This window comes from Diceros bicornis, chromosome 22 (assembly GCF_020826845.1).
Source record: "Diceros bicornis minor isolate mBicDic1 chromosome 22, mDicBic1.mat.cur, whole genome shotgun sequence".
Classification (NCBI taxonomy): domain Eukaryota; kingdom Metazoa; phylum Chordata; class Mammalia; order Perissodactyla; family Rhinocerotidae; genus Diceros; species Diceros bicornis.
In genome coordinates, this window is record NC_080761.1 from 57739578 (window position 1) to 57811264 (window position 71687).

General features: G+C 46.5%; 1 protein-coding gene across 11 annotated transcripts; it reads left to right on the forward strand.

Moving 5' to 3' along the window:
* The first annotated feature begins 12613 nt into the window (after positions 1–12613).
* Positions 12614–51656, forward strand: CDK20 (cyclin dependent kinase 20). 11 transcript variants are annotated; one of them, XR_009223501.1, is made up of 16 exons: positions 12614–12855; positions 13286–13399; positions 15552–15761; positions 15984–16105; positions 16294–16356; positions 17339–17462; positions 17852–18007; positions 25943–25980; positions 32123–32286; positions 32691–32809; positions 42844–43053; positions 44946–45104; positions 46297–46507; positions 47583–47756; positions 47838–47965; positions 51105–51190. XR_009223501.1 is itself a non-coding variant. In XM_058566057.1 (16 exons), exons 1-16 carry the CDS (start codon positions 12781–12783, stop codon positions 51211–51213), a joined length of 2181 nt encoding a protein of 726 aa, XP_058422040.1. In that variant the 5' UTR covers positions 12614–12780; the 3' UTR covers positions 51214–51656. The 11 variants fall into 11 exon arrangements, 8 of the variants coding, with proteins under 8 accessions (XP_058422040.1, XP_058422041.1, XP_058422042.1 ...); XR_009223500.1 differs by lacking the exon at positions 51105–51190 and adding an exon at positions 48157–48242; XM_058566057.1 differs by having other exon boundaries at positions 47578–47756; positions 51105–51656.
* Positions 51657–71687: the final 20031 nt, after the last annotated feature.

A 71687-nucleotide genomic window follows, 5' to 3' on the forward strand; every position in this document is an offset into this window, starting at 1 on the left:
TGCAGAGCAGGAGCACGCAGGATCAGGCACATGAAAGAAAGCACCTATCCCCCCTTGCCTGGTGCACCAGCCTGGCCCATCAGCCAGAACAGGAAATCCCTGCCAGAGCACCTGCACACATGTTTGTAAAGCAGCAGCAGCAAGCAGGCAAACGCAGACAGGCCTTGTTGGCAAAGCTTCCAAAGGACAGGCACATCTGCCAGGGGTCACAGTGGGCTCAGAAGGCACAGTTCCTGCCCCCCCCAGTGGGCAATCTGAGACCAAATACTACCAGTACACAATGGCACAAGTCCACCCCGTCAAATAGCATGAAAAGGTATGTTAATACTCTAGACCAGAAGGAAAATGAGAAGAACCCAGAAATCAATCCTGAAGGCACAGAAATTTACAATCTAAATGACATGGAATTCAAAATAGTTATCATAAAGAAACTCAATGAGTTATAAGAAAACTCAGAAAGACAGTTTAACTATCTCAGGAATAAAATTAATGAACAGAGAGAATTCTTCACAAAAGATATTGAAACTATAAAAAAAAAAACACAATCAGAAATGTTGGAGATGAAAAACACAATGAATGGGACAAAGGAAAATCTGGAGTCCTTAAATAATAGAGCTGATATTAGGGAGGACGGAATCAGTAATTTAGAGGACATAAATATAGAAATGCTGCAGATGGAGGAGGAGCGATAACTAAGACTAAAAAGAAATGAAGAAATTCTCTGAGAAATATCCAACTCATTAGGAAATGCAACGTAAGGATTATAAGTATTCCAGAGGGAGACGAGAGGGAGAAAGGAGCAGAGAGCTTGTTCAAAGAAATAATAGCTGAGAACTTCCGAAGCCTAGGGAAGGAGCTGGAATTACATGTAAATGAAGCTAATAGAACTTCCAATTACATCAATGTAAAAAGACCTTCTCCAAGGCATATATTAGTAAAGCCGGGAAAATCAATGACAATGAAAAATATTAAGAGCAGCAAGGCAGAAGAAAATAATGTACAAAGAAACCCCTATCAGGCTTTCACTGGATTTCTCAGCAGAAACCTTACAGGCTAGGAGAGAGTAGAATGATATATTCAAAATTCTGAAAAACAAAAACTTTCAGCCAAGAATACTCTATCCAACAAAACTATCCTTCAGATACGATGGAGAAATAAAAACTTTCCCAGATAAACAAAAGCTGAGAGAGTTCATCACCACAACCACCTCCCACAAGAAGTGATCAACAAGGCCCTCATACCTGAAAAAAAAAGAAAGAGTTTACAAAGCCTTGAGAAAGGAGATAAATAGACAGACAAAATCAGAAAATTGCAGCTATCATAACAGGTTAGCAAACACTTAATTATAACATTAAAGATAAAGTGAAGGAAATCATCAAAAATAACTATAATCACTTCATTTTAATCATGATTTCACAACACAAAATGGAATAAGTTGTGACAACAATAACTTAGACAGGGAAGAGGAAAGAGATGGAACCTGCTTAGACTAAGGAGATAAGCAGTTATCAGAAAATGGACAATCTCCTCTATGAGATCTTTATACAAACCTCACAGTGGGCCGGCCCCGTGGCTTAGTGGTTAAGTGCGTGCGCTCCGCTACTGGCGGCCCAGGTTCAGATCCCGGGCGCGCACCGATGCACCGCTTCTCCGGCCATGCTGAGGCCGTGTCCCACATACAGCAACTAGAAGGATGTGCAACTATGACATACAGCTATCTACCAGGGCTTTGGGGAGAAAAAGGGGGGAAAAAAAGGAGGAGGATTGGCAATAGATGTTAGCTCAGAGCAAGTCTTCCTCAGCAAAAAGAGGAGGATTAGCATGGATGTTAGCCCAGGGCTGATCTTCCTCACAAATAAATAAATAAATAAAGCTGTTTAAAAAAAAAAACCTCACAGTAAACACTAAACAAAAAATCAGAACAGAGACACAAATGATAAATAAAAAGAAAACAGAAAACCATCATAGAGAATCACCAAACTGAATTGGCAGTCTGAAATACATGGGACGAGAAACAAGGGAAATACAGAACAACCCTAAAACAAGGGATAAAATGGCAGTATTAAGCCCTCATATATCAATAATCACTCTAAATGTAAATGGATTGAATTCTCCAATCAGAAGACACAGAGTGGCAGGATAGGTTAAAAAACAAGACCCAACAATATGCTGCCTCCAGGAAACACATCTCAGCTCTAAAGACAAACAAAGGCTCAGAGTGAAGGGGTGGAAGAGGAGACTCCAAGCTAGTGGCAAACAAAAGAAAGCAGGTGTTGCCATACTCATATCAGACAAAGTAGACTTCAAGATAAAAAAGGCAATGAGAGACAAAGAGGGGCAGCATATAATAATAAAAGGGACACTCCACAAGAGGACATAACACTTATAAATATGTTTGCACCTAACACAGGAGTACCAAAGTACATAAAGCAACTATTAACAGACTTAAAAGAAGAAATTAACAGCAACACAATAATAGTAGGGGCCTCAACACCCCAGTTACATCAATGGATAGATCACCAGACAGAAAGTCAACAAGAAAATAGTGGACTCAAATGAGAAACCAGACCAGATGGACTTAATAGATATATATAGAACGCTCCATCCAAAATCAGCAGAATACACTGGGGCAAGCCTGGTGGCGTAGTGGTTAAGTGCACATGCCTCACTTTGGCAGCCCAGGGTTCGCAGGTTCAGATCCCAGGCATGCACCAACACACCGCTTGTCAAGCCATGCTGTGGCAGTGTCCCATATAAAGTAGAGGAACATGGGCACAGATGTTAGCTCAGGGCCAATCTTCCTCATCAAAAAGAGGGGATTGGCAATGGATGTTAGCTCAGGGCTGATCTTCCTCACAAAAAAAACAGAAACAAAAAAAGAAACAAAATCAGCAGAATACACATTCTTCTCAAATGTAGATGGAACATTCTCAAAGATAGACCATATGATGGGAAACAAGGCAAGATCCAACAAATTTAAGAAGATTGAAATCATATCAAGTATCTTTTCCGACCATAATATTACGAAACTAGAAATCAACCACAAGAAAAAAGCTAGGAAAGTGACGAATATGTGGAAATTAAACAACATGCAACTGAACAACCAATGGATCAATGAAGAAATTAAAGGAGAAATCAACAAACATCTGGAGACAAATGAAAATGAAAATACACCATACCAACTCATATGGGATGCAGCAAAAGCAGTCCTAAGAGGGAAATTCATAGCAATACAGGCCCACCTTGACCAACAAGAAAAATCCTAAATAAATTATCTTAAACTACACCTAACAGAATTAGAAAAAGAAGAACAAACAAAGACCAAAGCGAGCAGAAGGAGGGAAATAATAAAAATTAGAGTAGAAATAAATGAATTAGAAAACTAAAAAAACAGAAGAAAGGATCAATGAAACTAAGAACTGGTGCTTTGAGAAGATAAAAAAAAAAAAATTGGCAAACCCTTAGCCAGACTCACTAAGACAAAAAGAGAAGGCTAAAATAAATAAAATTAGGAGTGAAAGAGGAGAAATTACAACAGATACCACACAAATACAAAGGATTATAAGAGAATATTATGAAAAACTATATGCCAACAAATTGGACAATCTAGAAGAAATGAATAGATTCTTAGACCATACAACCTCCCAAAACTGAATCGAGAAGAAATAGAGAATCTGAATAGACAAATCACAAGTAAAGAGATTGAAACAGTAATAAAAACATCCCAAAAAATAAAAGTCCAGGACCAGATGCCTTCTCTGGAGAATTCTACCAATATTCAAAGATTTATTACCTATACTTCTCAAACTATTCCAAAAAATTGAAGAAGACAGGACACTTCCTAACTTATTCTACGAGGCCAACATCACTTTGATCCCAAAGCCAGACAAGGACAACACAAAGGAGGAATATTACAGGCCAATATCACTGATGAACATAGACGCAAAAATCTTCAACAAAATATTGGCAAACCTAATACAGCAATACATTAAAAGGATCATACACTATGATCAAGTGGAATTTATACCAGGGACACAGGGATGGTTCAACATCCATAAATCAACCAACGTGATACACAGCATTAACAAAATGAAGAATAAAAATCACATGATCGTCTCAATAGATGTAGAGAAAGCATTTGACAAGATCCAACATCCTTTTATGATCAAAACTCTCAATAAAATGGGTATAGAAGGAAAGCACCTCAACATAATAAAGGTCATATATGACAAACCCACAGCCAACATCATACTCAATGGGGAAAAACTGAAAGCCATCTCTCTGAGAACAGGAACAAGGCAAGGGTGCCCACTCTTGCCACTCTTATTCAACATAACACTGGAGGTTTTGGCCAGAGCAATTAGGCAAGAGAAAGAAAAGATATCCAAAATGGCAAGGAAGAAGTGAAACTCTTGCTGTTTGCAGACAACATGATTCTGTACATATAAAAAAAGAATCCATTGGAAAACTATTAGAAATAATCAACAACTGCAGCAAAGTTGCAGGGTACAAAATCAACTTACAAAAATCAGTTGCATTTCTATACTCAAATCACTAACAGAAAGAGAACTCAAGAATACAATCCCATTTACAATCACAACAAAAAGAATAAAATATCTAGGAATAAATTTAACCAAGGAGTTGAAAGACCTATACAATGAAAACTATAGGACGTTATTGAAAGAAATTGATGATGATATAAAGAAATGGAAAGATATTCCACGCATACAGATTGGAAGAATAAACATAGTTAAAATGTCCATACTACCTAAAGCAATCTACAGATTCAATGCAATCCCAATCAGAATCCCAATGACATTCTTCACAAAAATAGAACAAAAAATCTTAAAACTCATATGAGGCAACAAAAGACCCCAAATAGCTAAAACAATCCTGAGAAAAAAGAACAAAGCTGGAGGCATCACAATCCCTGACTTCAAAATATACTACAAAGCTATAGTAATCAAAACAGCATGGTACTGGTACAAAAACAGACACACAGATCAATGGAACAGAATTGAAAGCCCGGAAATAAAACCACACATCTATGGACAGCTAATCTTCAACAAAGGAGCCAATAACATACAGTGGAGAAAGGCAAGTCTCTTCAATAAATGGTGTCGGGAAAACTGGACAGCCACATGCAAAAGAATGAAAGTAGACCAGTATCTTTCGCCATACACAAAAATTAACTCAAAATGGATTAAAGACTTGAAGATAAGATGGGAAACCATAAAACTCCTAGAAGAAAATATAGGCAGTACACTCTTTGACATTGGCCTTAGAAACATCTTTTTGAATACCATGTCTACTTGGGCAAGGGAAACAAAAGAAAAAATAAACACGTGGGACATCATCAGACTAAAGAGCTTCTGCAAGGCAAAGGAAACCAGGAACAAAATAAAAAGACAACCCACCAACTGGGATAAAATAGTTGCAAGTCATATATCCCACAAGGAGTTAATCTCCCAAACATATAAAGAACTCACACAACTCAACAACAAAAAACCAAACAACCTGATCAAAAAATGGGCAGAGGATATCAACAGACATGTTTCCAAACAAGATATACAGATGGCCAATAGGCACATGAAAAGATGTTCAACATCACTAATCACTAGGGAAATGCAAATCAAAACTACAATGAGATATCACCTTGCACCTGTTAGAATGTCTATAATCACCAAGACAAAAAATAACAAACATTAGAGAGGATGTGGAGAAAGGGAACCCTCACACACTGCTGTTGGGAATGCAAACTGGTGCAGCCTCTATGGAAAACAGCATGGAGATGTCTCAAAAAATGAAAAATAGAAATACCATATGACCCAGCCATCCCACCATTGGGAATTTAGTCAAAGAACTTGAAGTCAACAATTCAAAGAGACATATGCACCCCTATCTTCATTCCAGCTTCGTTCACCATAGCCAAGATGTGGAAGCAACCCAAGTGCCCATCGACTGATGAATGGATAAAGATGTGGTATATGTATATATATATATATATATATATATATATATATATATATATATTTACAATGGAATACTCAGCCATAAAAAAGACAAAATTGTCCCATTTGCAGCAACATGGATGGACCCTGAGGGTATTACATTAAGCAAAATAAGCCAGACAGAGAAAGAAAAGTACTGCATGATCTCATTCCTATGTGGAAGGTAAACAAACACATGGACAAAGAGAGCAGATTAGTGGTCACTAGAGGGGAAGGGGGTTGGGGGGTGGGCATAAGGGGTAAAGGGACTCATATATATGGTGACTGACAAATAATAATGTACAACTGAAATTTCTCAATGTTATAAACTACTGTGACCTCAATAAAAAAAATACTAAGGAATCCATAAGAAAATGATTAAAGGTAATAAACGAGTTCAGCATTGTTGCAGGATACAAGATCAACATACAAAAATTAGTTGTATTTCTATATAGTAGTAATGAGCAATCTGAAAATAAAATTAAGAAAACAATTCCATTTACAATAACATAAATTGAATAAATTTCTTAGGAATAAACTTAATAAAAGTAACATGAAGACTTGTACACTAAAAACTACAAAACATCATTAAAAGAAATTAAAGAAGATTGAAATAAATAGAAAGACACCCTGTCTTCATGGATTAGAATACTTAATATTCTTAAGATGGAATACTACCCAAATTATGTACAGATTCAGCACAATCCCTACAAAACTGACTTTTTTTGTGGAAATTAACAAGCTGATCCTAAAATTCACATGGAAATGCAAGGGACCCAGAACAGCCCAAACGATCTTGAAAAATAAGGACAAAGTTAGATGATTCACATTTCCTGATTTCAAAACTTACTACAAAGCCACAGTAATCAAAGATTGAATGATACTAGTATAAGCATACACATAGATCAATGAAATGGAACTGAGAATCCAGAAATAAACCCGTACATTATGGTAAACTGATTTTTGCAAGGGTTCTAAGACAATGCAAAAAGAAAAAGAATAGTCTTTTCAACAAATCCTGCTGGGATAATTGGATATCCACATGTAAAACAATAAAGCTGAACCTCTGCCTCACACCATACACAAAGATGAATTCAAAACAGATCAAAGACCTAAGTGTAAGAGCTAAACCTATGAAACTCTTAGAAGAAAATATAAGTGTAAATCTTTGTGATCTTGGATTAGTCAGTGGTTTCTTGGATGTGATACCTAAAGCACAAGCAACTAAAAAAAACCAGATAAATTGAGACAAAAAAATTTTGTGCTTCACAGGACACTATAGAGAAAGTGAAAAAGACAACCCCCAGAATGGGAGAAAATATTTGCAAAGCATATATTTAATAAGAGTCTAACATCCAGAATACATAAAGAACTAAGTCAACAATTAAAAGATGCATCCCAATTGAAAATGGGCAAACGATTTGAACAGACATTTCTCCAAAGATATACAAATGGCCAACAAGCACGTGAAAAGGTGCTCAACAGCATTGGTTATTAGGAAAATACAAATCAAAACCACAATTCTATACCCGTTCACACCCACTAGGATGGGTGGAATAAAAGCGATGGTCAACAACAAGTGTTGGCAAGGGTGTGGAGAAATCAGAACTCGCACACATTTCTGGTGGGAGGGTAAACTGCTGCAGCTGCTTGGGATGACAGCCTGGCAACTCCTCAAAAAATTAAACATGGTTATCATGTGACCCAGAAAATCTACTTCTGCATATATACCCAAGAGAACTGAAAAACAATTTCACACAAAATCTTGTAAACGAATGTTCATAGCTGTGCTACTCATCAGAACCACAAAGTGGAAACAACTTGAACGTCCATCACCTGATGAACTGATAAACAAATTGAGATTTATCCATACCATCGAGTACTACTCAGCTGTAAAAAGGAAAGGGGTTCTGATACACTCTACAACAGGGGTGAATACTGAAAACATTACACTAGATGAAGGAAGCCAGACACAAAATGTCACACATCATATTTCATTTACATGAAATGTCCAGACTAGGCAAATTCTATTATCCCTCATTTATTTATTTATTCAATCATTTATTTCTTCGTATGGACTCACGGATATTTATTTTATACTTTGGGTTATAATCCAATGCTACATTGTTTATTTTTTTGGTCAGATTGTTCCAGCTTTAGCCGTTGGAAGCTCTTCCAGTCGGCTCCCGTGCACCTTTTTTTCCCCCAGTGGTTTCTTACTTTCTGTGGTTTTTTTTCTTTTTTTTTTTTGGTGAGGAAGATTGGCCCTGAGCTGACATCTGTGCCAGTCTTCCTCAAATCTTATATATGGGACTCCACCACAGCATGGTTTGATGAGCATTGTGTAGGTCCGTGCCCAAGATCCAAACCCATGAACCCATGAACCCCAGGGCCGCCAAAGTGGAGTGCACAAACTTAACCACTGTGCCAACAGGCCGGCCCCTCTTACTTTCCGTTTTAAATATTATCTGTGAATACATTGAGAACCACCTCAAACAATGCTATAATTTTTGCTTCCAAATATCAAACATAATTTCTAAAACCCAAGGGGAGGAGAATCACCTGTGTATTCAGCAAATACCCTTCCTATCCCTCTTCACTTCTGACCTCCCCTGTGTCCTTCCGCTGTCATTGCCCTTCTGTCTCAAGAATTTCCTTTAGCAATCCTTTCAGATCAGGTCTGCTAACAACAAAATCACTGCTTTCCTTCCTCTGAGAATGTTTTCATTCACTTTCACTCCTGAAGGATATTCTCACTGCATATGGAATTCCGCTGACAGTTCCTTTCTCTTAGCACTTGAAAAAGTGCCACTTCCTCCGGCCGCCATGGCTTCTAGTGAGAAATCACAGGATTTAGAGACATTGTGCCCCTGTAGGCAATGTGTTATCTCTCCTTGGATGGTTTTTTTCATTTACTTTTCAGAAATGTGATTATGATGTTTCTGGGAATGGATTTCTTTGGGTTTATTCTGTTTGGGATTCACTCAGCTTCCTGAATCTGTAGGTTATGACTTTCCCCAAATTTGTGAAGCTTTCAGTCATTATTCATTCAAATATTTTTTTCAGCCCTGTACTCTTCCTCCTCTTCTAAATGTTACTGTTATTGTCCTACAGCCAGTCCCTCAGATTCTGTTCATTTTTTAAAAATTTTTAATTGTGGATATAAAATTTAAACATATAAAATTTACCATCTGAACTATTTCTAAATGTACAGTTCAGTAGTGTTAAATATATTCACAATGTGGTGCAACCAATATCTAGAACTTTTCATCTTACAAAACTGAAACTCTATCCCCATTAAACAACAACAGCCCATTTCCCCCTCCACACCAGCCCCTGGCAACCACCATTCTAATTTCTGTTGTGAGTTTGACTTCTCTACATACTTCACATAAGTGGAATCACACAGCATTTGTCCTTTTGTGACTGGCTTGTTTCACTTAGTGTAATGTCCTCAAGGTTCATCCACGTTGTAGTGTGTGTCAGAATTTCTTTCCTTTTTAAGGCTGAATAATTCTCCATTGCATGTATATACTGCATTTTGTTTATCCGTTCCTCTGTCGATGGACACTTGGGTTGCTTCTTCCTTTTGGTAATTGTGAACAGTGCTGCTATGAACATGGTGTGTTAATATCTCTTCAGGTTCCTGCTTTCAAGTCTTTTGAATATATACCAAGAAGTGGACTTGCTGGATCATATCGTAATTCTATTTTTAATCTTTTTGAGGAACTGCCATGCTGTTTTCCATAGTGGCTGCACCATTTACATTCTTTTGTGTCTGGTTTCGTCACTCCACATTGTGCTTGAGATTCATCCCTGTTGTTGGCAGTAGTGATGCTTTGTTCATTCTCGTCACTGTGTAGTACTCCATTGGGTAAATATTACACAATTTATTTACCCATTTCACTATAGACATTTGGGTTGTTTCTAGGTTTCGGCTATTAAAAAGAGTGCTGCCATGAACATTCTTGTATGTTTCTGGTGAGCATATACACACATTGCTGCCAAGTTAAATTCCCAGGAGCGGAATTACTAGTCATCATGTATATAAATATAAATAATAAAAAATAGGATATCTATCTATCATCTCCTATTAGATAATGTCACACAGTTTTTCACAGTGGTTGTGTGCACTTGCTGTCACATCAGCAGTGTATGAGAGTTCCAGCTGCTCCACATCTTTGCCAGCACTTGTTATTTGGTATTGTCTGTCTTTTTCATTTAAATGATTCTGGTGGTTACAGTAATATTGTATTAGGGTTGTAATTTGAAATTTCCTGATGACTAGTGAAGTCAACACAGACCTTTTCAAATGTTTACTGGCCATTTAGGTATCTCCTTTTGTGAAGTGCCTAGTCCAGGTTGCGTCCATTTTTCTGTAAGGTTGTCTGTTTCTTCTTTATGATTTTGTGAGTGTTCTTTATAAGTTCTGGATATGAGCTTTTGTTAGATATACATACTACGATATCTTCTCCCTTTCTATGTCTTTCCTTTTCAGTCTGTAATGGTATCTTTTGATGAACAGATGTTCTTACTAATGATGATGTCCAATTTCTCTCCTTTTTTTTTTTTTTTTGTGTGTGTGTGTGTGTGTGTGTGAGAGGAAGATCAGCCCTGAGCTAACATCCACGCCAATCCTCCTCTTTTTGCTGAGGAAGACCGGCTCTGAGCTAACATCTATTGCCAATCCTCCTCCTTTTTTTCCCCAAAGCCCCAGTAGATAGTTGTATGTCATAGTTGCACATCCTTCTAGTTACTGTATGTGGGACGCCGCCTCAGCGTGGCTGGACAAGCGGTGCTTCGGTGCGTGCCTGGGATCTGAACCCGTGCCGCCAGTAGCGGAGCACGTGCGCTCAACCGCTAAGCCACGGGGCCGGCCCCCAATTTCTCATTTTTATTTCCCTTTTAGGGCTTTCTGTAACCTCTTTAAGAAAATCCTTACCTGACCCAAAGTTATTAAAATATTCTGTTTTCTCCTAAGAGAAAACAGAATTTTTTTATTCTTATTCATTTTTTATTCTTTATTCATTGTTTATCTTTCATATTTAGGTCTGCAGTCCATCTGGAATCAATTTTTGTGTGTGGTGTGAGGTTTGGATCAATATACACTTTTTCCTCATATGACTTTTCAGATGACCCAGTACTATTTTTTGAAGCCCATCCTTTCCCATCCCACTACTGCCCCGTCCTCACCATTTGCAATAGCTGTAGAGCATTCTCTTCTAAGGCACTCCCGTCACCTACTCAGCTATTCTTCCACGATGTATTCGAGTTATTTTCTGGCCTCTGCTATCATCAAACAGAGTGAACATTTTTGTATAGGCATCAAGGCCTTCTGCAGTTGTTAAAACAGAGTGGAATTCTTGAGCCAGAAAATACTCACTTTTTTGAAAAATTAATAAATTATACCATTTAAAACTCAAAGAATACAAAGAGGCTGAGTGAAAAGTCTGCCTCCTACTCTGTCCCCAAAACTTCCAGTTCCTCCTCCACCAGGTGACCACAATCATAGAATCCTGTATATCTTTCCAGATGTCTTGTAATGCATGAACAAGCATTATTCATATTCTTTTCTCCTTTTTTTTACACAGCTCGTGACATTCTATATGTTCTGTTCTGCATCTTGCCTTTTTAGCTTAACAATATACCTTAGAAATCTTATTACTGTACGTAAAAAAGTGTCCTCGTTCATTTTTAAGGCTCTATAACATTCCATTTGGTGGATATACCATAATTTAGTCAGTCTCTTATTGACAGACCTCTGCCGTGTTTCCAATCTCTTGCTATTCAAACAATGCTTCAGTGAATAACTTTGCACATGTTATTTCTCGTGTGTGTAATACATCTGTGGGAGAATTTCTGGAAGTGGGCTTGCTGGGTCTAAGGGGATATGCATTTGCAGTTTGATCAGCATTTCCAAATTACACTCCCACCAGCGATGTATGAAAGCACCTGTTTTCCTATAGCCTGGCCAATAGACTGTTAGGTCTGGAATCTTTAGCCATTTGATAAGTGGAAAATTGTAGATTATTTTTCATTTATCTTACTGTGTGTGAGATTGAGCATCTTTTCAGAAATTCAAGAGCTACTTGTGTTTTTTGTCAACATCCTTTGATGGTAGGCACTTCTTAAAAATCACTCAGGCTGCAAATTCCTCCCAATATTTCCTCATGAGAAGCCTTAGAGATGGACTTGCTGGGGCAGAGTTTGCACTTTTTAAAAGCTATCTCCATACCCTGCCAATTGACCTTCCATAAGGGAGGCCCCATTAACTCTCCCTCCACAACGCAGCCCGGGATCCGTCTCCCTTCATCATCATCGGCCCTGGGTCTCATATGTGGAAAAGGACACCCGCGTGTCGTTGAAGCAGGCACCCCTAGTTACACGTGGGGAGCCCGGCGCGCTCCTAGAGGAGCCGGCACCGCCCCGCGCCCGCGTGGCCCCGCCCCTAGCTGCAGGCCCCGCCCTGCCTGCGCGGCCCCGCCCTCCGCGTGCCCCTGCGTCTCTCGTCACGTGACGTCGGCGGCGCGGAGAAGGGTGGGGCCGCGTCGCTCCCGGTCCGACGTTGGCGCTGTCGCCGCGCGGGAGAGTGTCCCCGAACGAAGCGCGCCGCGAGGTGACAGCGGGCGCCTGGCGGGGCGCGGACGGGGCCAGGGCGCCCGGGCGCGTCCCCTCCGTCCCCCCCGCCCGGCCCGGCGCTCGGCGCCGCCCGGTTGCTAGGCAGCCGCGTCCGGGCGCGGGAGGCGGGGCGGCTGGCGGGGAGCGGGGTCGGGGTCCCGGGCCGCGCGCGATGGAGCAGTACTGCATCCTGGGCCGCATCGGGGAGGGCGCGCACGGCATCGTCTTCAAGGCCAAGCACGTGGAGGTGAGCCGAGGCCGCGGCCCCCCCCGACCTCCCCCGGTTCCGTTCTTCCCTGCCGGTGTCCGGGCCACGCTGGGCCGCTGCGCCGGCCTGCCCGCCTCCCTGCTCCGTGGGGGGTGCGCCCACCACTCTTGCCCCCTTCAGTGGGGGCGTCCAGGTTGCGGCCAGCTGCCCACCCACCAGCGACGCTACAGCGGTCGTCCCGCGAGTGTGCCCCAGGAGCGTGGCGTGGATGTCTCTGAGCTCAGTGCCCAGCGCCGCGGCCGCTGGGTGCCGGGCTGGCCCTGACTTCCCTCCAGAGCGGGGTGGGGGCGCTTTCCTCCCCCAGAGAGCCTCAGGCCCCGGCGTCCCGCCGAGGTGGCGCGTTTCTCGTCCTCTCGCCTGCTTTCCCGGCCGGGGATGGGGCGGCAGTGTCTGCCTTCTGTCCGCACAGACTGGAGAGATCGTTGCCCTCAAGAAGGTGGCCCTGCGGCGGCTGGAGGACGGCATCCCCAACCAGGCCCTGCGGGAGATCAAGGCCCTGCAGGAGATCGAGGACAGTCAGTATGTGAGTGGGGCGCGGGTTCGGAGGCGCCCGCCCTCCTCCGCTCTCTCTGCTCTGGGGGCCGCACCCACTCTGCTCGCCCACGTCTCTCCTCACCTCTCGCTGACTCATTTTTTGTCCACTTTTACCCTCACTCATTCCCTCTCTCATTCACCCACTTATTTCTTCGTATAGTTGTTCATGCATCATTCACTAACTTACCCTTTTTTCTCGAAACAGTGATTTCTAGTGATAATCATAACTGCCACCTATTGAATTCCTGTTATGATCTGCAGGCTGAGTTAACTGCCACGCGTACATTGTCCCCTGAGTCCTCTCTGTTACTCTGCAAGGCAGGTTTCAGGATCTCCGTCTCTCAGGCCAGGGGAGGAGGCTCAGCCACCAGCTCACAACCCTCACCTGGTCCCTGGAGGCTTTGACCCAGGTCTGATTGAGGAGTCAGCATGTTTTAACTAAACTTGGGGCCTCGGGTAGCCTCTGCCCTGTGCTGGGCACTGGTGATGCGGAGAAAAAGCAGCCCGACCCAGCTCTTGAGGACTTAAGTGGGGTGGGGGAGATGGACAGAGGGTGCAGGGCCCACCTGGCATGGTTTGTGCTGTGATGGGACTGGGAGGAGGGACAGCTGACACCCCCAGCCTCATTCTCTTCCTGGGACTCTCTCTTGTCCATGTCAGCAGTAGAGAACTGCTTGACTTCCTGGGGAGTCCCAAGGGTGGGTGATACTCGGACTGTTCCTTATCCTCTGGAGATGTCCCTGATAGATTGGGTGATAAAAGCATGTTATAAAACTGCATGTGTCTTCCTGGTTTTGTATGAAAATACTATGTATATCTATGAAGGTGTGCTTGCCTGTGCCATATCTAGTGTAAAGTCTGGTGGAATATACTTTAAGGTGACTATATGTGATAGGATTTTTCTTTTCTTTTCTTTTCTTTTTTACAGTTTTGTATATTATCTGAATTTATGTGTGTGTTCCATTCTGTAAAATGATCGTGCACTACCTTCTAAGTCAGAAAACCAGCAATAAGGCCATTCTTGTTTTTTGAGGAAAGTCAGAGGGCTTGCTGACAGCCCATGTGTGGGAGAGGCGGAGGGCCCGGAAGGAGGCTGGTCACATGGGCCCGAGTCCTGTGGATCAGCAGGCCTGAAGGTTCTATCTTTAAAACACTCCAGATTTCACCCTGGCCCAGGCCACCGTCACCTTGCACCAAACAGCTACGGCAGCCCCGGCTGCTGCCCCCACCCTGTCAACAAATGTAAATGAGATCGTCCACACCACTGCCTAGCTGGAAAAGCCCCTGTGGCTTCTCTTCACTGTCACCATCTGCTCCTGCCCGCCCCCAGCCTCTCCTCTCATTCATTCAACACAACTTCTTAAGCGACTCTTTGATGACAAGCACTGTCTAGGCTCTGGGAGCAGAGAAGAGAGCAGACGTCCTTCCCCTAAACGACTCCACCGGCACATGTCCCTCCAGCCTCCTTCCTTTTCTTCCTCTGGGGTTTGTGCTTGCTGCCCCCTGCCCAGAGCTCCTTCCCAGATCCCTGCATAACCGACCCCACCCCTCTCTTCTCCTCTGTCCTCATCGGAACCAGGACCTACCCCGCTGGTTGGTTTGCTCGTTTGTCAGTCATCTGTCCCTCTGTGCTTTGAGCTCCATAAGATCCTTCAGGACCCACCGGCCCTTGCTCCTGCTCACTGCTGTGCAGCCCAGCCCCTCTGGCCCCGTGTGCCCTCAGGGAGTATACGTGATGTGTCTCCAGCTGTCCCAGTGCTGAGGAGTTGTGATTGCTGGTGCCTTCTCTCGGTGCTGGGGTTTAATGGCCCTAGAGGAAACTGGAGGAAACCTGTGCTTGTGTGTGTGTGCGTGCGTGTGTGTGACCAGGTGATTTTCTGGTTCCTGGGCTGGGTGGGGGACCAGCCCCTGCCCTAAGTGGCCTTCTTTAGACCTCCTTTTCCCTGAGTGTTCGTGGAGCGTTAGAGTGGGGTCCTGCCTTCTCTCGGGAGAGGGGAGCAACAAGAGAGCTCCGAGCTCCCTGGTTCTGAGTCCAGATCTTGTGTCACTTCTCTGGCTGCCTGGTCCTCTGGCAGGGCAGGGACTGAGGTCCCAGAGAGGGTCTGAGCTGTGAGTCGGGGGTGATAGGATGCCCTCCACAGGTGGTGCAGCTGAAGGCCGTGTTCCCACATGGCGCAGGCTTCGTGCTGGCCTTCGAGTTCATGCTGTCTGATCTGGCCGAGGTGGTGCGCCATGCCCAGAGGCCACTGGCCCAGGCGCAGGTCAAGAGCTACCTACAGATGCTGCTCAAGGGTGTCGCCTTCTGCCACGCCAACAACATTGTGCATCGAGTCAGTTCCAGCAGTGGCCGGGTTAGGGCCTGGGGGGCTGGCTGGGCTGGGAGTGGGCCAGCCTTGAAGAAGGCGTGGTCAGAGGGGGGACGTGGGGGCAGGGCCTGTGGGTAAGGGGCCAGGGGTGTGGCCCTGGAGGAGGTGTTGTCCTAGGCTGACCCAGGTCCTTAGCCTGGCAAGCCATCCTGTTCTGAGGTCCTCTGGGGGCTCTGGAGGAACTAATGCCTCCTTTGGTACCCTCAGGACCTGAAACCAGCCAACCTGCTCATCAGTGCCTCAGGCCAGCTAAAGATAGCAGACTTTGGTCTGGCCCGGGTCTTTTCCCCAGACAGCAGCCGCCTCTACACACACCAGGTGGCCACCAGGTAGGGAGGACCACTTCCCAGGCAGGATGTGGCAATGGACAGGCCCCAAACCTCCTGCTGGGGAAGAGATGCTTCTGGACCTCCTGTCCAGACAGTGCTCGTGGGGCTGGTGTGGGGGCCAGGGTGACCTTCTGGGCTTCCTGTCAGACCAGTGACCTGGTTGTGACCGCCCACCCTCTTCCTCACAGGTGGTACCGAGCCCCCGAGCTCCTGTATGGTGCCCGCCAGTATGACGAGGGTGTGGATCTGTGGTGAGATCTGTGGGCTGGGCAAGGGGGAGTGTGGGTCATGGAGTTACTCTTCCCCTTGAGCTTTGAGGTCTCTAAGCCATTTGGGGAGTTTTCCTGCTGTGAGCTCTAGGTTGCCTTGAGGTTGTCTTCCCTGGTTAGGGTGTCTCTGAGGAGTTTGGGATTAGTGTTTCTCTCCATGACATCTTTGAGCTGAGTGGGATCCAAGTGGTTGTCCCAGTGGGAAGCTTCTGGGCTGGGATGGGAGAGGTGGTCTGAGGCGTGGAGCATCTAAGCTGGTACGCAGGGGGTTGTATCCCAGGATGCAGTGTCCCTGAGCTATCCAGAGGCTTGGGTCCCTGGATATGAAGGCTCTGAGCCTTTATTGGGGGTAGGGTGGTTTGTACGTGCCTAAGAGTTTGAGATTCTGGGGCTGTTTGGAGGTCTGCCCCAGAACGTGAGGAGGGCACTGTGTGTCCCAGAATGTGAGGCTCTGAGAAGGTTGAGGGTTGTAGAGGGGTTGCTGCATGTTCTAGAGTTGAGGCTCGAGAGCTCTTTGGTGAGTGGGATATGCTCTATGCTCTATGCTTGAGGTCTCTGATTGTTTGGGGGTCTGTATTCTTGGGTATCAAGCCTCTAGGCTACTTTGTAGGTGCTTGACCCTAGTGTGCGGTGCGGATGCTGGTGTGGGGAGATCTGTGTCCACAGTGTGAGGGAATGGAGCTGGTGTGGGGAGACCTGTGTTCATGGTGTGAGGTGATGGAGCTGGTGTGGGGAGACCTGTGTCCGTGGTGTGAGGCGATGGAGCTGGTGTGGGGAGACCTGTATCCGTGGTGTGAGGCGATGGAGCTGGTGTGGGGAGACCTGTGTCCATGGTGTGAGGTGATGGAGCTGGTGTGGGGAGATCTGTGTACCTGTATCCGTGGTATGAGGCGATGGAGCTGTTGTGGGGAGACCTGTGTCCACGGTGTGAGGCAATGGATCTATTTGGATTCTATATCCACAGGGCTGTGGGCTGCATCCTGGGGGAGCTGTTGAACGGGTCCCCCCTTTTCCCAGGGGAGAATGACATTGAACAGCTTTGCTGTGTGCTTCGCATCTTGGGCACCCCCAGCCCTCAAGTCTGGCCGGTTTGCAGGGCCCGTGGTCGGGAGGGGTGGGGGCAGGTGTCCTCCATTCCCTGCAGCAGCTAGTGACTCCTGTCCCCTGCACCTTCTCTCTCATGGCCCCTGCCCTCCTTGACCTCCCAGACCACTGTCCTGGCCCACTCAGGGGCCCCTCCCTCCCGGCGCTGCTGGAGGTGGGAGGGCCAGGTCCTGTCTCTGTCCTTTCCCACCCGTCCCCAGCACACATGCAGTTCTCTCCAAGCTGGGCAGGGAGCAGGCACTGAGAGGGTGAGGGAGGAGGAGGCACTGAGTGCCTGCATGGAGACACAAGTGATAGACTGCCAGAGCAGGGCGGGCACCCGCGAGTGAGAACTGACATGGGTGCTGTCCCCCACGTACCCGCTTCTCTTCAGGAGATCACGGAGCTGCCCGACTACAACAAGATCTCCTTCAAGGAGCAGGCGCCTGTGCCCCTGGAGGAGGTGCTGCCCGACGCCTCTCCTCAGGCCCTGGACCTGCTGGGGCAATTCCTTCTATACCCTCCATGCCGGCGCATCTCGGCCTCCCAGGTAGGGGACCCCGTTGCTCTGACCCTCCCCACTCATGCTCAGGTGACCCAGCAGGTCAAGGTCCCTCAGAGCCTGTGATGGGTTGGGACCAGAATCCCAGAGAACGGGGTGAGGAGCAGGTGCCTCTCTCGTGAGCAGGTCCCAGACGGCCTGCAGGCCGGCAGGGGGTGGCCCGTTGGAAGGGTGTGCCCACCTCGCAGAAGGGCGCCTCTCCGGGTCTTTGGTGACTGGCTCCTGCATCCCTTCATCCCTTTAACGAGTGTTTACTCAGCACCCAGCGGGTGTCGGGCATCGTCCTGGGCCCTGGCCCCGTGTGGTCTCCACCCTGCCGTGAGGCAGGGTGGCCAGGCTGTGGGAGCTGCAGGAGGGAGGCTGGGACTGACTTTGGGTCGCACGAGGCTTCCTGGAGGAGCACAGGTTAAATAGGGGAGGTGTCTTCCTAAGAGACACGATGAGCAGAGGCCTGGAGAGGAGGACCCAGGACAGGTGGGTCATGGCTGGGAGGCAGGGAAGGAGGGGAAGGACCTCGGGCTGATGGTGTCAGGGCCTTTGTCGGGTGCGCCTGTCCATCTGGCGTCATGGCCACCCTCCCCTCCCCACCCTTGGCACCGGCAGCCTGTGTTCATGCACACCCCTGGTAAGTCCCCATGTCAGCAGTGCCTTCGAAATGCTGCCCCCAGTCTAAGCCACCACCCCGCCACTGCCTCCCAGAGTCTGCTTCTCCTCCTGCCCATTCAGTGTCTCCTTCACCTGGCAGAGCGGCCTTGTCCAGGCAGGCCGTCACAGCCTCCTCTGCAGGGCCCTCCTGTGGCTTCCTTTCAGTGGAGGAGCCCAGGTCCTAGTGGCTCACAGGCCTCACATGCTCAGGGCTGTCACTTCTCTGACCCTGCCAGCTCCCGTCCCTCTTGTTTACTCCCCTTGGGCCCCAGGCCCCTCCATGTCCTGGGGTCTGTGCATTTCCGTCCCTGGCCTCTCTCGCTCACCTCTCAGGTTTCTGCTCGAGCGCCACCCCCCCCCACCCCGGGCTTCCCCTCACCACTGTTGAGGCCTGCAGCCTCCACTACTCCTCGTGCCCATGGTGCTTTCTCTTTCCACAGCACTAATCTGCCACACTGTCTATCCCGCTTCTTTATCTTGTCTGTTATCCCCACCCCGGCTATGTGGAGAACTTCAGGAAGGCAGGTTCTGTCCTCTGGAACAGTGCTCGAACGGTGAGCACTCAGACATGCTGGAGTCAGCTGAGCGCATGAGCAGATGGAGGAATGAGCTTCTGCGGGGCAGTGCTCACGTCCCCCCAGAGGGAAGTGAGCTGAGACGGGGATGGGAGGTGACTGGTTTCCCTCTGCTGTTCCTTGCTTGCCACCCCCAGGCTCTCCTACACCAGTACTTCTTCACAGCTCCCCTGCCTGCCCACCCCTCAGAGCTGCCGATTCCCCAGCGCCCAGAGGGGCCTGCACCCAAGGCCCACTCGGGGACCCCCCACGTCCATGACTTCCACGTGGACCGGCCTCTCGAGGAGTCGCTGTTGAATCCAGAGCTGATTTGGCCCTTCATCCCGGAGGGCTGAGATGCTGGCCTAGGCCCCACCAGCCTGCCCCTAGGACCATCCGGGCCTCTTGTTCCTCTGCTCCAGCCTGATTCGACCTCCTCCATAGCTGCCCCGTGGCCACACAGGACCCACTTCATACCTGGTTCTGCTCCCAGCCAGGCGACGAGGTCATCCAGGCCCAGCAGAGGAGACCCAGGCCATGTGTCGGCCTCCCATCTGTGTGCTGACTAACCCCCCAGAGACAGGAGCTCCATTGCCGAGCCCGCCGTGGTACTGCTTCTCCAGGTGCTGGCTTCCTGGTCAGGGCCTGTCCTGGTGGAGCCATCGGGGCATCGCAGTGTCATGTCCTCGTGTCGGAAACGTAAGCAGGAAGGGAGGTTTTGTTTGGTTTTGTTCTCAGAGACGTTAAACACTAGTTCAGTTTTGAGATTTATTATAAAAACCGCAAGTAGTTCTGCCTGGTGTCTGCCTTTCTGTTCGTGTCAAGGGCAGTGGCCTACACTTACTGTGTAAGCCACCACCTTACTCAGATCCAGAGCAAAGGAGACAGGCGTTCCTGGAACCCATTTGTTAATTCAGTAAATCCCAATACAGTCTCAACCAGCCCTTGTTTTTCTTATTTAATAATTTGATAAGCCGATTCAAAAGTATGTATGGAAATGAAAAGGTTGAGAGGAGGCAGCAGAAACAGAGGCAGGAGAAGAGGAGAAAAACGATGGAAGGACTTACCCTGTCAGATACCAGGACTTCTCCTAGGGCTGTAACAACAGAGGATGTGGTATTGGTTCAGGGCTAGACGAAAACACACAGACTAATAAAAGCTTCTTAGCAATCTTTCATTCTTAAAGTGTTTGTTTTGTGCTCCATGTGGATAAACTTCTGTAAGCACTGAGGACACAGGCGACTAACGCTGCCACAGTCACTGCCCTCCAGGCTCTAGAGGGAATACAAAGCACAGTAAACTCCAGGGGTTGCTTCCGGGAGAAGTCTGACTGTCTCATGTGTCTTTAAAGATGTTTTGAGGGTCTGGCCTCTGCCGGTTTCTCCAGCCACCTCTGTCGACTCTGAGCTCCGGCCCAGCTCAATTTCTGGTAGCTCTCACCTCCACATAAATGTGAGCCTGTACCCACACCCTGACCACTGACCCTCAGCCAACCCCACTCACACAAGGCCCTAACCCTCACCTTGACCTTGAGCTTTCACTGAACCTGACACCCACCCCAAATCTGACACTTAACCTGACCCTTACTCATCACTCTGACTCTGGCTTATACACTCACTGTAAGCCTCACCCGATTCTTTGCCAGAACCTTACTGACCCATACCTGATCTTGATCTTGATATTGACCCTGACCCTCACCCTGACTCTGACCCCACTTGACCTAGAACTTAACTCTGTCCGTGAACTTGGCCCTCACCTTCGCCTCAACTGACCCTCTAGTTGACATTCATCTTGCATGGTGCTTGTCATGACCCTGGCCCTGATGCTGACCGTTAACCTGACCCTCACACTGACCTTGACATGCTCTTGGCAGTGACGACTCTCGCACTGATGCTGACTCAGAACACTCATGAGTTAGACACTCACCACCCTCGGTCTGATTCTGACCCTCTGCCTCACCCTGCCCCAGCCTGAATCCCCGCCTTGACAAGGAGCATGGTACTGAGCCACCCTAACCTTGACTTGCCTTGATCCTGACCCTGGACTACACCGTCCACTCTAGCTGAAACTAGAGGCGAGTCTGCATCCCAGAACTAACCCTGACATGACTCTGACCCTGACACTGACCTTGACTCAGATCTCGATTTCACCCTGACCTTCATCTTCATCCTAACACTGACCCTCTAGCAGAACCTGGACTCACACTTGGCTGTTACCATTGACTCACCCTAATCACATCATGACCTTGGACCTGACCTGGACCCTGACCCTGAAATTGAACTTCACACTGACATTGACCTTCATTATGGTGACCCTCAGCGTCAGCTTGGCCCTCATCTTGACCCATCCTCACGTTGAACTTAATCTTGAACCTGACCTGGATTATAAACTTAACTCTGACCCTCTGTGGTAGGTGGAATAATGGCCCCCCAAAGAAGTCCATGTGCTAAACTATGAACATGTTGCCTTCCATAGCAAAAGGGACTTTGCAGATGTGATTAAGGGGACAGACCTGGAGATGGAAAGGGTACCCTGGATTATGCAGGTTGGCTCAACGTAATCATGCGCCCATGCACGAGGGAGAGAGGAGTCTCAATTCGTTCCAGCAGCAACAGAAAACAAACATGTTGACTTTTAATTGACCTTGACATTATTCTCACGTTTATCTTGATCCTGAACTGGACGCTGACCCCAATCCTGAACATCACCCTCACCCTCACCTTGACCTTGAATCTTACCCAGGACTGGGCATTCACTGTCAACTTGAATCCAACTCTCAATCTTATCTCACTTTGACAATGACCAGCATCCTAACCCTGACCTTCAGCCTCTCACTGACCCTGATCCTGACCTTGACACACACTGATTTTCAACTGGACCTTGAGCCTAACCCTTGCCCTAAAGTGTCCCTCACACTGATCTTGACCTTGAGCCTGATTCTGACACTGACCACGACCCTGACCTCTCTCTCATCTTGACCCTTAACCTAACACAGAATTTTACCCTGCACTGGACACTCACCCTCACTCTGATTCTGACCCTCATCACCCTGACTGTGACCCTCACCTGCTCTGACCTTGAACCTCATCATGACCCTCACCCTTACACTAACGCTGATATGAACTTGGCCAGGACCAAGTCCAGAGTGAGGTCCAGGGTCAGGGCCAAGGGTAGGGTGAGGGCCAGGGCAGAGGCCATGGGAAGGGAGGCACCAGGTTTAGGGCCAGGGCTTGGGCAAGAGCCAGTGCCAAGGTAAGAGGGAGGCTGAGGGCCATTGTGAAGGTGATTGTGAAAGTAAGGGTCAGGGCCAGGGCGAAGTTCAGGGTGCAGGTGAGTGTCAGGGTCAGGTGAGGGTAGGAACAAGGGTAGAGGTAGATCGCAGATGCTAGTGAGGTCAGGGGTGATGATCAGGGCAAGGGTGAAGTTGAGGAAGAGAGTCGGGTCAGGGTTGGAATAAGGGCCAGTGTCAGGACCAGGGTCAGGGTGAAGGCTAGGCCCAAACCAGGAAAATGAGAGGTCCAGGTCAAAGGCCAGGTTGAGAGAGCGGGAAAGGTGAGGTCGAGATGGAGGACAGGGCACATTCATTGGCAAGGCCAAGCTCAAGGGGCAGGGCCAGCACTAGGGCAAGGGCTCAGGGGGTGCTGGGGTCAGGGCCACTGCAATGGCCAACGTGAGGGTCGGTGCAAGGGCGGAGGTCAGAGTGGGGTCAAGACGAGGATGAAGAACAGGGACAGGGCGAAGGTGAATGTCAATATAAGGGGGGGGGCGAGGGTCTGGGCCAGCAGCCAAAGGAAAAGTCGGGGGCAAGTAAAGGGCCACGGAGAAGCGCGGCTGACTGGCTATTGTATGCGACGAAGCGCGTCGAGTTGGGCGGGGATTGGCTGAGCGGGGCGGAAGCGCGGCGGGTGGGCGGGGATTGGCCTGCGGGGCGGAAGTGCGGTGGTTGGACGAGGATTGGCTGAGCGGGGCGGAAGCGCAGTGGGTGGGCGGGGATTGGCGTGCGGGGCGGAAGTGCGGTGGGTGAGCGAGGATTGGCTGAGTGGGGCGGAAGCGCAGCGGGTGGACTGGAATTGGCTGAGCGAGGCGGAAGCGCGGCGGGTGGGCGGGGATTGACTGAGCGGGGCGGAAGCGCAGTGGGTGGGTGGGGATTGGCCTGCGGGGCGGAAGCGCGGTGGGTGGGCGGGGATTGGCTGAGTGGGGCGGAAGAGCGGTGGGTGGGCGGGGATTGGCTGAGCGGGGCGCAAGCGCGCTGAGCTGGGCGTGGATTGGCTGAGCGGGGCGGAAGCGCGGCGGGTGGGCGGGGATTGGCTGAGTGGGGCGGAAGTGCGGTGGGCTGGGAGGATGCGGTCTGCGGGGCGGAAGCACGGCGAAGGCGTGGCGTGACGGAGCCGGCCGGGGCAGCAGGTGCTATGGGACTCCAGCTGGGTTCGTACGAGCTGCTGCATGTCTTCTCCTTCCTGGGGGCCCGAGACCTGCTCTGTGCCGCCCAGGTGGACAAGGTAGCGCGCCCTGTCCCGGGCTGAGGCAGGGCTGGGCGCATGGTCACTAGGTGTGCGGCCGGCGCGTCTCCTCGGGGCCTCAGTTTCCCCGTCTTCGAGGGGCGTCGGGCTTCCTGGATCTGTGATCGACAGAGGGCGCTCGTGGCCCCGGTGTGACCTCGGCGGCCTTTGGAGCGGTCGCTCTGCAAGCCTCCACCCCGCGGTCCGTCTGTCCACCCGTCTGTCCTGACCCAGTGAACAAGATGCGCGCGCCGTGGCATCAGGGTTCATCCCTCAGATCGGTTTTGTCTCCCCTCCCTCGTCTTCTGGAATATTCTGGGAAGCCGTGCCCCCGCTCTGCCTGGGAGTGGCACCTCCTCCTGTGGGCTCAGGGCTGTCGCTTCCCAACCATTCGCACGCCCGTCCTCGCTGTGCGCACTCGCTGTCTGTCGAGGGCATTAGTGTGATGGGCGCTTCGCCCATGTAACAGATGCTGTGAGCTTTTCCTCCCTGGGACTCGGCACCGCTGTAGCTAAATGGTTGTCGAGTGTCTGCTTTCCCCTCTAGACTCCTTCCTAGGAGCAGCGATTTTGTCCTTTGCATCACTGTATCTCCAGCACCCACTGTATGCCTTGACGTTTAGTGTACTCTCAGTCAATATTTGTTGAGTGAATGAATATTTTTACTTTTAAAATTCATTATATCGTTATAAAAAGATTAATAAATCTTCACCTGATTGATAAATAGATCTTTACCTGAATTCTGTAATTGTAATTTTAAATGTATCAAGTAAAATACTGGGTTTTCATCCCCATTTTTACCAGTAAGGAAAGCGAGTATCACACAGTGAGTGCGCTGTCCAAGGTCGCCCAGGTAGTCAGTCCGCTACCAAGCTGGAGTGGGAGCTCTGGCTGTTTGTCAGCAGCAGCTGGGAATAGCAGAGGAGCAGGGTTTGAACGGGAGGTGCCTTATATGCCTTGATAGCAGCAGCGTCTCCAGGTCCTAGTCTCCTCTTAGGTGAGAGGAGGTCAATAATCCTGCCTCACAGTGTTGTTGTGAAGGCCAGGGTCTAACAGAGGGATCCCGAAAGGTGGGTAGCATCTCTTGCAGATTATATTACGCATTATAATTCTGTAATTGGGAAATAAGATCTCATTTGGGTTTTGCACTGGGAACTATAGAAAGGGAAAATGCATAAATTTTCTTGCTTGGTTTGATTTTGCGAAATATAAACTTTACATTCCAGCCAAAAAGACTTCTTAAGGGCTGAGAAACTTTGATCTAGTGGATGAGCGAGGGCTGTGGAAGTGGGAGTCTGGGCTCAGAGAGGACGGTCTTTGCTTCTGACAGGGCCTGGAAAGCCACGTTTCTGGGATGGGACCCTCAGTGGGCTGGGCCACAGAAAGCTCCAGAGTGGTTCCTACTGAAGCTGTGAGGCTCCAGAATCCAGGGTGCCCCAGCTGGGGAGGCCAGGAAATTCCAGGATGCAGGCGTGGGCCTGAGGGAAGGCGAGGCATGGTCCTCTGATCCCCATTCCAGGGCCATCCCGAGTCTCTTCCAAATACTTCTGCAGAGAGCAGTTCGTGGGAGCAGGGTCCACGTGGTGCCCCCCTTTGGGCAGCTGTTCCGTGCCACCGTCTTGGCATGTCTGGGACCTGCCCTTGGCCAGCGCCTTACTTCCCTCCATTGTAGCAGCCTTCTTCGGGGCCTGCTGCTCGGCCCTCATTTCCAACCCTTCTTACAGCAGCCAGAGTGATCTTCCTAAAACACAGTCTGACCCGCCTTTCTTCTGTTCACAGTCCTCAAGTAGCTCCTCACTGGTTTTGCTGTTACAACCTTTGGGAGTTGATCTAAGGCTGTCTCCGTCTCCTTTTCCTGGAACCTTGTGTTCTAATTAAGGCAGATTACTCACCACCTTTTTACTCCTCTGAGTCTTTGCCCAGGCACTTCTCTCTCTCCCTGGAATGCTTCAGCCGTTCTCTTTGAGGACAGCTACTCATCCTTCGGTTCTTGATCAGTATCACTTTTGAGCCCTGTGGCCCCACTGAGTTGGTCCTTCCCTCGGTTCTCACTCATTGTTTGGTGGTTTTTACTGGGTTGTCTGAATGTGTCTAATTCCCCGGGGTGAGTTTTCTTGAGTGCGGGCACTGGGTCTGATTTAGCTCTTCCTCTCCCAGGGCCTGGCAGGCCAGTGCTAACTGCATGTTCACTGACCACGTTCTCTCTTCTCTCCCCTCTTGTTCTAGGTCTGGAATGAGGTTTCAAAGACCAAGGAGCTGTGGAGGTGAGTGAAGGGAGAGCCAAACACGGTTCCGAGCGTGTCCTGCATAGGGAAGATGGGTGCACTGGATAAGGTTGTGAGCACTCGCTGCGTTTCTGGCTCTGTTGAGTGCACAAGAAGGGGCAATCCACAGCCCCTACCAGCAGGAAACTCTTCCCTCATTGGGGTGTAAGACTCTTTTTTATAGTATATGAAAATATAGGAGATTTTATTAATCAAGTGGGAGGTTGGTATAAGGCAGGGGGACCAAACTCAGGGGCAGCAAGGTGCAGCAAATGAGTGCAGCTGGCTGAAGAAAGACAAGTCAACAGACAGATAAACCACTTTTATTTGAATTCAGCTTTGGGGTAACAACACAGCTATATAAGCACGTACGATATTAGAACTTAAAAAAAATAAAACTCGAAAAGTTAAAGTTGAAAATAAAATATTTTAATCATTAAATTATTAAAATTTTCTTTCCTATTCATTCCTCTTTTGGAACCTGACGTCTTTTTTTTTGTGCCAAGATAGGAGTGTCACATCTTCTGCCTCTTGCTGCGTACGGGACAGACTGTAGCTTTGACTGTCAGCCAGGAGCTGTGTTTAGTTTTAGTCACTCATGATGGAGAACAGCTGTTTGCACATGAAGGGTCTTCCAAACATGGGGGGAACCTTTGCTTGATGGTTTTTATTTTTAGGATAACTGTGCATTGAAATATTTGAGAATTCTGGAATGCCATTCTTGCCATATTTAGTTTTCAGTATCATACAGCATTGTTTGCTGCTTTTCACTCACTTTTATTGCTAATAATATCAGTTTGAAAAACGATGTTAATCTCTAGTCAGTTTTGAAGTCAAAGAACTTTTATTAGATTTCGCTGTTTGCCTCTACAATTTGGGGAAAGTACTCTAGATAGAACATTCAGTTCTGGAAATTCATTTCTCTGTAGGTAAGTGGACAAGATTATGTCTTGCCAAATGTGATTCTCAAAGACATTGTGTCACTGAGAACAAATGAATTGACTCACGGATGGGTGTAACTATTTGTGGAAGTCCTCACAGAGCAGTGTTCACATGTTAAATGGGTGGGATGCCAACCCTAAACCCTAGTCTTTGTTCTCATCTTTGCTGAGAAGCTGGGTAGGAATTTCCATTTGAGTGACATGAGCAAGTCTGTTTCTTCAGGGCCTGTCACCTAACCTCCACGTGTGTCTTGTTACCACGCTGGGCCTCCAGGTTCCTCAGGCAGGTTGTTCGGCCGTCTGCAAGCCAAGGCATCAACAGGTTTTCAGGCATTACTGTATCGTGGTGTTTGGTGCTACACTTTTTTAGCATAAAGTCACTCCTTGGGATTGTATCGTTGACCTGTGTTCTTATAAAAACACTGGGTTTATGTTTCTGGAGCTGGGACAGCAGCGTTCCAGGAGCATCATCACCTGTGGTCACGTGCATGTGTCACTTCTGATGCTGTGTCTATCATGGTACCAGGTCCAAAGGCTCTGCAGGCCCATAGAAGTTCTTATGGACACAGTAAGTGAACATGGTTAACTCGTCATATATTTTTAATCTGTACTTTATAATTGTAATTGAAAATGCTGCAAGTCACTTTTTTAAATGCTTCATAACCTTTTAAATGCTGCCATTTCTTCAGCACACTAAGCATTAGCTTTTTGGTTAAAAGTAAAATTGCAAATACTTGCCTTTATTTAAGGTACACAATTTCTGTTGTGTACGATAGATTGTTTTGTTATTAATTGCTCTCTGTGGAAGGTTTTGGTTCCACAGTATCTTTCACTTGATACATCGTTGTGTCTCCGAGCTGTATCATGTACCTTATTCATATTCATACTTCAACTTTGTTGACAGTCTGCCTTTTTTTTGGTCAAATCATTTGGTCTCTTTATCTCTTCTGAATATTGGTTGTGGGTCCTACCTATGGTTTGATGTATAATGGCCTTAAATATATAGAAATAGACTTTACTTCCACAAAGAAATGTGCCCTCTCCCCTTTCTCTTAAACCACATCATTTTCTTGGTCTAGTGTTTATTTTCACACCATATAGATTGAGATATGGGTACAAGAAATTTCCCTTTTCTCTTATTTCAACTAAAAGAAAGTCAACAGCATAGGAATGATGATATGAGGCAACAACACTCAGCCTCAGAGTCCAGGAGATAAAAAGGATGATGAAGACCGTGGTGTAGCTGAGAGCTCATTCTTGTCTAAAGGTACAGCTCTGTGTGGCTCCAGACACGTTTCCAGGTGGGAATTTGGGTTCGGTCTAGCTAGACTTCTGCTTTTACCCGGTTTTTATGTGAAATCTCCTGATTTTTAAGTGTTGGCAGCTGGTTCACGTAGGCCAATCCTGTGCAGGCCAAACAGAATAATCTGGGGGTATGTTCTGCCCACAACTGCCGGTGTGCTACTCCTGGTGGAAGGAGCAGAGTTTCAGCAAGCGCACGGCCCTGGAATCTTCTCAGTGTGTTAGAAGGTCTCGCACACAGCCTGGCACGTAGGTGCTCTGTGAGTGCACGAGCCGTGGTGGAGAGAGACTCTGTGTTGTCCTTGTTCAGGCTGTGGGCTGTGAGCCACTCCTCTCCCACCTGACCTCATTTGTGTGCTCTGTGAGCTGTGAGTGCTGGACTGGAGCCATGCGCTGCCGCCTCAGCGCTGGGGACTGTAACTGCTGAAGCCTCTGTCGTGCAGCCTCCCTAACCCTCGCCCAGCCAGACGTCGCTCTCCCTGTGCTCAGCTCCCACGGCACCATCAGCTGCCCCTTATGAGGCGTAGCATTTCTCCCCTAAATTTCAGTTTTGCTCATCCTCCTCCTAACCACGAGCTGAAAGTGCCCCAGAGTGAGAGCCACGTCTCACTCACTTTGGGGTCCACAGACTAGGGATTCACTAGTTCTCCGCAGTGTGGACGAGCTCACGTTTTATCCTCAGCAACCTTATGAGAGAGGTGCTATCATAGAGTTGACAGCCATCACATACAAGTTAAGAATGCAGGTTCTTGGAAAATGGTGGATTAATGACATCTGAAAATTTTTTCCTCCATAAAAGCAATGAGAAAACTGGCACAAATTGTCAAAATCAATTTTTTCAGAACTCCGGCAATTAACCAGAGACTTGTAATAGTCTAGGAAGTGTTTATTCAAGAAAAAATGGTTGACTCTTAGTAAGAACAGCAAGTGTTCACTTGCCCTATTCCCATAACCCCCCTCCAGTTCTGTGTTAGCTTTAAATACCTACAGCTCACAATAATAGTGAAAGGAGCCTGGCAGTCACTGGAGGGAGAAGAATGGGATTGGAGACCCTTCAAAGCCTCATTCCCAGAGAATTGTCATTATTTGATCTGTGTGGTGTTTCTTGGAAGACCCCACATGCAGGCTCTCTTTATCTTGCCTGAGTTGGAGTTCACTCAGTATGAAAAGCCTTTACATTGGGGCATTTGTTAAAACCGTTATAGATGCATGCTTAGCTTTGCAGCTGTCAGAGCCGATGGACAACAGTTGTGCAAACAGTAGGCTAACCAAAAAGCTTGAAAGGAAAAGCTGAGAATGTGATGTCTTTAGGGGCATCTAAAAGCTCCGACACATTCCTAGGAATCTTGAAGGCCACGTGTATGTGCAGGGCTATGTGCAGACTCAGGAATGACCTAAGGAGGCTCTAAGCTCACGTGTCTGGCTAACCTTGAGTTTTGTGCAAGCAGGAAGTGAAGGCTAAGGCAGAGCTGCCTCACTGTGTGTTGAACACACGCCCCAACATGCACATGAGCCCTTTGGCAATAATGGGGAGACTTAGTGGTTCCAGGCATTGGAGAAATCTCTGTTCAGTCATCAGTGAGCACTAATGTAACTGAGCAGAGGCTTCAGTGGCCACATGTAACCAAGAGTACAGACTCTCCAGAATTCATTCAGAAATGTCACTGAACAAACAATAATAACAACAGGCAGCAAAAACAGCAAACCTAGGGGAGGTCAGATTTCCAGAGTTCACATTATCTTATTTAAAATGTTTAGTTTTCAACAAAAGTTACAAGGCATGGAAAGAAATAAGGAAATGTGGCTAATACTCAGGAAACAAAGCAAACAACGGGAACTGCCCCCAGAAGGCCCGGACACTGGACCTACAAGTGAGGGCTTGGAATCAGCTGTGTTAGGTACATTCAGAGAACTAGAGGATGCCATGTGGAAAGAGCTACGGGGAGGTATGAGGACGGTGTCTCATCCAATGGACAGTATCAATAAAGAGAAATTGAAAACATAACTAAATAGAAATTATAGAGTAGACAAGTACACTATCAAATTAAAAATTCACAAGCAGATTTGAGCAGGCCGGAGATAGAATCAGTGAACTGAAGATAGGTCAATGGAGGTTATCCAGTCTGAGGAACAGAATGAAATAATGCAGAAAAATGAACAATGCCTAGGAGACCTATGGGACACCACCAACCTACCAACATTGCATAATAGGAGTCCCAGAATAAGAGGACAAAGGGAGAAGGAACAGAGTATTTAAAAAAGTAATGGCCAAAAACTTCCCAAATTTGATTAAAAATGTTAATTTACACATCCAAAAGCTCAATGAACTGCAGCTGGATAAACTCAAAGAGTTCCACATCAAGACACATTCTAATCAAACTAGAAAGTCAAAAGACAGAGAATCTTGAAAGCACTAAGAGAGAAGCAACTCATCGTGTACAAGGGAACCAGTGACATTAACAGTTGATTTCTTATAAAAAACCATGGAACCCAGAAAGCAGTGGGATGACATATTGAAGGTGTTGAAAGAAAAAGATTGTAACTGAGAATTCTATATCTAGCAAAATGAAGGGGAAAATTAAGACATTCACAGATTAACAAAAGCTCAGAGAGTTTGTTGCTAGTACACTTGCCCTGTGAGAAATCCTAAAGGAGTCTTTCAGATTGAAATGAAAGGACATAAGACAGTAAGTTGAATCCACATGAAGAAATAACACCAGTAAAGTAACTCTATTGTTATATATAAAAGATAGTATAAATGTATTTTTTGTTTGTAACTGTTTTTCACCTATATGATTTAAAAGACAACTGTATAAAGCAATAATTATAAGTCTCTGTTGATAGGTATATAATGTATAAAAATAATTTGTATGAGAATAACAGCACAATTGAGAGAGGTAGGAAATGGAGCTATATAGACCAAAGTTTTTGACTACTATTGAAATTAAGTTGATATTAATCAAAACTAGATTGTTATAAGTTAAGGTTTTAATAGTAATCCCCAAGGCAACCACTATGAACTTAAAAATATATGATTTAAGAAATGACAAGGGAATTAAAGTAGGACGCTAGAAAATATTTAATCCAAAAGAAGGCAGTAATAGAAGAAAAGAGGAAAAAATGCCTAAGACATAGAAATAAGCAGCAAAATGACATAGGTAAATCTTATCTTTATCAGTAATTACATTAAATGTATATGGATTAAACACTCCAATAAAAAGGCAGACGTTTGCAGAAGGGATAAAAAATACCTAACTTTATGCTGTGTATAAGAGACATACTTTATATTCAAAGACATAAATAGGTTGAAAAGAAAAGAATGGAAACAAATATACCATGTAAACAGTAAGCAAAGAAAGCTGGAATCGCCATGCTAATATCAGACAAAATAGACTTTAAGACAAAAAGTGTTAGTAGAGACAAAGAAGGATATTTTATAGTGATAAACAAGTCAATCCATGAAGATCTAAAAATTATAAACATATGCACCTAATAACAGAGCAACAAAATACATGAAGGTCTGACAGAATTGAAGGGAGAAATAGTTCAACAGTAAGAGTTGGAGACTTCAAACAGCGTGGACTCTTGAGTTCCAGCCGCGTGACCTTGGGTGAGTTGTTTAACCCTCTCTCAGGGTAGAGTGGGGGTCAGGACCTACTTCCTGGCTGGATTGGCTGGATATACAAAAAGCACTTACACCTGACGTGTGGTGAGCACTTGCTCGGTGTCATCTCACCATGATCCCCATTTAATAGCAGGAGAAATGGAGGTTGTGTAGGCAACGTGGGTTGTCCAAGCTAGTAGACGGTGAAGCCAGGAATCAAAGCGAGGCCTGTTGATGCCACAGTACCTTCTAGTGACTGCTCTGTCCTGCCTGGGGTCGTGGGTCTGTTTTTTAGGCAGCTGTGTATGAGACGCTGGTCATCATGTAGAGCCCCCCAGATGACCCTGGGCACACAGACGTGGAAACAGTACTATCTCTGCCGATCTGAGCTGGAGTTCCGAATGGAATCTGGACGGCCAGAGAAGGACTTCACCTGCAAAGCCCTTGCTGGGCACAAAGGTACAGGATGGGGAATGTGGTAGCCGTGTGCTTTCCCACTGCTTACTCTCCTTGGTCGAGTCTCGTGCGGTTTGGTGTTTCAGCCAATGAATTGGAAAATGCCACTTGAGTACATGCCGTGCCGGGTCCTATATCTGTGTTATGTCACTTGATCCTCACAGTAACCCTGTGAGGAAGGGATTGTTATATCTATTTCAAAGTTGAAAGAAACAGAAAGAGAGGAGGGAATGTTTGTGGTTACATGGCTGGGGGTGGTAGGCAGTGCTGGGCGTGAAGCCCGAGTTGTAAGTCTAAAGCCTGGCTCCTTCTGTCCCCTGCTGTCTCCTGAACCGGCGCCTGCTGTGCTCCTGAGAGAGAGAGCACTGGCTGTTGTCCCGGGCGTCTGTGTCTGTGTTCCCTTCCAGGACAGATAGATGAGCTGGCCTACATCTCAACCAACGAGTGCCGGTTTGACGGGCAGGAGGAGTCCGTGGTGTGCACTGTGTCCTCGGACGGCACCGTGCGTGCCTGGGATCTGCACGAGGTGAGTGAGCCGCCTGGGGGTCCGGGGTGGGTACTGACGGGGTGCTGCTGGGCCTTTTGTCTTTAGCATCTTGTTTAATCATCGCAGCCGACTTGTGAGGTGAGGGGCAGGAGCCCCAAGGTACAGGTGAGAAATCTGACCTGCAAGAGGCTCAGCTGCCAAGTGTGGGGTCAGGCCTGACACTCAGTCTGACTGATTGCAGATGACGTGCTCCTGACTCAGCTGCGCAGCCTCTGAAGCCAGGTCCCTGGACGTTTTTGCCCGGATAATTGCAGCTTTTAGTTACCCCCACAGGCAAACTAAGTGTTAAAACCATGATAACTTGACTAGTATTTCAGACTTGGTTGGCGCTTATAATGAATCCTCTCTGTTGTCTCATTGGGTTCTCACGGCGGCCGAGCAGAGTGCGCATGGTCATCATCATCCTGATTTCATAGAAGCAGACACGAGACCGAGCCATGGGGGGCATCTCTGAGTCTTGAGCCGTGTGGTTCCCTGTAAACCCACAGGTTCTGCCTGGGGCCACACATGGACAGAACCCAACCTCCCATAAGGGATCTTTTCCCGGAAAACTGTAGATTACTTCATGTTTTCGAGCGCCCTGGACTCGCAGAGGCACCTCACTGTAGTAAGTAGGTGGCCTCTCAGTGATGGGGGTGCTCGTCTCTCGCCATTCCTCAGGTTTGGGGGGAGGGACAGGTTCCTTTCGAGGGGATGTGGCGTACAGAGCAGAGGGGTGCCCCAGGCTTCAGGGGGCTCCACCTAACTCCCCATGGATCGCTCTTCCTCTGGCCCCCGAGAACAGGGCACCCTGGCTCTTAGGGACCTCTGACCGTGACCTGCGTGACCTTCCTTCTCAGTTCATGTGGGACTCACAGGGAAGCTGCATTCTCATACCCCTGTGCCAGCCTCGGGGGTCCCTGCTCTGCCCCAGGCTTCGTATTAGAATCTGTGAGAAAGAATGGGTATGACCGGTGACGGGGCTGCTTTGAAACAGCCGACTGAGACTGTGAGGCCGCTGCGGCTACTGGTGCCTGAGCAAGTCTCTGGAGGTCCAGACGGAGCAGATGGCAGCCCAGTTCGTCTCAGGGGCTCTGGGAACTGGGATGGGGACCTGGAAAGGGGAGAGAGGTGGGGGCTAGGGGGCAGAGCAGTTTGGAATGAGTTATGGTTAGTTATAATTTGTTTTGCTTTGGAATCATCAAAGTGAAAGACTATCACGGCTTTTATATGAAAGGAGAAATGAGACTGAAAACGTCGCCCCTCCTCCTCCTCTCAGATTCTTTCCCTCAGGTAACCACTTTTTCAAATCATTTCTGATGTTAGTTTTCCTGGTGGCTGTCAATTGATCAATTTTTATGTTTGACTAATAGATTCTGCTTCTCGATTTACATACTTTAGAGAGTATCTGTCGACTGTCTGCCTTACAGAAACGTTTTTAATTTTCAGGAACCTTTTCAGATTCTCTGCTCTTTTTTTGTTTAAAGGATACGGTTGCTTGCATCATCTCTCTCTCCTCCGTGGTCAGTTTTTCAGTTGTTTGTCCTGGTTTTTCTCTTTCACGAGCTTGGTTTTCCCCATGTACACGGTGACGTTTGACACTGTCATTTCGAGTGAAGCCCTCTGGAGATTGGTGTAGGGGGCTTGTTTCTATCTCATTGCAGTTTGTTGCCCCGTCCCCCGCATCCCTGGGCCTGTCCTGGAAGGGGCCGGCCTTAGGCTGTGGCCGGTGCCCACGGCAGGCTTAGCTGAGGGGCTGTCAGCAGGAGGAAGACCTGAAGGCTGCTGGGAGGCTCCGTTGTGGCCAAAACAAAAAGGTCGTGACTTGAACAGAGAGCTTTGTTGCAGGAGTTGGCAGATAGCAAATATTTTAGGCTTTGCGGGCCATGTGGTCCCGTCGCAACTGCTCAGCCGTGTTGTCACGCAACGGCGGCCATAGACAACAAGTAAACAAGGGGAGTGGCTGTGTTCCAACACAGCTGTATTATGGACGCTGAAATGTGAGTTTCATGTAATTTTCATGTCATGAAACATTCTTTTGATTTTTTTTTTTACCTAAAATATAAAAATACAGAAATGGGCAGTGGGCTGGGTTTGGTTACAGGCCACGATTTGCCGAGCCCTACTTTAGTGTGGTCATTGTTTCCAGCGTGGGACTGTCTGAGTGCCAGAACCCTCTACACCCATGCTGCCTGGCTTCCCAACCTTAAGACCCTTTGTGAGCAAATCTTCAACCTTATTTTATTTTTAAAAAGTTCAGTCATTTGGTTGTCATGCAGTATGTAGCCTTTTTAGGTTGGCTTCTTTCATATTGCTAAGTGAAAGATATAAATAATTGCATATTTATATGCAGTACGCATATCTTTTCATGACTTGGTAGCTCCTTTCTTTTTGACACTGAATAACATTCCATTGTCTGGATGTTCCATGGTTTAATTATCGTTTCAAAGGACAAGGATATCTTGGTTGCTTTCAAGTTTTGGCAATTATGAATAAAGTTGCTTTCAACATTCACGTGCAGATTTTTGTGTGGATATTAGTTTGCAGCTCATTTGGGTCAATACCAAGGAGCAAAGTCCCCGGATCTTGTGGTAAGAGTATGGAGGCAGTAAGAAGATCCGGGGCTGCCAGGGGTTGGGGGGATGGCGGGGGGATGAACAGGGGAGCACAGGGGATTTTAGGGCAGTGAAACTGCTGTGTGGTACCATGATGGTGGGTACATGTCATTAGACATTTGTCAGCACCCGTAGGACGCACAAGAGAAAGAGTGACCTCTAATGTGGACTGTGGACTTCATTTCCTGGTAATGTATCAACATTGGCTTGTCACTTGTGACATGTGCCACACAGCACACGGTGTTAATAATGGGAAACTGAGCGTGGGGAGAAAGGGGGTATTGGGGAGCTATCTGTACTTTCTGCTCAATTTTTCTGTAAACCTAAAACTGCCCCCCAAAAAATAACATCTACTAATTTTTTAAAAAATTCAATCATGTCAAATTCAAGGCAAACCTCATAAAAACTTGAACAATATAAATGTGTCTAAAGTCAGATTCGTAGTCTGTGCTCCTCCCTTGTAATCCTTCCCACTCTGGAACCAGCGCTAACCACTGGGTCTGTGCCCTGCGGTCATTACACGGAGAGATGTAGGCACAAATGTGTGTGTGATTATATCGAGGAGTTGGTTGTTAGAGAGGATTGTTTTCTTTAATTTTTTTAAGAAAAATGAGATCATATTGCACATACTTCTGCGTAGCTGCTTTTCCCTTACCGGCTGGTGGACAGTCTTCACACAGTGCCTGTCTGTTCGTGTGATAACTTGAGTATCGCACCCCCCGGGCATGTCTGATTTATTCAGCCGTCTCTCTTCGTGAAGGCTCAGTGTCACCGGTTTCTGCTGTTACATGTGTAGTGCTTGTACACACACATTGACAGAGCTTTTATGTGTGGCGTGCATTTCTGTAAGTGGGGTTACTGTTCAACTTCACGAGCAGTCTAGATTTTCATAAATACTGCCAGATATGTGCTAAAAAGTTTGTAGTAATTTCTACTTCCACCAAGAGTATGTGAGAACACTAGTTTCCCACATCCCTGCCGGTATTGCTTATAATCAGTCTCTGCTTTGCCAGTCTGATATGCAGAATGTCATTTAAGGTTGTTACTTCCCAATTGCCTGTAATTTGAATGAGTTTGACGGTGTGCATTGGCCGCTTCCTTTTCTGTTCCTGTTCTTTGTCCGTTGGGGTGGGAGGAAGGAAGTTTGTGAGTCGTTTCGTATCCTCATTTCCTGTCCTTGAGTAGGAGATCTTTATTGGCGGGGATAACAACACGAGGAAACCATCCAGTTAACTCGTGAATCCTCTCAGGCACCGTGTGCCTGGTAGGCCGTGGTGTTTCCTCCACTTTCGGCCGAGGACACTGAAGTACAGGGCCATTAGACTGAGTCCCGCTCGTGGCCACTGTCCTCTATGGCCACCGTGGGGTACGCGGTGCTTCCTACCCAGCTGGCGGACTCCCCAGCGTTATTCTTGCTAGGATTTTGCTTTATAGAAGTTTACTTTGTTTATGCTCAGTCGCAATTCTTTTTCTCCTTTTGTGGCTTCAGGGTATTGTGTCTTGATTTAAAATGGCCTCCCTTACCCTGAGTTGAAGTTTCTTTTTTCCTATATTTTCTTCATATGTCTGTGTGTATATGTATATGTGTGTATATATCATTTGTTTTACATTTATCTTTAATTCATCAAGAATTATTTTTGTATATGATTGGAAGTAGGATTTGTCTATAGTTTCTTTCAACCAGGTGACTGACTGTCTCAATATTGTTATTGAATAAACCATCTTTTTTGCACCGACTTCCAGTGCCCCCTATTTTATTTTTGTCTAATTCCCATTTATATTTGGGCCTATGTTTGAACTCTCTTCTGATTTATTTATCTGCGTGGCTGTTGTGCTGGTATCCTGTTATTTGGATAGCTTGTAATTCAGCTTCATAAAAGTTCTCAATATCTGATAGGGTAGGTCCTCTTTACCCTGGTGATTTCACACTTTTCCTCATAGTCATTCTCCCACATGAACTTCGGAACCATTTTTTTGAAGTCTACAACAAATTAAATTTGCATTCTGATGGAAATGCATGACACCTATAAATCATTTTGGAGAGGGTTGGTGTTTTACAATGCGTTAAATCTGCCCATTGAGAAATGTGGGCTGTTGTGTTTATTCAGCTCTTCTGTTGATTAGTAAAGCTTTTGAATACTTTTTACTCCTTTTGCTAAACTTATTCCTAGCTTTTTATATTTTGTTGTTAATAATAGCTAAGTTGCTAATAATATGCTAGTAATAAGAATGGGATATTTTTCCGTTTCTGTTTCTGTCTTGATACTGTAAGTATGAGGGAAAACCACTGATGTTTTGTATTTGTATCTTGTATTACCCAGTTTAGTAAAGACTCATAATAGTATTTATTTATTTATTTATTGTGTGTGTGTGTGTGTGAGGAAGGCCAGCCCTGGGCTAACATCCGATGCCAATCCTCCCCTGTTTTCTTGAGGAATATTGGCCCTGAGCTAACATCTGTGGCCATCTTCCTCTACTTTATATGGGACACCGCCACAGCATGGCTTAATTAACAAGCGGTGTGTTGGTGCATGCCCGGGATCCGAACCTGGGAACCCCGGGCCACCACAGCAGAGCGTGCGCACTTAACCCCTTGTGCCACCAGGCCAGCCCCAAATCCTCCTCTTTTTTGCTGAGGAAGACTGACCCTGGGCTAACGTCAGTGCCCATCTTCCTCTACTTTATATGGGACGCTGCCACAGCATGGCTTAACAAGTGGTGCGTTGGTGCGCGCCCAGGATCCAAACCAGCGGACCCTGGGCCACCGTAGCAGAGTGTGCGCACTTAACCACTTGTGCCACCGTGCCGGCCCCATGATAGTATTTTTAGATGTTCTATATTTATAATAATATCACCTGAAAATAATAATTTCATCATATATTTTCTGATACTTGTATTTATTGTTTTCATTCCTTACTCCATTAGCTAGGATTTCCAAAACCATATTGGTTAATAGTGGTGGCATTTCTGTCTTGTTCCTGACTCTTTTCTAGGTATGCCTTTACTTCTTCTCTTTTGATTTTTATTTTATCATGGTAAGAACACTTAGCATGTGGTATCTACCTTCTGAGCAGATTTTTAAGCATATAATAACCACGGGCACAATGTTATACAACACATCTCTAGAACTCATTCATCCTGCGTAATTGAAACTTGATACCCATTGAACAGCAGCTCCCCATTTCCCCTCCCCCAGCCCCTGTCAACCACCCTTCTGCTCTCTGCTTCTGTGAGTTTGACTATTTTAGGTACCTTATAAAGTGGAATCCTACAGTATTTGTCCTTCTGTGTCTGCCTTATTTCACTTAGCATAATGTCCTCAAGATTCATCCATGTTGTCACATATTGCAGGATTTCCTTCTTTTTTAAGACTGAATAATATTCCTTGTGTGAGTGTGTGTGTGCACCACATTGTCTTTATTCATCTGTCAGTGGACGTTTAGGTTGTTTCCGTGACTTGGCTCTTAATGAATAATGCTGCAGTGAACATGGGAGTCCACATATCTCTTCAAGATCTTGATTTCTTTTCTTTGAATAAATACCTAGAAGAGGGATTGCTGGATCCTATGATAGTTCTATTTTTAATTTTTTCAGGACCCTCCGTACTGTTTTCCATATTCGCTGTACCTATTTTCGTTCACACCAACAGCGCACAAGGGTTCCCTTTTCCCCACACCCTCACCAACACTTGTTATCTCTCGTCTTTTTGATAATAGCCGGTTTAACAGATGTCAGTGAGCATCTCATTGCCGTGTTGGTTTGCATTTTCCTGATGATTAGTGATGTTGAGCACTATTGGCCATTTGTATGTCTTCTTTGGAGAAATGCCTGTTTAAGTCTTTAGCCTATTTTTTAATCAAGTTGTTAGTTTTTTGCCATTGAGTTGTAGGAATCCTTATATATTTTGGAAATTAACCCTTTATCTGATAGATGGTTTGCAAATATTTTCTCCCATTCCATACATTGCCTTTTCATTCTGCTCATTGTTTCCTTTGCTCTGCAGATCTCTTTTGAATTTGAGATTTGCTTTGTGCCGGGTAAATATTATCTATTATGTAAGTGTCCTATGTTACTTAGAGATATTTTAAAAATCAGAAATGGCTGTTAAATTTGACTAATAGGTACCAGTGCCTCTTGGACTTTATTATTTCCCATGGCTCCTCAGTTTTAATTTGAAAATATAATAAATTATTTGAACTATCCTAGCATTTCTGAAATCAACCCTGATAGATCATAGTACAGTCATGCACCGCAAAACAATGTTCTGGTCGTTGTCGGACTGAGTATACGACGGTGGTCCCGTGAGATTAGTACCATACAGCTGACGTGTGTGTAGGCTGTACCACGTAGGTTTGTGTAACTACACTCTGTGATGTTCACACAATGATGAAATTGCTTACTGACGCATTTTTCAGAACGCATCCCCATTGTTAGGCAACACATGACTGTACATAATTCTTTTAATATATTGCCAGGGCTCTGAATAATAATACTTAAAAATTTTTTCATCTCTATTCATGTTACCTTTGTCTATATATCTTTGTTTTGTTTCTACTTTCACAGAATGCATCAGAGAGCTTTCTAACATTTTCTATAATCTGAAATAATAAAAGGAATAGTATAGGAATTACCCATTTCTTAAACAATGGAGAAACCCATGTGAAGTGTCTGGCCTGTGTCTCTGTCGTGCTGGATCTTTACCAGCCTTTTCTGTTTCCTTGCTAACTCCTCTCTGTCCAGGCTTTTCCCTGCTCTTCAGTCAAGGTGAATGACATTTTTCAAACATATTGCCTTCCCCCTGCCCACTGTTGGCTGTGGTTTTCTCCTCTCCTTCCTTGCCGTGGTGTGGTCCTTTCTCATCCTCACTGTGGACGGGTCTTTACATACTACTGGTATGACATACTAGTGGTATGTCAATTGCCAATCATTTATTTAACATTTTTTTGGATCTATTTTCAGGAATACATTTTTTTTGGTGAGGAAGATTGGCCCTGAGCTAACATCTGTGCCAGTCTTCCTCTATTTTGTGTGTGGGACACCGCCACAGCATGGCTTGATGAGTGGTGCGTAGGTCCCCACCCGGGATCCAAAACTGTAAACTCCGTGCCCCTGAAGCGGAGCCTGTGGACTTAACCACTACGCCGCTGGGCTGGCCCCAGGAATACATTTTTAAAATATTTATTTGTAAAGGTTCATGACAATTCCTTTGGAAGAAAGAACTGAAAGGATGGCAGTACTTTGCCGTCACTTCACAGATGAGTGGCCGAGATCGGGATGTCACTAACACTGCAGCTGTACACAGCTCATGTGTCAAAGCTCTGAAAGGCTTGTTAGAAAACCAGTTGTGCCCCCAATTTCCCCCACCTTGGAGGAAACCGTGTTCCCCTAATCGGGGACATGAGCATCTAATGTTAGGTATCTGCTGAGTTCTGTGGAAGATGATTTTGCTCCTTCCTCTTCCTGCCTCTGCACAGGGTAACCTTCCTGTCCCAAAATGATTATATGTATTGTCTATATTATTTTAATTATGTAAATGTTTTTCATAGCATGAGGTAGACTAACATTTTGCTTTTCCTGAAGTTAATAATTATTCTTTTTTAAAATTTTTCTTAGTTTTCTGTGTATTCATGTAACTGAACTCGTTGGGTCCATCTCTTGGTGAGTGCAGAGCTGAAAAGCACAACCAAGGCTGAGGTGGGTGAAGAAAAAAGATTTATTGCTTGCACAAGCAATGGAGAACACTGGGGCTAGCTCCCAAAGCAATGCCCACCCCGAGGTTAGAGCAGGTGGAGACTTTGTACACAAGAGAGCAGAGGATATGTTACACCCGTATAACAACCTGGCCTGAGCAGGGCGTGTGTGCGGCCGTTACATAACAGGTTCAGTGCAGCGTGCCATTACGTAGCAGGTCCCAGGTAACCTTTGGACGCTGGGAGCTGGCGCAGCCTGCAGGGGTCCTGCCGCAGCCCTGGCCGTTCCACTGTAGGACGGCAACATCTGCAAACACGAGGACCAACTTCTGAAAAACAGCACCTGTAGTTTCCTCCTTGTCTGGAAAACGTTTGACAGACTACATTTAGTTATGGATCAGATTTTCAGTAACCCTTTCCTTGCCTGGTTTCTGGTCACACTTACAATATTCACCTCCACATTTTTGACTGGTTGTATGGATTTCTGACATGGCTTTCCATGCTACGTTTTCTTTGCTGTCCCCTGGAGAATTCCAGGGTTTGAGTTTGTCTTTTGCTATCATCAGAGTATCTGGTGCCACCCACTGGAAGGCTCTGTCTGTCCCTGGCCCACGTCCCTCGTCCCCATGGCTGGCTTGGAGGTGGGGACACCAGCGGTCGTTGATCAGCGTGTTTCTGCGCTCCGTTCCACCGGCCACTGCCTTCTGTTCTGAGACAGGAGGGGGTTCACTACTGCTCTGCACGCTCCAACCACTAACCCCTGGGATTGTTCTGTATTCTCCAAGACTCACCGTTAGCCAGTCTCTGGTGCCGAGTTCGTGCGAGTGACGCTCACGTTAGCTGTGTCAGCGATGGAAGTCAGCCATTGGTTTGTTGATCTGAGGGGGAGAAAGAAACGAATGGCAGAACACGGAGATGTCACAACTGGGGAAAGAGAGCTAGTGGGAAAATAGTAACACGTGGTAGAAGGAGGGTCATAAAACCCGGAATTGGAGAGCAACCTGCCATGGCAGCTCTGGAGCGGTCAGTGGATGGGTCTTGGATGCCCTGCCTTCGTGTGTGGGGCCCGTGGCACCCGGGCTTGTTACCTCTCTGTCCAGTTTTCAGAATCCTGGGAGAGACCCTGGAATCTACCCAGCTTGGGCCACTTGTTTTCCTCTGGGCCAGCGTCCGGGACTGGGCGTACCGCGGCTGGGGGGGTGGTTCTGAGCAGGGCAGGGTGGCAATGCAACATGGACTGTTCACATCCACAAGCCCGAAGGAGCTTATCTGTAAAGTGCCACCCCGAAGACTGAGTGAGGCGCTCTGCAGGGACTTCTCTGTCCGCAGCCACGCAAGGCCAAGTCCCAGGGGAGGGGTATCTGTGTGGATCCGCCCCTGCCCAGCCTGCCCCAGGTGAGCCGTAGGTGACCCCTGGATGAGCTTCAGACGCTCCATGCCAGTGTGCAGGCCGGACCCTCGGCCTTCCTGGTGATGGCACCAGCCCTCCGGAAGTCTCTCCACATACCTATGTCAGCAGCTGCCCCTCCAGAACACACCTCCTCTGCCATGAAACACAGCTCCGTGTTGGGGTCCCTGCCTCGCTGCGGATCCTGTGAGGGTGGGGATTGCGCCCTGTTCGCCTGCACGGCCCCGGGGTTCACAGGGCGATGGTTGAGTGAACGAAAAGAATGTGTCTCTGAAATCGGTGGCCCTATGTAAGTGGATCTTGAATTCTTTTGTTGCCCAGGGCACAGAGATCTGGTCGAGCCCTCTACAGCCGGCTGCTCTGGTGAACTTGGTGACCTACCCTCGGCTGAAGCTGGTTGTCACCGTGGATGCGCGGGGACGGATCAAAGTGTGGAGAGTGGAGAACGGGCAGGAGGGGGCTGCCTTCAGCCTGCCTGCACCCTCATCTGCCTTGGAGGCCTGTGACCACCCAGAGGGCCCCTCCCTGCTGGTGAGTGACTGGCTCTCAGGAGCCTCTGCAGGTGCTGGCCGTCTCCCAGCCAAGGGGACAAAAGTGGGAGTGCAGGGCCACCAAGGATTGGAGCCCTGTGAATCCGGATCATCAGCTCTTGCAACCTAGGGGTAAGGGCGGGCTGGAAGGGAGCTGTCCTGGCTCTGCTGCCCCTCGGCTCCCGGCCCCTGATGGGAGTCAGTGAAAATCCTCTCTGGAGAAGGATGACGTCGCCCAGGCCTGCCGTTATTTCTGCTTCCAGCACACGCTGAAAGCTGACTAGGCACGCAGGGAGATCAGACAGCATGAACTGGAACCGGCAGGATGAACGGCAGACGGCGTCAGTGCAGCCATGGGGCTTCAGCGAGTGCAGTTATCAGACAGACATGGAGACACCTGCGGTTGCTGTGTTCCAGGAGATTAATTTTAGTCGAGAACTTAAAGCTATAAAAAGTGATGTATCAGGGGCCGGCCCAGTGGCATAGTGGTTAAGTTCTCGCACTCCACTTCGGTGGCCTGGGGTTTGCGGGTTAAGATCCCGGGTGTGGACCTATGTACCGCTTATCAAGCCACGCTGCGGCAGCATCCCGTATACAAAGTAGAGGAAGATGGGCACAGATGTTAGCTCAGGGACCATCTTCCTCAGCAGAAAGAGGACGATTGGCAACATATGTTAGCTCAGAACCAATCTTCCCCACCAAAAAATTGATTTATCAGAGTTAGAAAAGAACCAAGTAGAAATTGTAGAATAGAAAAATTGAATAACAAAGGTTCAGAACTCAGCGGATGGACTTGATAGCAGGCTGGACGACTGAGTCACAGAAAGGCCAGGGAGGGCAGGCAGCCCCTGGGCCACGGGCAGTGTTCCACTTCTCAGAGAAGCTTGGCTGGTGACACGGATGCTGGCTCTGTGAAAATTCATTGAGCTCTCCGTCTGTGTTCTGTGCGGTCTCCATCTGTGTATTCCATCCATCGGTTAAAGGTAGGGCTGTAGAGGAGAATTAGTGGGCTGGGGGAGACGTGATCTGGAATGAAGTGCGGTGTCAGGAGTGTGAGTGCAGGGAGCGGGTAGGAGGCTTGGGCTGGGCCTCTCAGGCTCGAATGGCTCAGAACCACCTGTGGGTCTGGTGTGAATGCAGATTCTGAATCAGTGGGTCCCTGGGGATGCCTGAGATTCCACCTTTTTAGCATCTTCTTGGGAACATTGATGCTGCCAGTCCGCAGACCACACTTCTTGAGTAGCAAGGTCATAAAGGGTCCATGAAAAATCCCAGTATGATCTCTTAGGAGGAGCTGAGGGAGTGAGTGGGGCAGAAGCCACACTTGAAGAGAGAATGGCAGACATTTTTCCTAAATAGACTAAGGACATTAATCCGTGGAATGAGTGAGGCCTACAAACCCCAAGCAGGATAAATAAAAATAAATCTGAGGGGCCGGCCTGGTGGCATAGTGGTTAAGTTCGTGCACTCCGCTTCGGCAGCCCAGGGTTCACAGGTTCAGACCCAGATGCTCACCTACACACCACTCATCAAGCCATGCTGTGGCGACATCCCGTATAAAGTAGAGGAAGATGGGCTCAGATGTTAGCTCAGGGCCAGTCTTCCTCACACACACACAAAAATAAATAAAAATAAATAAATACAAACAAATCTGAAGTATGGACCCATCAGCGTGAACTGAGTTGACTGGATACTGAGAAACATCGACTCAGTAATAGCCAGAGGAAGTAAACTGGCTTCAGTGTCCAACTGCTGAACAGCAACCATTGAAACTGAAAGACGACAGAATGATATCTTAAGAGAAGTAACAGAGATTCTGTAACAGAAAAAGTATCCTTCAAGAGTGAAGGTGAAAACCGGTGGCGCGGTGCTCACCCGGCCCTCCCTCTGCAGGCGGCCTGTGCCGATGGGGCACTCTACGCGCTGGCGGTGCCCCGGCTGGAGCTGCTCTCCAGAGTGAGCGTGTTCCCCAGCAGCCCCACCAGTCTCCTCCGCTCGCCCGGCTGCCAGTGGGTGTTCGCGTCGAGCCAGAACTCAGACCTGGGCCCCAAGGTCAGTGGCGGGCTGTGTCCCTTTCCCCAGGGCCTGGCAGCGTGTGCGCGGGCTGGCGGCTTCTGTGCCCCAGGCTTGTGGGATGTGTCTGGGAGGGCGGGTCCTCGTGCAGGACCACATGATGAGGAGTCGTCGGGGGCTGTTCACAGCAGCAACGGCCTTCTCAGGGCCACCGGCTGAGTTGGCGGTGGTGTTGGTCTCTGTCCTCAGAGCCTCCGCGCTTTCCATGCTGCCATATTGCCCACGGGCTGGAAGGGTTCAGCTCTCTGGCTGGAGAGGGCAGAGTTCAGTTTTGAAAGGGTTTGGGGCCTCAGGGACATCCTGATGGCAAAGCTCCTGGGACATTTGGTGGCCTGAGAACAGAGCTTCAGTGAGAGCGAGGGTGAGAGAGTGTCCAGGTCAGGCACGGCGGAGATGCTGACAGCATGGGGGCAGCATCCGTTACCTGGAGAAGGCACGAGAGAGGCAGCGTGCTGGCTGTGCCTCTGCTGTGTGCCGGCCTGTGTGAGTGGGTGCCTCTGCCGGTGCCCCCAGCACCCCAGAGCCGGGGGGGGAGTACCAGTGATCTGTGGGCTCAGAGACGTCCAGCCTGAGTGCCGGGGCCTGAACTGGAAGATCAGATCAGATGGCTGGGGAGGGTCGGAGAAGTGCCGGGCCTGGTGGACGAGGAAGGGCAGAGGAAGCGGCAGAGCAGGACAGAAAGCGCAGTGCTGGGACCTGGTGGCTGGGGAGGCCAGTGGTTGGGGAGGACAGCCAGAGGTGCGAGGCCATGAGACCAGTGGGCTGCAGCCACTGGAACCTTCCGACAGAGCAGTCCCAGGGACTGGGGGGAGGCGTCTGGAGCCAGGCTGCAAGGAGACCGGAGAGGAACACAGAGGGAGACACTGGAGGCAGAAGCACGACGGTGCGTACGCGGCTCAGAAACAGGAAAGCGCTGACTGTTTCATCCATCACACCTCGCTCGCTGGGCCAATGCGCCAAGACGTCTCCAGGGGGCCAGACGCGGGCTGGCATTGCTCTCGCTCTCCTAGTCAGTGCAGTCTGGAAAGAAGGGTCCACGAGAGGCACAGCCTCCCCGTGAGACCCAGTAAGGTCCCTGTGGGCGTGGGTCTAGGGAGGGGTTTCAGAGGGCTCCTGGGCTGGAGAAGTCCCTCCCTCCCCGGCGGGCGATGAGACCTCACGGTGTCCTTAGGTGTTCCACACTCGCTCCTTGCTATGTCCGTCGGACGACGAGCCTCCCGTCTCCACCACTCTCCCTGTCTGGCTGACTGCCAGAGCCTGCTGGGCCCCCGGCGAGGCCGCCCGGCTGATGGTGATGCACAGAAACGACGGTGGCGTGCAGCTGGGGATCACCACCTACGAGCTAGGGGTCAAGAAGTCCAGGGATGGAGTGGACATCCTGGGTAAGGGTCCCGGTGTCGACTGACACCACCGCTGCACTGTGACGCTTCAAGTGCAGGGTCCTCGTGTTTCCTTTGGGGGCACCTTTTCTGTCCTCTTGGTGGATACAGGGGCCCAGCAAATGTTCTGTTGTTTGTGATTGTGGGCTTGGTGAGCGGTGGAGTGCTTGCTGCGTGTCAGACCCTCCGTGTGGCCTTGAGGTTCGGACATTAACTACTGTCCACTCAGTCTCCCCTCTCCTAACTGGTCTTCCTGCTTCCGTTCATCCCTGCCTCTCTTTTCACGACTATGTCAGAGGCATTGTTCTCAGCATTGAGTGCACACAAAGGTGAGTAAAGGCCACAACTATCTCTTCCCCAAGGAGCTCCTAGTCCAGGAGGAAAATAAGACCCACAGCCCTGTCCTTTGCTGCCTCCCAAACCCCACATTACTCTGACAGGCCTTCCCTATGGTCCTTAGCATTTTTTCTTTTGTATTATGTTCATTTGTTTTCATATCATTATTTGACTGTAAATTTTACTCTGAGCTTCCTGGCAGCCGAGGAAAAAAGGGAAACAGGATGTGTAATATAATCCCTTGTCTGGTATGAGAAAGCACATGAACTCTTCAAAAGAGGTAATTTTTTTTTTCCTGGTGCTAAACTCCATAAGGAAATGGTCAAATGATTTTTTTTTTTTTTTTACAAGGAATGCTATACAGTATAAAAGACAGTATCTTTGACAGTAGTTTTCAGCTGATGTCATAGTTCTCATGTGGCCATTTCTTACATCACCCTGTCATAGATGGGAAAGGGTAGCAGGCAGGGGTACTGCATGCCCGATACCGTCACTTGCACGTGCATATTGCCTTGAATCTGTACAGCCCCCTGTAAGAAAGCCTTCATAATGAGGATTTCAGAGCCAAGGAGCAGGAGGTGGAGGGGAGTGAGTGCATGGGGCAGGATTGACTTCGGGTGTAACTGCCAAGCCGTGGCTCTGCTCAGTGTACCACATGGTCATAGGCAAGGCACGTCTGGTCCAGACCCCCAGCTGCTATTGGGAGTTGACGATCTGTGTGCTTTTATTTCAAATAGTACAGCAGGTGGCAAGTTTCCTCCTGCCGGACACCATGGTGCCCCCTCACCTCATGAAGGGCCACGGCTCACAGGTCATCCTGCTGGTGTCGGGGTCAGAGCTGGTGCTCTTCACCATACATGGCCTGCAGCTGGCAGCCTTTCAGGACCACCAGCGGCCCATCACGTCCGTGTGGGTGGTGAGTGGGCGCCCACCCACCCGCATCGCGCTCCCTGCCTTCGGAGCCACCTCCCCGCCTCACTCGGCTTTTCATTTCAAGGGCCAGAGCCGAGTTGTCACCTCTTCCTTCGACCTCTCCTTGCGGGTCTACGTGTGGAGTAAGGAAGATAAATTCCCTGTCCTCAAGAGCTGCTATCACTTGCTTGGGGGGTCCCACAGATGGGCCAGGTAATTGCTTCTGGTTTCCTTCACTTTGCCTGTGAAATGGCCCCAGCTAGTCTCCCAGCAGTGCGTTTCGAGGATGCCACTGGAGAGGCTGGGACTGGGAGCTGGGGTGTCAGCCCAGCCTGCCCCTCACTCTCTGGGGACGCAGGGCAAGTCCCTGCTCTGATTCTGTTTCCTCCTCTGTTAAAAAAAAGATGCTGTGCATCGTCCACCCTCTCCTCTAAGGACAAAACCACCGCTCAGCTGGCCTCAGCCACGTTTCCCAGATGAAACAGCTCAGAGACGTGGATGTTTTGCCCGAAGTCCCACAGGGACGCATGGTGAAGCCCGGGTTGGGTCCCTGATGTGACCCTGCAGCCCGGCTCCCACCCTCCCTCCGGAACCCGCACAATCCCGCATCCATTTACCAAACCAAGGGGGTGATGGGAGCCGGAGGGGCGGGACTGTGAAAGTCCGAGAGAGTGTGATTTTGCACTTTGTGTCTTAATATTAGTATTTTGGAGTCACTTCTGTTTTTTCTTGCCAGAGTAAGTTCTACGAAGAGGAAGGGCTTGCACAGGTTTTGTATTCCTGCTGGGTTACTCATGGTGAGATGAGACCTCAGCAGTTACTTGTCGTGAGCCGTGGGGTACATTCAGCCTCCAGTGACAAGCATCTTAGATCTTAAATGAAAAACTACAGTGCCCCAAACCAAATATTTTAGAAATTAGGGATTTCTGTAACAAACCTATCTAGCTTCTGAATTTTCAATCAGTAGTCATTTGAAGATAATTATTAAAGCACACTCCTAATTAACACAAGAAAATCTTTGTTCTTCTTAGTAAATAAGCTCAACTTTCTAATGAGATAATTAGGTAGAGAATCAACTGACATATTACGAGAACTGGCCTGTATGTAACCCTCTCTCTCAACTCTCTGAGCAAAGTGTAACGGCCACCTTGATGCTCTTTCTGCGTCCTGAAGAGCGTTTGCCTCCACAGCGTCTTCCCTGAGATTCCTCTTTAAATACGTTTAGGGTTTGGGACCTGGGCTGGATCAGCATGTGCGAGCCAGGACGTCCCGTGTCCACATGGCGATCGGTGACCCCTGATGCGTTCACGCCTTCGTCCCCTGTGCTTGGAGGGGCTTGCTCCTGACTGTCCCCCTAGACCACTCGTGACTTGTCAGTCATGGTTCTCCCTCCAGCGACAGGAAAACCTTCCTCTTCTGAGGGAGACACACGTGCCAGCACTCATTCTTGTTGCCTCTGTCAGAGGCCAAACAGAGAGTGCCGGGCCTCCCAGGCCGCCCTGCGGGGCACGTGCCACCGTGCTGGCCTCAAAATGCACTCTCTTTTTTCCTTTTTGATGTGTCGTCAAAGAATTCTCTACATCATTACTTAATGGTGAGAACATCCTTTCACTGAGATAACACTGTTCTCAGCTTAGCAAGCAGTTAGAAACCTCTTTTTCATGTGTGTTTTTAAACACCGCGCTACGTGCGTTACAGAATGGTAGACACATCCATTTACTGAAGTGACGCCGTTCTCCCCATGACGGGTAAAGCACGCTGAAAAATACCTTCTCAAAAGTGTGCTTTAATCAGGACCCCAGAATGGATCATGACCCTGAAGTATGCCCCTTTTCCAAGTCACAGCAGATTCCTCCAGAAATCCTTAGTTGGGTGGTAGTTTCTCTGTGGGAGCTTCGTCCGGCTGTCATAAACCCAGCAGTCCTGCTTCACGCGGTTGTTCCCTGTCAGTTTTTATTGGGCAGCCATGGACTGCATTTCCTCTCTTTTCTGGCACCTTTTGAGTGCTGCAAGAGAGAACACGTAGTTTCTAGGAGCTTTTCAGTTTCCTAAAACGTTATCATCTGTGAATACATATTCTGAGTCTCTAAAGAAAACAAGTGTGTGAAACATAAATTTACCAGCAACCTAGCAGCATACCCCTAGGTATCTACCCAAGAGAAATAAAACAAAGACTTGTATGTGAATGTTCTTAGGAGCTTTATTCAACTTACCCAAACAGTGCATATATCCATCAGCTGGTAAATGGACAAATCCAAGTGGTCCATCCACACAGGGGAGTATTACTCAGCCAGAAAAAGAAACCAGATATGTAAGACCATGTATTGTGTGATTCCATTTACACGACACACCCAGAAAAGGCAAGTCTGTAGGAGCAGAAGGTGACCTGGTGGCTGTCCAGGGCTGGGAGTGGGATGGGGATTTACTGCGTGTGGGCACAGCAGATCTTTCTGGAGTGATGGAAATCTAAGACTGGATTGTGGTGATGGTTGCAGAGCTCTGCAAATTTATTAAAAATCAATTGAATAAAAAAGACTGAGAGGAATTCTCCAAAGAGAAAAAGACAGTAGATGCTAGTTCCACCCTCTTGGCTGACTGTCCGTGTCAGGGAGCGGCCACTGCCCTGCTCCTGCTCAGCCGCCACGTAGACCAGCCAGTGCCGCTGTCTTCTGAAAGTCTGGAAACTGCCACGTTCCACTCTTGATACTGATTTCTAAGTTGAGTACAGCTTCAGTTGCTACTGAAACGCAGGAGGTCAGCATGGAAGTTACTGTAAGCTGAGAGGTGATTCACGAAAGCCAAAGCAGCGGTACTTTAGCAATTGGTAGCCAAAACCTGGGCTTCTAGCGGAGACTCGAGAAGTCTCTTCTCAACTGTTTTTATTTTGTTTTATTGATCTGGTTCTCTACACAGCTGCCCTTGTCTCCCTCATGACTCAGAGCAGCACTTGTGTGTCTAGGCAAAGAACGTCACGGAAAACGACGGCCCCATTAGTCCCTGCGTCTGTATGTCCTTCACTGGGGCTGGTCGGAGATGGATGGGCTAATTCTAAGTTCTGGGGAAATGCCTGTGACCTGCCCAGATTGGATTAGGTACCCCTCCTGTATCAGGAGAAGTTTCTAGAATATCTGGAATCATTGTGAATCAGGCAGCTACGATCAAGAGGGCCCCAAACTGATATTCTCACTCCAGAAGGTGATGGTACTTGCTAGTTGTTACAAGTGAACGTAGGTCCTCGAGTCAGAGCCCAGTGTCAACACGGACGGGTGGACTGGGAGGGGAGGGTCCGGAGGCCGTGCTCTGTCTTCGTGGAAGGCTTCGCTGCTTAAACGTGTGTCCCTTCCCTTCGCAGTGGATTCACCCATGTGGAGAGCAACAGTATGAGCATCGTAGGCGTGGAGGCCAGAAGCATCGGAACGAGTATCCTAAGGTCCTATTACTTCCAAGTGCAGCGTGGCTGAGGTGACTGCACCGAGGGAAAATAATCTCACCTTGGTGAAGAGCTTGTTACACACAAGGACTAAAATGATCATTTTACCAACACTGGGAAAGGAATTAGTAATTCTCAGATGCCTGCTGTGGGCCAGACACTGCTGTGTGACTTGACTTAAATCCTCACGACAGGCAGTGAAGTGGGTGTGACTGTCTCCGTTTTTCAGACAGTGGACATGAAATATAACAGGAGAGCAGGTAACCATTGTTAGCCAACGCCCAGCTGCCCAGCGTGCTTCCCCGGGGTCTTCAGATCGTGGTTGAGGAGAGGAGTGGATGTGGGAAAGCCCACATGTAAAGTGCTGGGGTTGTAACAGTTCTTGTCCAAATGTGTAAGGAAGGAAATCTTTTTTATCTTCCTGTTCTGTGTTATGTGCTTTAGACACGTGTTAATAAATCGTTCTTGCTGTTGCGTGGGTGAGTTTTGTGGGGCCACGGTGCGTAACTGTAGGGGTCTGTTTTATGTTTTGTGCAAGTGGCGCCCCTGGGCTGGTCCACATGGAAGCCCGGCTGGCTTAGTGGGCATGTCCTTAGGGTTCTGGACTGCCAGCAACAGGACAGCAAGCTGGCCAACTGACACCAGAGAGGACTTTACTGGACGGAAACAGAGTGGCCCCCTGGGTCAGTGGGGAGGCTGGAGAAACAGGCTGGGAACCCCGGGGAGCCGGGTGGCAGCAACGGCTGGGGCTGCCCCAGCGAGGTCAGGCTCGGCCTGTCCCCGTCCCCAGCTCTGCTGCTGCGTCTCCGGCCCCTGGGTTCTGCCGTAGTGCTGCCACTGCCCTGTCACTCGACAGGCATCACTGCCACCACTTGGAAGCCTCCCTGCTGCCCCTGCCAGGTGTGATTCTTCAACCCTCGGACTGCCAGGGGGCTGTGTGATCTGCGGACGAGGCCGCGTGCCCGCACCGTAAGGCCAGGATGGGGGGTTGGCCCCTTCACTTCAGTAGTAGGTGCTCCCAACACAGTGAAAACTCCTTCAAAGATGGGAAGGAAAAATCCCTCAAAAAATAGAAAATAAGGGTAAAAGCTCTCTGCTGCACTCTGCTCCTTTGCTGCCCAGTACCCAGATGTACCCTGTTGCCTGTATTTGCACTTGAACAGCAGTGTTTTTTCCTAACACAGCACCTGTCTCCTGCATGGAGAAGGCCAGATGTGGGCATCTCCCCAGAAGGAGGAGTTCCAAGGCCTTTTTTTGTTTTGATCTCAGATAAGGTTTATTTGGGGATAATTTTAGGTTTACAGAAAAGCTGCAAAGACAGTACAGAGGATCCCCATCTACCCTTTGCCCAGCCTCCCCGAATGTTCACACCGTACATAACTGTGCATTTGAAAACCCGAGGTCCCTGTGAGCTGGTGGAGCTGGCTTTGGGTCAGAGCTCTTGTTTTAGTTGTCACAGTTCTCGTGATGTTCCGAGTGGTAAAGATAAGCAGGACCCCCGCATCCTGTACTGGGCAGTGCGGGGAGGGAAAGGAGACGAGGGAAATTAGCTGAAATGAATACACACGACGGCAGGAAGAGAGAGAGCTGTTATGTTCAGAAGATGAAGGACAAATGTGGGTAAGGTGAGATACAGGTGTTTTTCCTGAAGACACAGGGAAAGGGTGCGGGGTGTTGGCAGGAGACAAGATCAGATAAAGGAGTGTTGGCTGTGTGGGTCCAGCTGAGAGGCTTGGACACATGGTGACCAGGAGAGCAGTTCGGGTCACTCCTTAGGGGAAGGCAGCTAATCGTGCAGGCACTCCGTCCTCGCTGCAGTGCTAGGGTGGTGTTCCGTCTGGTACGGTGGCCCCACCCAAGGACACATGTGGTTCCGGGGGCCCCTGCTCTGGGGGTGCGGGAAGGCGGTGAGGGAGCCTTTCCAGGAGCACAGGAAGCTCTGGGAGCTCTTGTGAGTCCCGCTGAAGGTGTGTGCTGCGTCTGGCAGGGGGCCTCTTAACAGAAGAGCACGGTCTGGGGGGTGGGGCCAGGGCCCCGGGAAGAAGCACTTAGAAAGTATGCCACACTCTCGAGGCCTCCAAATCCAAGGTCTGACAGCATCTTGCACAGCGGGCAGCGGGCACTCTGTAGCCGGGGAAGCTTGAGGACCTCAGCAGCCCCTCTTGAGTCCTACAGAAGCTTGCAGATCCGGGAGCCTTCCTCACATCCTTCCATTAACTCCTGATATAGCCAGAGGTATTCTGAATTACACACAAATAGATGGAAAATGTTGAAGAAAACTTCCCTAGTACTTGGCCACAAGTGAAGTCTTAGCAAATTCCAAAATATTAATTGCTGACCATAGTTCAGTAATTCCTTTTAAAAGAGAGTCCCCCCAAATACACACACACTCTTGAAGCACTTTTGAATAATTGATGAGTTAAATAGAAAATCTAAGGAGAAATTATAAAATCTGGTAATAGGAGTAGAAGATAATTTTCTTAACTGAATAAAGGGAATCTAAAAGACCCAGCAAACATGCTTAATGATGAATCATTGGCAACATTTCCACTGACGCTGGAATCAAGGTAAGGGTGATATCTAGCACCATAGTCAAGTATTTCCTTGGAGGGGCTATTAATGTAATGCTTTTTTAAAATAAAATTGAATTCTGAAAAGGTGATAAAGAGGTATATTTACCATAATTCTAAACAGTACTATCTCCTTTAGAAACCTGAGAAAATCATTAGAATTAGCAAGCAAAATTCAGTATGATTAGTGTACAGGTTATCTACATATTGAAAACAAGGTACTAACAATTAGAAAATATGATAGGAAAAGTATCCCATTCATAATAACACCAGAAACTATAATATCTTAGAATAATCTTTTTTTAAAAAAACCTTTATGGAGGAAAGAAACAAAGCTTTTCTAAAGAAATAAAGAATAAGGAGATATTCCATGTTCATGGATAGAAGAATTACTGTTTTAAAGAGGCCATAAATTGAAAGCAATACCAATAAAATTGCTACAATTTTTAAAATAGAATGTAAAAAGTGATATAAGATGTATATGGAGCTAGGAAGGTACAAGAGTAGCCAAGAAATCTTGCAGAAACAAAAGAGTGGAGGATGGGCGAGACCTGCCTGTGAGATATGAAGATGAAATTGAACTTCAGTCACTGAGACAGAGTGGTGTCAGTGCATGAACAGACAGACAGGAGAGAAGACCAAGAAACAGACTCGTGTGTGTTTGGAAATTAGGTAAACAACCTAGGTGACATTTCAAGTCAGAGTGGAAAATAATGCTTCACTAAGTGATCGTGGAAGAAAATCAGATTCCTTCCTCATACCAGGCACAAAAATAAATTTCTTATGTGTAGGGGCCGGCCCGGTGGCGCAAGCGGTTAAGTGCGCGCGCTCCGCTGCGGCGGCCCGGGGTTCGCTGGTTCGGATCCCGGGCGCGCACCGACGCACTGCTTGGTAAGCCATGCTGTGGCGGCGTCCCATATAAAGTGGAGGAAGATGGGCACAGATGTTAGCCCAGGGCCGTCTTCCTCAGCAAAAAAGGAGGAGGATTGGCGGATGTTAGCTCAGGGCTGATCTCCTCACAAAAAAAAAAAAAAAAAAAAAAAAAAAAAAAATTTCTTATGTGTAAAGGTTCTAAACAAAAAATTTTTAATTATAGGAAGAAAATTTTAAAAGGGGAGGCCTTGAGCCAGCCCTGATGACCTAGTGGTTAAAGTTCACTGTTCTCCTCTTCGGCAGCCCAGGTTGTGTTCCCAGGTGCGGACCCATACTAGTCGTCTGTCGGTAGCCATGCTGTGGTGGTGGCTCACATAGAAGAACTAGAAAGATTTACAGCTAGAATATACAACTATGTACTGGGGCTTTGGGAAGAAAATAAAAGAGAGAGAGAGAGAGGAAGATTGGTGACAGATATTAGCTCAGCACAAATCTTTAAAAAAAAAAAAAGGGAGGCCTTTAAAGCAAGATTGAATAATACAAAAGCAAAACCCATAACAAAGTAGTTGGTCTATATCCAAATTTGAATCTTTTGTACAAGTGAGACTATAACCAAAATTAAAAGACTTGCCATTGACAGCAACCCCAAAATGAGCTAACAGGAAATGCAATTTACAGAAGAAGAAACCAAACCAAATGCTAAAGTATAGGATAAAATGCTCAAAATCATTAGTAATCACAGCAAAACAATAATGCCATATCACTTCCCACTATCAGGCTGGCAAATAAAAGGGGGGAGATACAGAAAACTGGATGATGCCAAGTGTTGCAGGCATTATGGGGATACAGGACCCTGAGGATGGCAGCTGCCTCCACCCTGCTCACAGTCTGAAGGTCTTTGGCCAATCCAAGCCATATTCCAGAAGTGCCAACCCACCTAGTGCAGGTCAGGGTAACTGTTTCTCAGCTCCCCACATGCCGCCTCGTCTCCTGTTCTGGTCAACACCATGCTGCCTTCTCCATATTCCCTGTGATTGGCAGGAGGGGCGGTTGACATCCAAACCTCCCGTACTCTGCAAGTGTAGTTCTTGGGTCCTTGCTCAGTGTGGGACCGACTCCCGTGCACCTCCAAGTGGCATCATCCAGCACCTAGGTGACTGACAGCCTGATTATGGCCTGCAGGGTGTGCCTCAATCAGCTCGAAAAGTGTGGGCAGCCTGGTGCAGATGGGGTGCCAGCCACAGGAGAGAGGGAAGTGGTGGAGGGAATTGGAGAAGGTGTACAAGTTATGTGTCCCAACTCAGTCCACGCTTTGTACCCCTCACATCCTCCCATTAGATACAACTCTCCTGGTGCATTATGAGGTCTCCTGTCCCCCAGACGCCTCCATTGAGAATGAAGGCATCCTCGTTCTCTACAAGTCTGCTGAGTCCCCAAGTTGGTGACCAGTTCTCACTTGGAAGCCTATGGCAAGAGTGTTAGGGAAACGAGACAGAGTCCCCTCTATTGGATTCCCTTGGGCAGTCTGGGTTGTTACCGTGCGTGGTGGGGTGACCAAGACCTTCATCGCCCCTAGGGTGTCAGCCCCCAGTTGTGGTGGTTTCCCTTGCCCACTGAAAGTCACTGCTGGGGACAACAGTTTAGAGATACCCCAGTCACGTGCCTCGAGTCCAGACACACCCCACCCCACCTCTGCTAGGTGCTGTCAGTCCTGGTCCCTGATGTCTGCCGGTTATAACCCCAGTCAGGATGGTCACTCTTTCCTTTGCTTGTTGGCCACTGACAAAGAACAAAGAGTCGTCAGGTGGTCATCACAGCCTCCACTTGCTGTGCCCCCGGAAGAATTGTCTCCACTCCTACCTCCAGGAACAGGACCTGTAATCACCGAAAGCCCACGGCTACATGAATGGGAAACAAAGAACGTGCCGGTGGGTTGCTGGGTGTAATATAAGAGGGGCCACTCCTACACCTGTTGGCTCTCAGACCCGTGTTTTCTAGCTAAAGTGGCACCATCGGTCCTTGGCCATTGGGTCAGAGTATACACCACATCCTGAGTCAGAAGATTGTATCCAGACCTCACCAAGTGTTGTCCCACCAGCCAGCACTTTAGCTGAGCCGTGGGTAGGCCACCCCACCACTGCATCAGGCCTGTCACTTCTGGATGATGGAGACTGACAAGATCAATGCATTCCATACTCATGAGCTCACTGTCACACCTCCTTTGGTGTAAAACGGGTCGTTTTCTCTGAGGCAGATTGTGTGGCATATCATGGGTGAGGCGTTCTGCAAGTCTTTGGGTGATGGTGCTAACAGAACCATGGGCAGGGGTCATAAGGACAGAAGACTGCCCCATGCCAAGTCGATAGCTCAGCATCAGTCTGCTGCCGACTGGACAGGCCTTCAGCTATGGCAGAAACTGAGTCAGTCTTCACAGAGGAACCCTCGTCTTTGGGCCCATGCAGAGCTGTGATCCCTGACACTCTGTTCGTGGGCCTTTGCACAAGGACTGGGCTAGTGAGAAGAGTCTGCCTGGCAGCCAGAGGATGGTCATCCTGTTCCTGATTATTGAGAGTCTTCTCTGTGGTACATGGTCTCGGGTGAGCTTTCAGGAAAGATACGAAGATCTGTATACCCAGATCTCTGCCCACTTGCATACCCCTTCCTCATACCTCCAGTTTTGATCCTTCTGGGCCCATGACCAGCAAAGCCATTCGCCACCACCAAACGTCAGCATATATCTGGACCTCCAACCACTTTTCTTTCTGTTGAATGGATGACTGAGCCACTCTCAGGTTGGCCCATTTGAAGGACTTCCTTTCACACTGCCTTTCAGGGACATCCCCAAATGGAGCTGCAGTGAGGCAGCAGGGCAACAGCAGGCCATTTTCAGCAAACACCCACATAATGAGCCAACCTAGTTGTGATTCGCACCCAAGTCCTTTCCTCCTGTGCTGTTAGTTGTAAGAACCCCCCACGAGACGTGGGTGCTGGCTGAGGGGGAGGCAGCAGAGGTAGGCGATGTGGGAGTCTGGGTCACCTTTTCCTGTAATTTACTTGGGCCTTATGGTCCCACTTAAACCCAATCCCAAATGGACCACTGCACGATAGATCGCTGCTGTGCATACCAAATCTTGTGATTCTGGATCAGATCGCATCCAGCTCATGAACAGTCGTCACTTGTGTCCTGTGGTGGGGAGATTTGTCGCCACCAGGGCACAGGAGGTGCTCTTCAAATGACTGGTCCTCTTCTGTGGAAGGCACAGATTTATTCCAGAATCACACTGGTCTGCTGTGTCTTCTCTATTGGAGCTTTCCAGGTTCCAAACAGCATCCTTACTTCCCGTAGATATCTCCAGCGCCGTCTGACCTGCTGGGTTACATGACCAAGAAGGAAGGCAGCTTGTACCACAGCTGGGATCTGTTATTGAGCCCTGTCCTGCTCTGGGCCTCTGAGAATTTGGCAGCCATTGGGGTTACCCAATAAATGAATCAGAGGATTCCCAAGTTTGGTACTTGTTTCCTCAAAATAAAAATTCCAAAGAGACCCACCAAGGGCTCTTCTGTTATTTTTGTTTTAGTGGTGAGATATGTGAGGTGCAGCACCTGGTCTTTCACCTGAGAAGAAACCGCAGCCTCCCCAGTGCATGGTTCCCCTGGCAAACGGCCACGGGTCCCCCTGAGAAAGGACCGGAGGAATATCAACTGCGTATATCGGTGATGGAGTTACAGGAACTTTACTTAAGGGGACTGACCTTCCTTTCAATCAATGTGCCCTGGGTCTGTAAATTTAGAGCTGGGAACTGGCTGTGGGGTCTTAATTTTCCACTGATGTGGAAGACATCTAATTCACTGATTCTGTTTGTATAAGTGAACTAGCACCCTTATTGCCTCTCCATTTATATCACCCTAGGAACTGTATCAACCACCACCTCAGATCCCGCGGGTCAAACTGCCTCGATTGCCACTCCAACCCCGCTGGCTGGGACGGCTTCAGGTAATGATCCTGAATCAAAGGTGAGTGCCTCTTGTCAGTAAACGATCTCCTCTCCAGTCTTAAATCCTACCTGCCTTCATCTAACGCCAAGATCCACTTTCACACACACTCCCCAGGTCCTATTATTAGGCGGGTCCTATAATTGTTTTGCTATGTAGGCATTTCTTCCCAAAGCAGGCTTTGTATTTCTCTGTCCAGGCTCTGCTGGTACCTGACTCTTGATATCAGGCTCGAGGCAATGAGGCATAGGGGCAGGTCCTGAGAAGAACAAACATCATCATTCAAGGCATCCACATCGGGCAACTCCCCTGGTAATGTGGAAGGGGCTGTTTCTGCCATCAGAAAGGGCTCAGGGAAATTCAGGGGGGAGGGGTCAATATTCTCAGACTGTCCACTCAAATATCCCAATCCCGAATCTTAGGGTCTTCCTCTTCCCATACCTGGGCCTGATTTGTACATAAGGGACCCTCCGAGGCTGTGCAGTTGGTCTTCTTTGCAGCTCTGTCACTTTCATAATCAGATCCTGGGCCAGATTTTCAGTGGTCTGCCCTGTGGCAGCAGAAGATAAGGTTCTCTGGCTTTCAGAGAATACCTTAAGTTGGAGGATGGCTATCATTTACATTTTGTAAAATGACACGGTATTGTATGTATTTCATCCAAGTACTAGAGGGGAAATTAATCTCAGATGGGTCACTGACCAAGAGAGGGAAAGAAGCAGGAGTCATAAAGAATCTCAGAAGGTTTCCTTCCCAATATGGACATCCTTCCCAATATGGACATGGAAGAATACATTTTCTTCGCAAGTACACAGAGCACATTTACAAAAAGTGAAATATACAGGGAAATAAATCAAGGCTCAATACATTTTAAAGAATTAAAGTATGTTAATTCAAAGTATGTTCTCTGACCACAATTAAATTATTTTAGAAATAAATGACAAAAATATAATCAGAAATTCCCATATGTTTTGAAATTAAAAAGTATACTACGAAATAACCACATGTCAAAGAATACATTGAAAAAGAAATTTGATAATTTTTTAACTAAATGATGCATAAATATTATGAATCAAAACCTGCAGAATGCAGCTAAATTACTGTTAGGTGAAACACTATAGCCTTAAATGCCTATATTGAGGAAAAAGGGGCTGAAAATTGTTGAGCCTCCATCCATCTTAAAAGGTTAGAAAAAAGAACAGGAAAATAAATTTAAAATTGAAATGAAATAATAAAAACAATAAGTTCATAGAATAGGAAAAATATTTAATAAAAAGGAACACAAGGGTTAAAATCTGGCTCTTGACAAGACTAATAAAATGGACAACTCCCTAGGAAGACAAATGAACATAAAAAAAGAGAGAGCACAAAAGCCAACAGTGGGAATGTGAAAGAGGACGTTACTAAGAAGGAAAGCAGAGGATGTTATGACTAATTATAAACCAATAAATTCTTAATTTGGATGAACTGGATAAATTCCTAGAAAAGGATTACCCACCAGAAGGAACAGAAAAACTAAACAGTCCTATATTCATTCAAAATAGAATTGAACAGAGTTGAAAGTTTCCCTAAAAATTAACAGAGAAGATAGATGGATGGCAAACAAGCACATGAAAAATATTCACAATTATCAGTCATTGGGGAATGCAAATTAAAATCACAGCTACTAGTATAGTTAAAATTTTAAAGGAAAAAGCCAAATGACAAATGTTGGTAAGGATGTGGAGCTACAGGAACTCTCATACGTTGCTGGTGGGAATGCAAAATGGTACATTCACTTTGGAAGATAGTTTGGCAGTTTCTTATAAAGTTAAGTATGCACTTACCATAAGAACCAGCAATCTCATTTCCACATATTTACCCAAGAGTAATAAAAATATATGTGTACTGTAAGAAAGAGTCTAACTCCATTTTTTTGATGTCCGCTGACAGCTTTTAAGCCTAACACCTCTCTCTTCCCCTTCTGCCCCACATCTGGGTGAGCATACAAGCTCTCAGCCCAGGTGTGCCTTCCCTGGGGAATGATGGGAGGTTCATACCACACAAGCCCCCCACCCATGCTCAGGATCCCCCACCCCAGCCCCACCCCCACCCACCATAAAAAACTCAAGCTAATCTCCTTTCCTTGATCTTTCAAGCCATTTTTGGGGCCTGCTTGGAAGCCATTTTGCTCTCCCCAGAAAGCCTCACTATGTGAGTAATAAGTCTTCTCTTGGTGTGTGGGTGGCATCATCAGTCTTGATGTCCAAACAAAACTTGGCAAATCTGCCTCTGCAGGATGGCCGCCATATCCATGCAAAGGCTTGTGCATCAATGTTCATAGAAATTAGGAACAGCCCAAAATGTTCATGAACTGATGAGTGGAAAAACAAAATTGTGGTTTATCTACACAGTGGAATATTACTCAGCAATAAAAAGGAACAAAATCCTGGTACACGCAAAAGCACGGATGAATCACAGAAGTGTTACGCTAAGTGAAAGAAGCCAGTCACAAAGACTACATACTGTATGATTCCACTACTGGCACATTCTTGAAAATGCAAAACTACAGCAACAGAAACCAAAAAAGTGGTTTCCTGGGTCTGGGGGTAACGAGAGGGGATTGAACACAAAGGTGCGTGGGGGGACTTGGGGGTTGATGGAAATATGGTGGTGGTATATGACTGTATACATTTGTCAAAACCCACTGAACTGTACACTTATAAAGAGTAAATTTACTGCATATAAATTATACCTCAATAAACCTGACTTAAAAAACAAGTTTTCCCCAAAAGAAAACTCTAGACTTCAATGATGAGTTCTGCTAAATATTTACTGAAAAAGTAATTCCAAATCTTATACAATTTCCAGAGACTAGAAGTAAGTGAACTCTCCCCAAAATTTTATAAGGCTAGCATAAATTGATACTAAAACCTGACAGATATTAAAAGAAAAGAAAATTACTGGTCAGTGTCAATTATGAACATAGGTGCAAAATTACAAAGTAGAATATCAGTTAAACAAATCCAGTAATATATTTTTAAAATAGACAATATATCATAGTCAAGATAGGTTAATCCTAGGAATGTAAGGTTGGTTTAATATTAGAAAATCTATCCATGTAATTCACCACATTAAAAGATTAAAGGATAAAAATCATATAATCACCTCAAAAGATGCAGAAAAATTAACTAGAATTCACTATCCATTTATGTTGATTAAAAAATCTTAGCAAACAAGGAATAAAGGGTAACTGTTAGACTGAGAAATGCGTCTATAGACAAGCTACCACAAAGCATCCTTACTGGTGCAACATCAAAATCTTTCTTTTTATAATCAGGAACAAAACCCACTATGACTTCTGCTGTTTAACATTTTTATTGGAGAACTGAGCCTGAACAATAAGGTATATAAAAATAAATTAAATATATAATGATTGGAAAGGATGAAACAACAGTCTGTCCTTTTTGGAAATAAGATGATAATGTATGTAGAAAATCCTAAATAATCTTCAGATAAACAATTAGCACTGATAAGATATTTTAGCAACTTTACTGGATACAAAATGAACAAATTAAAATCTGTGTTTCTACATATCAGCAATTTACAAAGTGAAATAAGATATTAATTACAATGGAATAAAAAAGTTCAAAGTACCTAGGGATAAAAGTAACAAAATGTGTGCACACCCTTTTCAGGTAAAATTATAAATCTTTAATTATATCTATTAAAGAAAACCCAAATAAATGGAGACTATCATGTTCCTGGATTGGAAGACTCAGTGGTAAAGATACGTCATTATACTCGTTCAGTGAATATAGTTCATTGAGCTATATTTGTTCAATGCAAACTCAACACATTTTTTAATGGAACTTGACGACATGATTCTGAAATTTATATAGAAATGCAAAGGGCTAACAACAGCTAAGGCATAGTCAAAAAATGAAATTAAGGTGTGATATCAATACTTATAAAGAAAATTAATTAAGAGCGTAGTATTGGTGATGAGATGAGAAAGAGAAAGAAAGAGCTCAAGGTAAAAGGTTTCTATCAAGAAACAGACCCATGAATATATGGACATGATAGTACAGGGAAGTGGCACTGAAGAACAATGGGAGGAAAGGACTTTTTTTTTTTTAAATAAATAGTGCTGGGATAATTGGAAACTGGAAATCCTTCCCTCATCCCACATGCAAGTATCAGTTCCATGACATGTGCAGAGTAAACTATAAAACATTTAGAAGAGTGAGTACATAGGATAATAGTTTTTTACTCTGTGGTATGTTAGGATTGCTTAAATAAATCCTTAAAGAACTACCCAATAAGGAACAGATTTATAATTTAACTGCATTAAAATTTAAAAGTTCCATACATTAAAAGCACCATTTAAAAACTGAAAAGATAAAGCAGTGTGAGAAAACATCTGCAACAGATGTAAACAACAAAGGATTAAAATGTAGGATATATATGTATATCATTTCTAAATTTAAAAATATATTTAAAACTCTCTTGAATGAGAAAAGTCAGGCAAAGAATAGAAATTAGGTGGTGCTTCATAAATAAAAATGGCCAAATATATATACAAAAATTTACTTAAAATCATTATTAGTCAAGGAAGTGCACATTAAACCATGGTGAGATACCACCCTACACCCTCAGATTGACAAAAACTTTTAAAAGCTTGAGAGTTACAAGTGTGGTGGGGATATGTCACAACAGGAACTCATTCAGCACTGGAGGTCATGCATATTAATTAGTCTGTCCCTTTGGAAAATAGTTTGTTATTACATGGTAATGTTGAAGATATTCATGTCACCACTACTAGGAATAAATATCTTTGAGAAGCTCTTGCACATGTGAACCATGACCTATGAACAATATTGTTCATAAAAGTGTGGTGTGGTTGAGAAACAACCCAAGTATTCATAAATAGTGGAATGGATAAATATGCTGTGGCAGAGTCATACAACAGGAATAATAAACAAGCTAGAGCTACGGCAACAATGATGAATCTTACAGAAGGTTGAACAAAAGAAGTAAGACATAAAAGAATAAATCTAGTATGATTCCATTTATACCCAAAGCAACATAGCAAAGCCTTTACACATTGAACTGATATTGTGCAGAACTACATCAGTTAAAAGACAGAGAGTGTCAGCATAGATCAAAAAACAAGACCCAACTATATATTGTCTACAGGAAACCATTTTAAATATAAAGACACATATAGATTAAAAGTAAAGAGATGAAGAAAGCTGTCCATGATAACAGTAATCCAAAAAAAGCAGGAGTAGCTGTATTAATTTTCGAGCCAACTTCAGAGCAAAGCAAATGATCAGGGATAAAGAGAGACATTACATAATGAGAACAGGATCAATTCTACAAGAAGACATGAGAATTCTTAATGTGTATGTGCCTAACAACTGAGCATCAAAATATGAGGCAAAAACTGATAGTACTGCAAGGAAATAAATAGATAAATCAACTATTATACTTGGCAATCTCAACAGCTTTCTGTCAGAAATGGACAGATCCAGCAGGCAAAAAATCAGTAAGGACATAAAACTCGACAGCACCATCGATCAACTGGATACAATTGACATTTATAGATGACTTCATCCAACAAAAGCCAAACACACCTTCTTCTGAAGCTCAGGGTTCCTCAATAAGATGAACAGCTGAGTTCTCATCAGAAACCACAGAGGCCAGAAGGCAGTGGGAGGACATATACAAAGTACTGAGAGGAAAAAAAACCTGTCAATGAAGTATTCTATGTCTAACAAAACTATCCTTCAAAAATGAAGGAAAAAATAGTGTATTTTGAGCAAAACAAAAACTTAAAGAATTCTTTGGTAGCAGACCTGCCTTACAAGAAATAGTAAAGGGGTGACCTCAGCAAAAGTGTCAGAGGACCTAGTTCCAAGGCCCCATCACTGTATAGAAACATTAAAAACCTGAGCAAAAATTCTAAGAATCAACATAGCCAGAATTATTGAAAACAGAGGTTTACAACAATGAAGAAAATGCTGACTAAGAAAAAGTCAACTTTAAAATGGTAGGAAAGCATTGCAGCATTTTTACTTGTTCTTGACATACTCCCCTCCTCAGCTTGGCAGCAGTCTTGAAGAAGGCAGCCTGCATTCCCAGGGTGGGACCCTGGTCCCTTGTTCTAGAGGGAGCAGAGAAGACCTTATTTGCAAAGAATTGTGTTTGTCTGCTTTGACCTGTCTCAGGGGCTACCTGGTGGACTGATAGAAGGTGCTTGTCTGTTTCACCTAAATTGGAATTCTCTCAGGCCAGAAAATTAGCTACACAGAGGGCATTCCTCAAAAACATTGTAAAGCAAATGAACAACCTACTGCAACCTAGGGCAAAAGATTACAGCTGAGGCAAATAATAAACATGCTAAAAGCCAGGAAGAAAAGTTAGGGAGTTTCTTTGAGAAATTGGGGCATTCAGAAGTACCTGTGTGTACTGGGTAATTTAGAAGGACATGCATATAACCTGGGCACGACACATGCTCAGAAAAGACCTGGGAAGACTCTGAGCTGATCCCTAGTGGCTGATCCCTAGTCTCAGTGCAAATAGGAAGTGAAGGTAAAGGCAGAGTTGTAAATGGCCTGGCTACGCAATAAAGGAGTACCCAAACACAGAATCAATCCGCAAACACTGGGAGAGGTTTTTGTTTTTGTTTTCCTTAGCTATTAGTGACCTTCTAGAGTCTTAGGAGCTTTTCAATGCCCCTGTGAACATCTCATTCCCCAGTTTTTCCTCTTATACTATTTGGCTAGTCTGTTGTTTGCCCCAACTGTTAGCTATAAATTTAAACAATTGCCTGTAATTGTTCTTGACAAACATCCCCAAGGAAAAGGCTTTTCGCATTCAGTGAGCTCTAAGATCAAATAAAGTTAGCCTTCCGAGCAGGGTCTTCCGAGGAACCACCAGCCAGATCAAATACAGATAATTCTCTGAGAATGGAGCTTCGAAAAGCTCCAACCCTGTTCTGCCTCTTCTAGTGGCTCCCAGTCTGCTGGTTTTCACTGTGATTGGGGGCTGTTTGTTTTTGAGGCTACCATGGCGCTGGAAAGTGGGGGATGGGACTAGTGTAAGGTAAAACACAAGTCATTCTAATCTTACTGATATTCAGTTGTCTTCCTTGAATGAACACTCACCAACTTTCTGCAAACTTTTGTTAATTTCCAGAGTTCTGAGAAAAGGTTATTCTGACAATTTTTGCCGGTTGTCTCAGTTCTTTTATGGAGGAGAGAGTTTTCTCATGTTCTTACTCTGCCATTTTCATTGATATCACTTCTTCTGTGTCCATTCGCTATGTTCCCATCATTAATCATTTCCTTACTTTCTGGCACTATAAGATGTTCCAGCTCATCTTGTACTTGACCTTCCCCAGTCCTGGAATCAGCCACTTCTCCAAGAAGGTCTAGTCCCTATTACTGGAGGTGTATGTGTGTGTATCCACACACAATATATATGGATATGCTAAAGATGCCCCTGTGTATTGTCCCCTCTGCTATGTCATCACAGCAGGCTGAGACTGTTAGTTGAAAGCCTGGCAGCACCAAACTCAAATTTTTACGCATCCAATTGCTTTAAATATAGCCCAAATAAGTATACTTTTAGCCATTTAGAGAGTGCCTGCTTTGCCATACCCTGTGAAACTGCACCCAACATCTGCTAGCCACAGACAAGAGAGAATCTTGGGGTCTATAAAAGACCCCAAGCTGCTGCTGCTCCTTAGAGCTCTCTGATCTGAGCCCCCAGATCGCGTTTTCCCCCAAATTCCTATGTTGAAGTCCTAAGCCCCAATACTTCAAAATGTGACTTTATTTGGTGATACGGCCTTTAAAGAAGTAATTAAGGTAAAATGAAGTCGTTAGTGGGGGCTCTAATCCAATGTGACTGGTGTCCCTATAAGAAGATACTAGGATACAGACACACCCAGAGGGACGACCGTGTGAGGACACAGGGAGAGGAGAGGGCCATCTTGACACCAAGGAAAGAGGCCTCAGGAGAACCCAGCCCTGCCCACATGTTGGTCTAAGACTTCCGGCCTCCAGAACTGAGAGAATAAATTTCTATTGTTTAAGCTGCCTGGTTTGTGGTACTTTGTTAAGGCAGCCCCAGCAAACCAACACACTCTCCATCTTGCTGCTGAGCAACATCACCCAGGCCCTAAGCTCCTCTCCGACTCCCCTCCCCCAGGAGCTCCTTTGCCCTGTTTCCTGTCTGGGTGGCGGTCCCGTGCCACTGCCTCTGGAAGTTCTCCTGCTGTGAGGGACTTGCCCTCTCATGCAGCGCATCAAAGTGCCACCCAGATAAAGCTCACCGTGCCACTGCCGCCTTGAGGTTATGTCTTCCTTGGTCAGCCTTGAAATCCTAGAACTCATCACTTGATCTCTCTCTACCTGTATCTCCATATCATCTCTTTTGGATACACACACACACATTTCTGCAGCAGATAACTGAGAACTAGCTAAGTAGGTCGTCATATCCAAGATACAAGAGTAATGAGTAATAAGGCCGTTTCTTAGCCAAGAAGTTTCAGCTGTTGCCTATTCTCAGAAATAATACCCATAGCAATTGCAGGTATTGAATACCTTCAATGTGTTAGATGTTGTGCTGACAGGTTTATATGTGACATCGCAGGAAGACATCATGATAGTCTTCTGAGTTAAGAACTATTATTCTCATGGTACAGTTGAAAACTCTAAGCAACTTAAGGTACACATGAAGATATATAAAGACATATAAATGTAGCTAACTTGCCGGGTATCAAATAGCAACATCTGGCAGAATCCACGTCTGTCTGACCACAGAGCCTAAATAAGTAATAAAGACATGCAACTTAATCCCAAGGGCTTTCAAGAAGCAGATTGCATTTGCTCTGCAGTCTCCCAGCAAATATGTCATGAGAGGCTGCTAAGAATACATCATACTTGAATGCCATGTATCTTTAAACATGAGATTGGTAGATGAGTCATGGCTAAATAGGAATATGTATCCAAGCCCCTAAAGTCACCTTGATATACATTCCGATTGCTGAATCCTTTCTCTGTCCTGCAAACACACTTCCAAGTATAACTATGGAGTTTTAGTATCAAGAACTTAATGCTAGAAGGGGCCTTGGAGATGATCTAGTCCAGTTCTCACACTATAGCCTTGCAAAAGCCAAGGTCCAGAAATGGAAATGGACCTGTCTAGAGACCTAGGATGTTAGCAGAAGAGCTAGGACTAGAACCTGAGCTCCACTACATAGTAATTAAAAGGATAATTAAAACAAAATCAATTACAATACTAGCTATCACCATTTTGGGGGTGTCTGCAATGTGCCCTGTATATATATTATCTTATTTAATCCTTAAAGCAATCTTTTAATACAGGTTATTATCTCCATCTTGAATAAAAGAGTTTCTAAGAAGTCCAGGATCACACAGGTAAGAACAAGCAAAACGTAGATTTGAATCAAGCTCTCTTATAGGCTCAAGATTCTATGCTTTTCCTATTATGTTATTTTCATCCTACTTTTTGCCTTAACTTTTATTCATGCTATTAAAACTATAGAAAAATATTTAAAAATGATATCAATGAGAAAAGAACAGCATTAAGGCAAATACATGTATTCCATGATCAGTATCAGAAAGAGATCTACAATCGCTGAGCTTTGTTCTCGTCTCAGGGAAAATCTGGATGGAGACAATGTATGCACTGCATATTACCACTTCAAGTGGTAAAGAAATAGGATCATCTGGAAAAACAATGCCTTATTCTCTCTTTTGTAGGAGACATCTGTTGATTCTCTCATGGACGTTCCATTTGTATCTTCAGTTGTAGAGTCTTTTTCTTTTTTGACCTGTCCCGGTGGTTTCTATACTGCTTTCTTGGGTCACACAGTGATAATAGAAGGAGACTCAGATGTGCTCTGTACTGAACCGTTTCCATGAACTCCTCTCCTACAGTGGCACTGGTCACCAGAAGGGCAGTTGAGGAAAATAGCCAGTTGTCTTCTGAAGCTTTCTCAAAAACTTGCTCAGGGCTGCCTTTTCTTTATCAATCTCCCTGAGCCGGATATTCAAGGCTTTCTGGAGTCTCTGCACGTGGAGCCTGGTCCTCTTCTCCTCTCCGAGGTTGTTCACAAGGGCCTTGCGCAGGTATATGGGGTCTCCTGTTTTGAAGGTGTTCTTCTTCATTGTGTAGCCCATGCCACCCATGTTCAAACTTTGGCAGAGGAGGTTCAAGACGGGAGACTAAGGCTGCCTGTAAAGGCCTCTGGAAAATGTTTCTCCTGTGTTTGGAATATCGGAACCCTGACACCATGGCAACAGGGACTCACAGAATCTTGGAGCTGAGCAGCACCAGAGATCCACTTAGCCCAGACCCTTACATTTACTGACCAGAAGATGGTTTTCATTTCTAGTTTAGAAATGCAGACGAGTGTTCAGTGGACCAGGAGGGTAGTCAGGATGCCTGCTGCCATCACATGCTTACACTTGGGTTGAATGGTAAGTGCCTTTAGGGACTCATAATCAGGACCAGAATGCTTATGGATAGAGGAAAATGGAAAATATATTCAATAATTCTTCGTTCCCTATGTATTCACTTGAAATTGCTAAATAATTGAGATTTTGTCATTTGTCTGAGTATTGGATTGGACATAAAGATAAGAACTTCCTCATGAAGTATCTACCTTTCATATGAAAAAGGACAGGAAACAGGAAATTATACATGTACCTATACATGTGATCAAAAAATGAAACAAAGGAAATATAAACTAAAAACTAATAAGATGACAGAGACGGGAAGGGGCAAGGGGCAAGGATGGGACAATGGGGACAGGGCAGCGGGAACAGGAACAGCGACACTTCTGTGAGTATACCTGTTAATTTTTCTTACATTTAGAAATATGTTAATTTTTTATGTAATCAAAACCGATTAAAATGAAAAAGGATTGGGGGGCGGTATCCCACACTTCTTTGTTATCCCAGGATTGAGCAAGAAGTAAATACATTGTGGATAATGAGAGCCAAGCTCTCTCTACTGGAGAAAGAAACTGCAAATTAAGGAAGGAGGAAGGCTATAAGGTCCTCTGTGGTGCTGGATTGGAATTTGGAGAAATCAGTGTGAAATTATGGTTCTATGAATCAGTATGAATTCACAGTTCTATAAATCAGATGAATTCATGGTTCTGTGAATCTGTGGTTCTATAAATTAGTATGAATTCTTGTGAAGAATGGCCCTCTAGAAATTCTGGTCTCCAAAGATGCCTTGGAGACTTGGGACTTTATGATTCTCCCCAACACGGCTTGAGCCCCACTTATTCCTGACCTCAAAATTTTTTCTGGAAGGGCAGATGACAGGTTTTATGCCCCCCTCTTTGGGTTTTATCTGTGACTTAAGCATCTATAACATTATTTTATTCGTGTTAAACTCACTATGAGCAAACACATGTATAACTCTTCCAGTCCTCTTTAATCAGGAGTGGAAAACCCGAGCAGTGTGGAATGTTCCTAATAAATAGAAAGGCACATTTTTCTTCTAACGGGAGAATTTTACCAGTTTTCAACTTTGAAGTATGGCCTTTGGAAAATATCAAAAGATTTAGCAAAACTTGTTCATATTATCACTAACTACTAATGAGTGCAATTAATGATGCCCCAGTCGGACCACACTCGGAGGGAGTCTGACTCTGGTCACCACACTGGGGAGTGAGGTCCAAAGGGACCTTTACAAACAGGACCTGCCAGAAGAGATGATCAGATTGGCAAGAAGTGTGGAAATGAGCTTTTGGATAGAGAAGATTTGAGCAAGAAAGATAATGTCTTCAAATAACTTCTAGGGCTGCCATGGGGAAAAGGCGGTGTGCACCCTGACAGAAGGACTAGTATCAGCAAGTAGAATCGGCAGATTGTAGCTCAGGGTGACGAGGAGTTCTCCCAATTCCTAGACGTGTCCACTAATAAAATAACATATTTGTCACTAGAGATGTTCACGAAGGACCATCGTAGGGGTGTTGCACAAAGCAGGAACTCACACTGTACTTTGGAAGAGCCCATCTCTAAGATCTCTTCTAGATCCGAAATGATGATGATACTGATCAGCACTCCACTGTTTACAACAGCCCCGTGGCAGGAAAGGAGTACTGCTGCTGTTTTCAGCGTGAGGAAACTGAAGCTCAGAGAGAGGAAGAACTCTGCCCAAAACTGAGCTAGGAGGTACTGACGGTGCAGCTGAAACCCCGTTCCTCTAACACCTAACCCCGCGTGACCCCTTGTAGCCAAGATCTCACGTCTCCTAAAAAGACTGAGGGCTCGTAGGATCCCACATTCTGTCAGGGAAGCAACTTTGTGGGTGTGTAGCAGAATCAGCATGTCCTAGAAGGTGTTCCTCATCTCGTACCCCACCTCAAACCCAGCCTGGCTACAGCCCTGCCCTGCTCTGTGACACTTGGAGGGGCTGGGATCTCAGCTGAGCAGTACCGAGCGCTGGAACCGCGAGCTCCCTCAGCCTCAGACGAGTCCACACAGTGTGGGCCCAGGTTAAAGGCGCACACGGCTGCGTTGGTCATGCTACCTTGCCAGGGCCTCAAGGGTTTTGTGCTGGGCCGTCAGCTGCTCAGCACCCTAAACACCAGGCCAGGGCTCTTGCCCAGCAGAGCTCAGGGAGAGAGCTGGGTAGGAGAGGAAAACTCCCTTGACCAGGGGTGTGTATGTGGTAAGGGTTGGGACCAAAGATGACCATGAGACCATGAACCTAATTAGGGCTTCACAGAGAATTTGAGGATGGCTTTGGGCTTCCACAGAGCGTGTACCCAAGGGTTCCCCTCAATCTCTTCTAGGTCCTAATGGGCAGATAGTCCAGCCGACATACAAGATTACACGTTGAACAAGTACGTTGATTGTGAAGTAACGTTTTGAATGCTATAACAGATAAGAAGAGTCTAAGATCCTCACGGGCTTACTTACTCACGCCTCTGCCTGGAGCCAGCAGAACGGGATGGGGACTTCACCAATGGGAGAAAGATGGTCTTTCAGGGGGCACGAGGGAGGTGGGACCTGGAGGAATATCATGCAAGGCAGCT

What these genes read in the sequence shown, in the direction of transcription:
- CDK20 (XM_058566057.1), top strand. Translation starts at nt 12,781, where the DNA reads ATGGAGCAGTACTGCATCCTGGGCCGCATCGGGGAGGGCGCGCACGGC. An exon ending in GACGAGGGTGTGGATCTGTG is followed by an intron (nt 16,357 to 17,338) that starts GTGAGATCTGTG and finishes CTATATCCACAG; the next exon opens with GGCTGTGGGCTGCATCCTGG. An exon ending in AGCCCTTGCTGGGCACAAAG is followed by an intron (nt 32,287 to 32,690) that starts GTACAGGATGGG and finishes GTTCCCTTCCAG; the next exon opens with GACAGATAGATGAGCTGGCC.